General features: G+C 45.5%; 3 protein-coding genes across 4 annotated transcripts; 2 read left to right on the top strand and 1 right to left on the bottom strand.

The window, feature by feature from the left end:
* Positions 1–5,682: 5,682 nt before the first annotated feature.
* Positions 5,683–19,847, top strand: POGLUT1 (protein O-glucosyltransferase 1). Its single transcript, XM_062614662.1, has 11 exons — positions 5,683–5,769; positions 6,204–6,294; positions 8,546–8,689; positions 9,128–9,263; positions 11,723–11,844; positions 13,431–13,490; positions 14,510–14,609; positions 15,392–15,450; positions 17,519–17,686; positions 18,677–18,733; positions 19,362–19,847. The coding sequence occupies exons 1-11, from the start codon at positions 5,697–5,699 to the stop codon at positions 19,516–19,518; spliced, it is 1,167 nt and encodes a 388-aa protein (XP_062470646.1). The 5' UTR covers positions 5,683–5,696; the 3' UTR covers positions 19,519–19,847.
* A 2,386-nt stretch (positions 19,848–22,233) lies between these two features.
* Positions 22,234–29,969, top strand: TIMMDC1 (translocase of inner mitochondrial membrane domain containing 1). The gene is made up of 7 exons (XM_062614665.1): positions 22,234–22,358; positions 22,484–22,649; positions 23,861–23,949; positions 26,021–26,088; positions 26,938–27,016; positions 28,369–28,479; positions 29,043–29,969. The coding sequence occupies exons 1-7, from the start codon at positions 22,264–22,266 to the stop codon at positions 29,128–29,130; spliced, it is 696 nt and encodes a 231-aa protein (XP_062470649.1). The 5' UTR covers positions 22,234–22,263; the 3' UTR covers positions 29,131–29,969.
* A 4,087-nt stretch (positions 29,970–34,056) lies between these two features.
* Positions 34,057–56,072, bottom strand: CD80 (CD80 molecule). Of its 2 annotated transcripts, none has more exons than XM_062614655.1 (7): positions 55,738–56,068; positions 55,489–55,595; positions 43,609–43,953; positions 41,015–41,296; positions 39,138–39,263; positions 36,113–36,236; positions 34,057–34,232 (listed from the first exon to the last, which is right to left on the bottom strand). In XM_062614655.1, the coding sequence occupies exons 1-6, from the start codon at positions 56,025–56,027 to the stop codon at positions 36,130–36,132; spliced, it is 1,257 nt and encodes a 418-aa protein (XP_062470639.1). In that variant the 5' UTR covers positions 56,028–56,068; the 3' UTR covers positions 34,057–34,232; positions 36,113–36,129. The 2 variants fall into 2 exon arrangements, with proteins under 2 accessions (XP_062470639.1, XP_062470640.1); XM_062614656.1 differs by lacking the exon at positions 34,057–34,232 and adding an exon at positions 34,446–35,288 and having other exon boundaries at positions 55,738–56,072.
* Between the last annotated feature and the right edge of the window lie 10,304 nt (positions 56,073–66,376).

Genomic DNA, 66,376 nt, shown 5'->3' with positions numbered 1-66,376 from the left:
GTCCATCTTACTGCCACTTGAGACCCAGCTCTTCCAAAGTTTGAGGAAACTAAACTAATCACCATTAGAAAACAAGGGTCAGTAGGTGATAATTAAGTAGCTTGGGGATCTATTAAAAAAACTTTAGGAATCAATGTTTACACTATGAAGTTACAAATTAGCTGCAATGGGCATTGTTAAGGAGTCATTTTTATAAGACAAACACTGAACGTGTGCACATTAGAAGAGTTCTCTCATGATTAGAAATCACAGCACAAGTCATTTTGTCCTATCCTTAAATTAGAAACTTAATGCCTCAGTTTATTAGCAGAAGGAAATTCTATTATATTCAAGCAATGTTAAGATACAGAAAAGCACAATTTTTGTGCAGCTTTGCAAAAAAAAAAGTAGTTGGAGCAAAGCTGCTGACAGTTACAGTTCAATGCTTCAATGATTTAACAACTTGAATGAATTAATGTCTGTAGAGTGACAAACATCTAGGAATTCTCCAGCAGTTACGGTAGCAGCAAGTGCTGGGACTTTAGAAGGAACTAGAGCTCTTTCAACACTCAGAACTTTGTACATGTACATGAACATGCCATTTTTTGCTAGTTGAATTAGCGTGTAAAAGCTCCCATATTCTGTGTTGTTCATGAATTACTCCTAACCAGGAACTCCAAACAGCTTTGCATTAACCACTGTCTGAGCTTTACCTGACCGGTGCTGTTCAGCAGGAGCCTCTGCACAATGGCATCTCCTCTTCTGAAAGAGGAGCTTCACTGGACAGCCAAGTTCAAGCAGACCCAAGTAATGGACAATGGCAAGTGCATACAAGCTGTCTGCTCCCCTCAATAAATGTCCTGCTGTCCCAGATGTCCCGTGTTGCCACCCATGTCTTCTGGAAAATGTGTTAATTAGCATATAGCCCATTACTTCTAGCTGTTTGCTTTTCTGGATTACAGCCACTCTAATCTGACACCACCATTGTGAAGGGCAGCAATTTACACCCTCCCACTGCACCCTGGAATCTGGAAAATGTGAATCTATTTCTCCACAGCATGCACTGCCTACAACAACCATTCCACATGATCACGCAGTCTCCACAGAGAGCATCCCATCTGTAACTGCCGTTTCCTGCTGTTTCACTACTTGTGAAACTCTGCCAATCCCAGGCTACCAAATCATACTGTTTACTTATCTCAACCAACCCACCCTTACTATGATACCAGTTTCTGCTAGCACAGGTGTGACAATCCACTGCAACTCAGTAGTGCCAAAAGTGCAACAGATTGATGGTGACCCCTTTCTGGCAGTATTTCAACATCACTTTCCACCAGCATGGAAATCCATCCACCTTTAGGATTAGCTGCAATAAACATCAGTGTGTACTGAACTGTGGTCCATTGACAGACATTACTGTTAATGTATATAAAATCCTCTGTTGGCAGACACAAGCAACCTGCTCCCTTATAATGCTGTAGTACATGAAAATGGCGGCTCAGGACTCCCACGTCAAGCAGATGCAAGCCTACTTCGTTAGCTTCCTTCTAGATGGCGAGTGTCTTCTACCAGCATGCGCTCCTCCACTTAACATCACTTGTATTTCTGACTATTGAGGGAGACAGAGATGTCTCACGCTGCCTTCAGGCTCTAAATGGCTTTCTGTATCTTTATTTTCCTGCAGCATTTCAAGGATCAGTTTTCTTCATGCCTCAGAGAAGTGGTATCTAAATCGTTTTAATCTGAAACAGGGACAGAATAAGCTGTGCAAATAATTTTCTAGTAGAACCTTAATTACATCCTGCAGTGTCTCATCCTCAGCAAACCACTAGCAATAAAATTCTGCATTTCATTTGAGAACTGACAGGGCTGGGGTTTTCTGTTTTGTTTTCCCCAACTGACATATACATAATCTAGCCTGGGACTTTGCTCAACAGCATTTTTGTCAAGGGCTCCAGAGAGTATGCCTGTAACTACTAAATCTTTCTCAGGTTCACATTCAATTTGCCATTTATACAATTGTAGCTAAAGAAAGAGACGTTCTGTTTGCAGGAAGGTGTTTGCCAGATCCCCACTGGCAATGGCAAAAAGTGATTTATGATCAGCTTTAGTTAACATGGCCTCTCAAACAGATTTTAAAAAGTCTTTACAGCCATGGCCTAATGCCAAGGCCTTTTCTATAAGAATATATTTAATTTTAGCTTCTTTTTGTGCCCTGCAACTCAAATACAAAGGCAAATGGGTACAAATATTTAATACACCCCTTTTATAATACAAAGGGACTTTTACCTTCTGAATCTACCAGGTCCCCCCACGCTGAAGCATTACAAATCTGTGCCTTTTCTAGTTTGTTGTTTGTACAGGGGTGTTGATGACTGTTAATTCCTCAGCTCATCCCTTTGTGTAAGAGTCCTACATTTTCTTAAGTTGTCCAAGAAAGGTGGATTTGCCTGTTCGCTTTTTTAGGAGCGCAAATTAGAAGGATTAACTATACTCCTGACCCCATGTTTATACGCGCATTTACACATAGGGTTCACACTAAACAGGTGTCCCTCTTCCCTTTTGGGGCTGCTACTCTCTGCTGCCATTGTGAAAAGTATTTATAATACTGTCACCACTGTCATGAGCACAGGCATGCCCTGGCACATACAAATTCCTCAAGGGCTGAAACCACTGCAGTTCTTGTGTCTCCTCTCAAGCACCAGATGCAGTTGGTTTCTGTTGCTCCCACAGCATGCACAAGTACTTAAACTTCAACCTCAGGCTCGAGCTACAGATGCCTTGCCCACTTTTTCTTGGCTCCTCCATTGTTTTCATTGCCTTCGCGACCCCTCAGGCTGGCCTAAGGGCTGGGTTACTGACTTCCTTTGCTGGCAGACTTGGATGGGGTTTCATCAAGACCGAATTGTGGGATCTCCTGCACTTGTTTTGCACTTTCTTTGCCCAGTCCAACTCAGCAGTTCTGCAGGCCCTGCAGTCTTAGTCTGAGCCTCAGTTCATGACCCAAGCCCTTACTAGCTGTCATATGGTACTACACTTCTCACACAGTTCTCCAGTTACTGTAACAGATTCATAATTAGCCTACTTGAATATTCAACGCCAAACACCCCCCAAGCCATGTACTGCAGATGTGGCCAGCTTTCCTAAATCCCGACAGCCACAGCAGAACACCCCCATAGGGCTGTGTGTTACAGGACACAGGACAGAGCCAAAGGGAAAAGAAGATCCACAAGGAGCTCACCAACAGGAAACAATCTTGATTCTCTAGAAGCCATGTGGCTTCTTCTTGGGAAGACTGGGCTCAGCCCCAGGAAGCCCTGGTAACATCAATCACAGGTTATAAGAAGAGCCGTACATCTACTATTTGGAAGCTTCATTTTTAATGTCCGGATATTTCCCCTTTTGCTGGCACTACCTTTTCCAGCTGCGCATAAACCTTCTCTAGTTGTCCATACTTCTGGAGAGCTTCAGTGCAGGTAGGATGGCTATCCTTCATATGAAAAATTCACCATTGTTTGGGAGTTCAGAAAACCTAGGATCTCCATGTAGCACAAAGTGATGAATTAAAGAAGAAAATCCCCCACCGGCACCCCCGAACAAGCAATTAGAAAAGGCAGACCACAGCTCTGAGAGAAACTCAAGATGTAGGAAGCACATTAACTTAATCTTACAACCAAGCACCCTTACTTTCCCAAGCACCCTTCATCTAACCTATGAATATGTAAAGCAAGGACACCAGACTTACAGCCAAGTGATTTTCCACTCCCGGCACATGGAACATGATGAAAGTAGATTGTGGGTGTTTGTGCTTGACTTGGCAGAGAAAAAAATGAGGGCGGGACTGTGTTTGAGGGAGGGTATCAAAGATCAGAGCCAGATGCTCCTGCACAGAGCTCTGGATTTGCAGGAAATTCAGAAGGTGGAGAAGGTGAGGCAAAGGCTGTGTTTGAAGTGAGAGTCAAGGGGTTCTGAAGCTTACAACCATCCAGGGTGCTTGCAGGGAACTACGGTGCATGCCAAAACCATACCACAGCGGCCTGGGGTGCTTTCATTATACAAAGCCTGGGAGAGCAGAGGCTGTAAATGTAGCTTCAAAAGGAGCTTCATCTTAAAGTCTTAGCTCTCAGGGCCTATTAAACATTTATGCTGACTACCACTCCTACTCTTTGCTTAAGAGAAAGAACCTGAAATAACCTTTGCTACAGACTGAACTACTACAGCTCTACTGGCTGTGTAGGAGACTAGCAGGGAGCTGTGAGAAACAACCAGAAATGGTGTTGGAGCATCACAGCTGATGTCTTTATTCAGTCACATGGGAAAGAAGCAGGAAAATCTGGTCTGGAACTTGAAAGGGAAGACAGAAAACTGTGCTAGAAATATTGGTTGAATTAGCCATGTTAGGGATGATATGTAGAGTAAGGTATAAGATACATTGTTCATGTAGGAGTATAGGCAGTTTTTGCTTTTACCTTACTTAAGGTTCACGCTTTTTGGGAAGCCTCCAGACTGGCCTCAGAATTGGATCTGTTACTACTGCAGCTGTGAGAGAGACTGTAGAGGAAAAGGAAGAAAGCAGACCCTCTGCAGAAATCAAAAGGAAGACAGAGGGCCTCTAGGAGAGAATGGAAAGAAGGGATTAATTCCCCTTATTTACTTTAAAATTTTTTGGTTGTGCAGTGGAAGCTGAGAATGAGACAGGCAGAGTGCTCAAGGTTTTCACCCGATGACACTGTTACTATTAATAGCAGATAATACACACAACATTCATTTACTCCCTCACAGTTTGCTCATACTCTCAGTTACCCAGTTGGAGGGGGGCTGGAACTAGATGATCTTTGAGATCCCATTCTGTGATTCCATGATTCTATGATCAAACTGAATCAGGTGTTGGAAACAGCTAGAGGTCGGGCCAGAAGGAGCGCCATAGAGGGTGGACAAACTGCTTGGTGAATTCAGGTGTCCAGGAAAGTTCCCTCCCCTACAAAATATCCCAAAGGGAACAAGGGCTGCCAGGTGCACAAGATCCTGCATGAGGTGTGTGGGATTCGAGGATGATCAGGGGCTGGAGCACCTCCCGTATGAGGACAGGCTGAGGAAGTTGGAGCTGATCAGCCTGGAGAAGAGAAGGCTGCGTGGAGACCTCATAGCAGCCTTCCAGTATCTGAAGGGGGCCTCTAAGGATGCTGGGGAGGGACTCTTCATTAGGAACTGTAATTATAGGACAAGGGGTAATGGCTTCAAACTGGAACAGGGCAAGTTCAGGTTAGATCTTAGGCAGAAGCTCTTCCCTGTGAGGGTGGTGAGGCACTGGCACAAGGTGCCCAGAGAAGCTGTGGCTGCCCCATTGCTGGCAGTGCTGAAGGCCAGATTGAATGGGGCTTGGAGCAACCTGCTCCAGTGGAAGGTGTCCCTGCCTGTGGCAGGGGGTTGGAACGGAATGATCATAAAGTGTTTTCCAACCCAAACCAGTCTGTGATTCTATGATTCCTGAGGCGCACAGGAGCGGAGTTGCCGACGCCGCCACTGAGCGTCGCGGGAACTATAGCTCCCATCAAGCACCGCGGCACCATAACCGCAGCTAGCGCCGCCATCTTTGTGCCGGGCTGACGGCGGCGGCCACCATCTTTGGTCAGGGCGTCACCACCCACTGCCCAGCGCTGTCCCTCCGGTGGAGGGTCGCGCATGCGCAGTAGAGCCGAGGTGGCGGCGGCGGCGGCATGCGGCGGCAGGCGTTGGCGTTATGGGTGCTGCTGTGGTGGCTGGATCCCGCCATGGCGGGCGGTCCCGCAGGTGAGCGGGGTACGACGCTTCTCGCCTTGCCCAGGCGGGAGGGTGTTGCGAGCGATGGGGAACGGGATGCGGCTTCGCTGCATGAGGGGCGGGTTGATGGTCCGGACGGAAGCGGCGAGTTCTGTGAGGGAGTCTCACCTCAGACAGCACCCCGCGGTGGCCGCCTGGGGTGGAAAGGAAGCCGGGAAGAGCGGGCCGCCTAAACCACTCCTCCGTCTCTGGACCCTTTCAGTGGCGGGTCCTCTTTTCTCCTCCTTGCTTTAAGCATCCCCTCGTTGGGCTGCAGGGACTGGAACAGTGCTGGCGTGTTTTGGGAGACCCTGGTGCATCGCTATTGCCAACTGGACCAGGAATGTTGTTCAGCTCCCGCTAGTTGTTGTGGTAGTGTAAGGGATGGATTGCTATGACTTTTCCTACCTGTGTGTGTGTTTTAGATGCCAAATGGAAAAAAATAACGGACCAAATTAAGAAAGCTGTGGAAGTCTATAAGCCATGTGTAAAGGAGAATTGCAGCTGCCACCAAAGGTGAGAGAGCGGTTTCCTTTTGCCTGCAGAGGCCTCTGGCCATGAGAGGAAATACTGTTGCCAGCACTGATGGTTGGGAATCAGGTTGAGAATGTTTGGGCTTTAAGGTTGCAGCCATCATAGAATCAGCTAGGTTAGAAAAGACCTTTAAGATCATTGTCCTGGGTTCACCTATGACTGGTATAGCTGAACCCAGGACAACCATCAAGTCCAGCTGTTAACCCAGGACTCCCAAGACACTGCTAAGCCATGTCACTAAGGGTGAATGCTTCCAGGGACGGTGAGTCCACCACTGCCCTGGGCAGCCTGTTCCTGATCACCCTTTTGGTGCAGAATTTTTTTCTAATATCCAGTCCAAACTTCCTCTGGCACAGCTTGAGGCTGTTTCCTCTTGTCCTCTCACTTGATACTTGGGAGCAGAGACCAGCCCCCTTCTGGCTCCATCCTCCTGTCAGGTGGTTGTAGAGAGTGATAAGGTCCTCCTGAGCCTTGTCTTCTCCAGACTAAATCCCCCCTGGTCCCTCAGCCATTCCCCATCCCACTTGTTTTCCAGGCTGTGCACCAGCTCTGTTTCCCTTCTCTGGCACTGCTCCAGCACCTCAGTGTCTCTCTTGTAGTGAGGGGCCCAGAACTGAATACAGATTTCAAGGTGCAGCTTCACCAGTGCAGGGTGGCAGTCACTGCCCTGGCCCTGCTGCCAGACTATTGCAGATACAGGCCAGGATGCTGTTGGTTTTCTTGGCTGCCTGCGTCCAAGCTACTCATGTTCAGCACCATCAGTCAGCACCCCCAGGTTCTTTTCCACTGAGCAGCTTTCCAGCCACTTGTCCCCAAGCCTGGAGTGTTTCATGATGGTGGTGCTTGCAAGGAGGAAGTTATTAATGGCACTGTGTGAAACAGATTGACCTCCCTAGTTCCAGTAGAAGGTAGGTCCATCTGCAAACTGATCACACTCCTTATTGTCCTCTGAGGTTGTACATACACATTGACCATGGACTGTTCAGCATTTCATATATGATCATGCGATAAACCGTGCACATAGCTGGTGATATTTGTATCTTAACAATCCACTTCTGCCTATTCACTCAGTGCAGTGTTGCTAGCAAGTCTTTCATGTGAGCTTTTAAAAGCTACCTTTCGGTTGTCACTTAGGCTACAATGACATTGATGGTTCATAAAATTGCAACTTTCTTCCTGATCTCAAAGTCATTACATCTGCATCCCTACCAGACTGCTTATCCTTTGGTCAGCCCATCTGCACAATGGCAAGTCTTTATGTAGTTTTACTGGTTTCCACCTCATTACAAAATAGTAGAATCCTGGAGGTTGGAGGGGGCATCTTGAGATTGTCAAGTCCATCCATCTGCTCAAGCAGGGCTGCCAGGACTGTGGCCGGTCAAGCTTGAATATCTCATAGAGTAGGAACTATCTGTGCAAACAGAGAGAAACAGTCTCTCTGGGCAACCTCTTCCTGTGTTTGACCACCCTTACAGTGGGATCACCCCAATAGTGCTACATTAAACTAAGGCACTGAGTCAGTGTCTACCAAAAAGTGGGGAGAATGTCTCCATGGCTGTTACAGTCTGACAGTGTTTGTTAAATTTTCCAAGCAATTTGATCTTAGACCTTTAGACTAAGTTTATAGAAGCTGCTTCCTCCTGTATTTTCTTCTGTTCACTAGGTTTATGTTTTCACAGTGTTCCTGGAGCTCACTGATGACGTGCGGACATGCTACATAGGCCTGTCCTGGGCTGGCTTTCACTGCCCCCAGCAGTATTGGGTGATTCTGTTCTTTGCAACTAGACTCTTCCGTTCTATTTTAATGTCTAAACAGCATGACATTGTGTGAGGAATTTGGTCTTGGCCCATTGTTCATGGAAGGCCAGAGCACAAACTTTGCAATTCAAAGGTTAAGTGAGCTGAAGACTTTTACCCATAACCTGCCAGGGTATGTAAGATCCTTTCTAGGAGAGGAGCTGGAGTTGTCCATTTTGATTTAGCCTCAGAGTCTTGTGTTAGGCTTTCTGTTTGGGCAAACAGCACATAGTCAAAGAGTGAAGGTTGGACTTTTGATGGAGTAACAGCTCTTCCAAGTGACTTAAATCAGATTCCCTGTTATGCCACATATAGCAGCACTCCTGGAAGATACTGACAGCTTGTTTTAGCTAGAAGTCTGTTCTGTATACTGCAGTAATTTAATGCACAGTATCCTTCTTATTGTACATAATAATGGCTGGTTGTTTTGTTTCAGTGTCTGGAAGCAGGACCTGGCTCCTTTTCAAGGTGGCATTTCCAAGGAAATAATGTCAGATGTGGTGAGCCGGAAGCTTGGGACACACTACCAGATCATTAAGAGCAAACTGTACCGTGAGCAGGACTGCTTGTTCCCTGCAAGGTAAGTGCTGTGCAGAAGATATTGTCACCCTAGCTGGGTCACAGCACTGCTTCCAATGCTGCCAAGTTGAAAGTCATTGAGTACAATTATATTTCAGAAGTCTGAATTCCTCATCAGAACAGAAACCTAGAAAATATTTGAGGCTTAAGTGTAGCAAGAGGTATGTGTCATTGTGGCACTTCAGTCTACAAAGGGTTGGTTGGTTGTAGGATCCCAGAGGAAGCTGCAGATCAGGCCAGATTTACCAGAATGGGTTGTTTCATTCGTGTCTGTACTGCACTGGGGCTTAGACGCTGCTAGAGGCAGTTCCCAGCCTGCATCATGATATGGCTTAGGCTTGCCATCTCCTTTGCTCCTGTTCAGAGGGAAAGGCCTACAAGAGACTGTAGGATTCTGCCTTCTACTTATAGCTCTTTCCCATATGGCATTTCTCTACAGATGCAGTGGAGTTGAGCACTTCCTTCTGGAGATCATCAACCGCCTCCCTGACATGGAAATGGTGATCAATGTGCGAGACTACCCCCAGGTCCCCACATGGATGAAACCCATTATCCCAGTCTTCTCCTTCAGTAAGGTGTGTACATCTTTAAAAGCTGAGCATTTCTGAGTCATGCATGTTCTCCTTTCTCTTGGAAACCTACTTTTGAGGATGGTTCCCACAGATTTTGTGTGTGTCAAAATTGCCTGCTCTTTATGTTTGCTTTTGCTTCCAGTTTTCTGGCAGGCAGGTTTGCAGATTTATTGATAGAACAGTTTTTACCTCATTAGCTTCTCTTCCAGGTCAAAAATTGTACGTCTGCCACAGTGGAATGATGCACAGCTGGATGGGATATGTGCCAGCATTGCTGTCATTTGCTGCAGTGCCCCTGTTAAAATTGTAACTGCACTTTATTAGCATTGTTGAGGCTTTTTTGATCATCAGTCAGCTATCATCCAGTTCATCTCATTTAATGTGAATATTTTAGTCCTCTCTTTTCTGGTACCACAGATAAGTGTTTCCGATTTTCTTCTCTGTAGTATTCTTGCCTCCTGTGAGCCCTTTTCCCCTGGATATTGTTTTCCATCTGCAGGCATGCACACATGCCCAGAGGTGCATACATTTGCTCTCTGCTTCTCTGTTCCACACTCGAGAGCCCTCCCGTATGTTTTCCCACTTCTCCCATTATTAAACCTAACTGTAGCATAGTGTCTCATCCTTTCCAACAAAATACTGTTACACTTCAAGCTTCAGCTAATCTTGCTATGCTTTAGTGTATGCCCAATGTGCCCAAATCCTGCATCCTCGCTGCCTAACTCTGATCATGATCCTGGTCATAGCTGAAGCCCAGCAGAAAGTAATATGCAGAAAGAGGCAGTAAACCATTTGGTCTTCCTAGTTCAGGCCCTATTCTGTTTCTGCTAACTTGTAGTGTCTTACTCTGAACCCAGGTTTTCAGCTCATGCAGTCTGATCTATACCTGTTGGCTAGTCCCCAGCTGTCAAACTCTCTGGGTTTTCAGAGCAGCATTGCAAGAACTGTCATTCAATAACCATGTCTGTTGCCAAATGTAGTAATAAGCCAGTAAGCTGTCTTGACCCTTGCATAGCCTTAACTCTAGCCAGCAGAACCCAAACTGTTGCAGAGCAGGTTGCAGGAGTTCAATCTCTGCAGCTGTATTCATCATCCTGCCCTTGGGCGCCTTGCAGGACCCAGCAAGAAACTGACTTCTCCAGTCACTGTTTTCCAGTATCTGAACTGTAAGCTCAGCCCTGTCCATAACTGAAACCCAGTGACCCAGGCAAAGCTCACATTTAACCATCCCTTGTGAGGAAGGCTCCAGGATGCTGGTACAGGGTGCTTTGTAAGGCTGAAAGCATAAGGGATTGAAGGATTGTCCTACTCTGCGCCTCAGAAGGCCAGCCCTGGGGTGGTGGTGGAGCTGTCATGATTTCTTATCAATGCCTGTTTATGCCAAGACTGAGAAGGAGCAGATCATACAAGCACACACTCATTTCACTTGGAAGGGATCTCAAGAGGTCACCCTGACCCTCAAAGCAGGACCAGCTAGATCTGGGTGCTCTGGGCTACATCCTGGATACAGGGTGTCCCCAGACAGTGTTTGACCTCTGTCAGAGTGAAAACATGTTCCCAATATCTAATTAGAATTTCCTTTCTTGAAATCAAAGCTTGTTGCCTCTCATTCTGTCTCTGCACTTCTGAAAGGAGTCTGATCTATCTTATCTGAATTCTTCCATTAGGAGACAGCATTTAGATTCCTCCAAGCCTCCTCTTGTCTGCATGAACAAACTCATTCCTCAGCCCCTGTTACTATGTCATGTGCACCAACCTGCTGACTATGTTGGAGGCCTTGGAACCTCTCCAATATCTCCAGGTGACAGGTAGATGGATAATTATATAGGAAGTTCATTATTAGTGCAAGGAAGCAACCTATAGTTTGGTTTCATGAAAGGGCTGAGTCTTGCTTAAGTGCTGGTCTCTCCCCTCTGGTTATATGGGGATTTAAGCATCCAAATAGGAGTGAGGAAATGAAATTCTTATGTGAGTTGGGTATTTGTTACAGTGAAGTAAGTGAGCTCTAGGAAGGCTGGAATGAATGGAAGTGTGGGAAACCTAAATGTCAAAGTGTAAGTGATTCTGTGTCTGAGGAAATAATAATGCTTCTTAACTTCTTTTTAGTAGAAAACATTTGTAGCTACACATAGGCACAAATCTTCAGAAAAATGAATGGAGCTCAGGTCTTCTGCTATTTACTCATCAGCTATGTCACAGACCTTTTTTGTTATTTTCTAGCGTGAAGGTCCCATGTTGTCACGCAGCCTTTCTAACATCACTGAAACATTTCATTACTAGGCTTTATTCCAAAGAACCCCAGTAGCACCATGGTGACAGCAAAGCTCTCATGGCTGCTCATGGAATGGTAATGGAGAAAGCAAGCAGAACTCCCAGAAGTGACATTCATTACTGGTGGGCTCAGTGAGTAAACTTGAAGTAGATATTACCCTTATTCTTACATTACTCTTCTTTTTCTTAAGACACCTGATTACAATGATATAATGTATCCTGCCTGGACATTTTGGGAAGGAGGACCAGCTGTTTGGCCAATTTACCCGACAGGTTTAGGGCGCTGGGACCTCATGAGAGAGGACCTCAGAAGGTAGGTTTTGGAAGTGATTATGTGTTTGTGGAGGTTTAATGGAAGACAAACGCACAGTAAAATCCACCAACCACTGGGCAGCGTCGGGCCAATGTAGAAATCTAAGACCATAGGTCTGTTGGCCTGTGATCTATCCGTTTGCTTCTCATTAACTATGTACAGCCTAGCTACTGTATAGGAATTTTCCTTGGAAACCTTGGATGATGTATCTAGAAGTTATAATGAGCTTTTCTGTTTCCAACACTTGAGTCAGAAATGCAGAGGACAAAATAATACCCATTCTTCATGCTGTCAGGGCCAGATTACTATCATTTTTGCTGGGATAGAGATTGTCAATAACATAGCAGTTATCTTTTGCCTGCAGACATCTCCCCTGGCATATGGAAATGTTTTCCTTCGTTTCCAACTACTTCTGTAGAAGCTGTGTTTTTTTCACTGCAGGGATGATCTGGGATGTTTGTGTAAGCTTCTGGAAGGGTAAAGGAAAGCCTTCTTTATATCTGGTTTTACTTGAGTGTCATTGTGCAATAGAGAAACCTGGAATCATTCCCAAGGATCAAGAGTCATTACTGGGCTGAATCAAGAGTCATTACTGGGCTGAGAGTAAGACAGAAGATGTTTCTGACTGGGAGTCTTTCTTTTGGCAGGATTTTTGACTGTTAGCAGAATAAGGGGCTGTTTCCCATGGAGAGTGACAAAGTGTTCAACAGCGAGGGAACATAGATACATTATAAGAAAATCACCTTTATGTCAATCACCTGACACAATGTCAAGATTGAGTGTTTCTTTCTTCAAAATCTGAAGATCTATGGGACTAATGATAGCTGAAGCCTAATGTGATGTAATACAATGAAGGTCCAAAGCATTTACTTATCTTTGCTTTCTTAGTGAGCCCCACTTGTGTCACTGGGTTATAAGTAGTGCAAAGCTTGATCAGTTTGGGGTCAGGACCTAGATGTCAAGCCAGGTGCAACAGAAAAGTACCACAAAGAGTTCCCCAGAGGGAGGCAGGTGACGGCACTGACAGAAGTAAAACTTGTGAACAGCTGTTTTGAAGGACTTGCTTAGATGTAAAATGAAAGTTATTTGGGAAGACAATGAACCCCTGTGTTTTAAATGCAAAACATGAGGCAGGGTTGGTTGTTTGGTGGTTGTTCTTTGCTTGGGTTTTCCAATTGGGAAATGAGTGAAATTGGGAACTAGTTAGAAACTCTCTAGTCATTTTGCAGTATCCATATTCAGTGAAGTACAGAAAAAGAGAGCAACAGTACAAAATGTGGATTCAAATTTGAGGTAAATTTTAATGCCCTAAGTTTAAGGTTTGGTGAGGGGATTGTGTGCAATTCACTGTTTTGGCTAAGGGGTGTACTGAAAAGTATCCTGTATCATGTTGCCTTAAACACAATATTCATAGGAAAACGTGTTCTGTTGGACCTGGCTGAGAGGTTTTTCTACTCTAATGAAGAAAGTGACTTCCATTGAAAAACAAAGAATAATATAAAGAGATTATGCTGTAACAACTGATGAGAGTGCTGTTTCCTGGTTATGTTAAATCATTCATTGCCGTGTATAAACAATATTTTCAGATCTGCAGAAAAATGGCCATGGATGAAAAAAATCTCTAAAGGATATTTCCGAGGATCCAGGTGAGCACATTTTCCTGTAGCAGGAGATTCTACTGACACATGCTGTGACAGCTGTGTGCAGAAATTTCTGTATCTCAAAGACCTAAAGAAGTGTAAACCAGGATGTAGTTTCTTTTTAAAGCAAGGAAAGTGAAACATTCGGTACAGCAGCATTTCACCGTTAATGATTCTCGATCAGAATTGCCATTTGCAACCAGTTTATTATGAAAGTCTAATATTGGAAACAGAAGCTGTGATGAATTTGGTATGTTATTCCTTAATGAGTAAAACTGTCACACTAGGAAACAACTTGTTTTGTTCTATGAAGGGAACTGCAGATGCATGATCCACATTTAAAGATTCTATGTTGATGTGCATGCTGCTTCCTGTTCTGAAGACTTTTATTTGCTATGCAGGTGCTTGACACTGAATCAGAAGTACTCTTGTTTTAAGTTAACCTGAGTGGTGGGGGGTAAGAGAGTAGATTATTTTTGCCCTTCCTCCAGTGACAGTTTGGAAACAATGTTAAACCCAGTTCTTTGTTTCTCCCCCATCCCCAGTAGGGAAGGATCTGATCGATACCAGGTAGGCTCAGGAGGTGATGAGCAGCAAGTCTCAGGGGTGTCATAACCTTGTTTATCAGTGGTGTTTTAAATCACTGTTGGCATTGAAGATGCTTAGCATCTCTTAACTCCTTCCCAAGTCAGAGAAAGCTGAAGTATTTGGCACCTACCAGGGTAAAGCCTGAAGGAAACATCATCTCTGCTGGTTTGGCTTGGGAATTGCTCAAATAATGCTATTAAATATTTAGTAAGCGAGATAAAAAAACATGGCCTCAAATCACTTCAGGATACATAATTCCTTCTCTTCTGCTAATATGCCCTTGGACAGAAGTACACCATATGGTAGGAACTTAATAATGTTTTTTGGGCACATAGAGAGGTCAGCCACATGAAGAGGCAGGGTGTTGAGCCCTGTAGTTTGTTACCTATGTTGGATCATGTGGGTAGACCATTACTGATGGCATTTTTTTTTTGTAGAACAAGCCCTGAGAGAGATCCGCTCATTTTGCTGTCCCGAGAAAACCCAGAACTCGTTGATGCTGAGTACACCAAAAACCAGGCTTGGAAATCTGAAAAGGTGTGTGGATGCTGTCTGTCTCATGAGTGTGAAGGCCAGAAAGGGTAGCAGTGCAAGATGGCTTTGATGATTGGGAAGTATCTTCTGGGGTCTGTGGGTGATCCTTTAGTGTGGAGGAGGCTTGTAGTTCCCTTCATGGCCACACCTCTGAAGGATGAAAGGAAGGTGTCTCTAGGGCCTGTGAGACCAAATGTTTGTCTTCCATCTACGCTTTTTCTTCAAGGAAACTAGCACACATAAGAGAATGAATCAATGCCACTCTCCTCCTCTTCCACTACAACAGAATTATTCAACTCTTCCCTTTCTATCCCCGAGCTGCCTGTGTGGTGTTATCAGTCTTAAACCTTTTTCTGTAATCTCAGTTTCCCGTTTTTTTTTTGTTGATAACTTTCTGATAACTGCTGCTGCTAAACCTTTAGTTCCATACTTAGTTTACAGTCCAGCTCTCTCCAGACAATCTTGGCTAATCCAGTTATACTTGGCTTCACATAGTCCTTTGTCCCAAGCTGTTTTCCTCTCTGTAGTTGCCAAGTAAACATTATCATTTAATGTGTTTGTGCTGGCGTTTGCTTACAGGCTGTGTGTAATTTACTGAGCTCTTTGTCTTGTTAGAAGGGCTGGGAATTCTTAATAATACTTCTAAGAACCCACCAGAGAAGGTTTTCTCAGAAGTAGGAATAGAGGGCTTTGAGATCTCAGCTTTGTTTCTAACTGAGAATGAAAACAAATATGAAATCACCACATAAAACTTACCATTCTTTTAAAATTCTCTTTATTTTAAGGATACATTAGGAAAGCCTGCTGCAAAGGAAATTCCCCTGGTTGATCACTGCAAATACAAGTAAGAGCTTTGATTAGTAAGTTGTTCAAGGGCTGCAGGTTATGTCTTTCCTTGTATGGTGTAAAGTCTCATTTTATTTTAAGGTCTAATTCCAGCAACCAGCTCCATGCACATAAGGAAGCCTGTGAACAGACATAAGGCAGTTGAAAATTTGGGAGATGAGCATGGCCTCTTTCAGTGTCAGCTTTCCCCTGTCAGTTCAGGAGAAATAAACTGCTTTGGGGAAAGAAAAGGTCTTAGATCACTAATAAGCAAATAGATATTTTTAAATCAAAAAGGCTTTCTATCATTTTTTCTTTACATTCCTGTACCAAGTAGTGTGTCCTGAATCATTTTTTACAGTCGTAGCATTGCTGTCTTCAAAGACATAGGGAACTAAGGAGTCATGTCTTCATGTGCATACTGAGGTAAACACTGCCACTGGACGTGTATAGTAAAAGAGAACCTGAAATATGATTGAGCAGATATAGTATTGACTCATATTTTGTATGTTGTTTGAGAGAATGTGGGTTTTGATTTACAAAGATTTTTAGTTTCTAACTGCTTTAGGGAGGGCGTTTTGGTGTAATATTCTTGTGGGTTTCTGTGTAAAAATATAAGCTCAGTGTATATGCACTCATATGTGTGATGTTTTGCTGCTTGTTTTGCTTTAAAACTACCTAATTACAATTCTGCCAGATAGAATCTGCTGATAGAACTCAGTCATTTGGCTGGATCTGTGTTTTTGTGCAAATGTGATTGACTTGCCTCATTTCATATTCACTAGACTGTTGCCCAGATTTCTCCCTTCTGTTGTTGCACATAGGCGTCCCATTTCTGCTGCCTCCTAAGACTCTCATACAGTGCAGGCTGAGGCATTCTCACACACTTTTGTCTGGTAGGGTCAGCATGAACTCCTTGCTGCTTCCTGTGGTGCAGGTGCTACAGCAGGCTGTCTGAGAGCAGTGCTCAGTGACTTGGCTGAGGTCATGGATGGTGGGAGCTGTGTCTGGAACTGGACAGACCGCTTCCAGACCGCTGTTTGTGTTAAATCTCTACGTGTATTTGTTGATTTCCTCATGCTGGCCTAGAGCTCCCAGGTAATACAAAGAACACAATATCAGTTCAGATTTACTCATTGTCATTTGCTGCTGAACTAAATTTAGCTATAATTCCTATCTCACCCAATATACATATACTATAGAAGCCCCATTTCACCCAAAATAGCTTCATTAAAAGAAGCATTCCCTTTCCCCAGCTCAAAATGTTTGACTTCAAAGATCAGTTATATATGAACTGAGGGGTTTTCCTCTCAGGAAAAACAGCTTTCTATGTAATTGGAAAAACATGGTTTTAAAAAAGAAAGCAAGTAAACAACCAACCATCCCTCTGAGATACAGTTTGCTAAGAGAAATCCTCCCCACTCAAGCCCACTTTACTGATTTGGCAGAAAAATACTGAAAACCAAATTGTGGAGTCTTTGTTATCTGCAAAGTCTGTCTGTTGTGTGCTAGCCTCTTTAACCTCCTAGGGTTGCATTCCCAAGTTAATATGAAACAATCAGATTCAGATTAAAGCAAAATCCTAGAGAAAAAACAAAAACCAAACCCCCAGCTGAGATAGATATGGCAAAGCAGAGCAATGAACAGAAAAGCTCACTGCAAGATGAGAGAATTGTGAAAAAGCTCCTTGCGGTTGACAGTCTCTGAAGCTGTAGAGTCACAGGATCAGCGTCCGTGTTGAGATCTTCTATGCTTTGCCAGCAGCTGTCCATGAGGTTTCCTTTGGTTTGGCACAGGCAGGTAGAGCCTCACACCTTGATTTTCTCCCTCAATTTTAACAGGCCACAGAAGCTCATCTACAACATCCTTATTTTCAGCTCACCTTTCCTGTGAGTAGCTTCAAATAAACTTTTTCTCTTTGTTTTAGTGGCCGGTGCACAACTCTGGTGTGTGAGGGAGATCCCCTTGCTCCCAGTGGCTGCCTGTGAAGGAAGGTTGGCTACTGCTCAGAGCCCAGTTTCTCAGTGAATTTCCTCACAAAGCATTAGGTGTAACCAAGGACCTTCTCTTTGCTTCTCCTTTTAAAGGTATCTGTTCAATTTCCGGGGAGTGGCTGCCAGTTTCCGGTTGAAACACCTTTTCTTATGTGGTTCACTTGTCTTTCACGTTGGAGAAGAGTGGTTGGAATTCTTTTATCCGCAGCTGAAGCCTTGGGTCCACTACATTCCAGTCAGATCGGACCTATCTGATGTCAGGTGTGAGACTCCAAGCATGCTCAGTGGAGCATTGCATGCCACAGGAAAATGCTCCTGTGTTTGGGAAGGTGGTTTGGTTTGCATTGCTCTAGGAAGTGCCCCCAATCCTAGGCATCTGACAAAGGCTCTTGGAGCTCGTGTTCTTTTCTCTGTATTACTGCCACAAAAGAATCCTTTGCTCATATTCCTTGGATAGTAATGGTTTTACTGGAGTATGTAGGTCAGTCACCCTCACTGAACCAGCAGGTACTAGGCACTGAATGTGCAAGTGTGGCCTGCAGAGCAGATAGAGGGGAAGAGGAACTTAACTCCAGGCTAGAAATGCTCCCAGATTCCACCATGCCGTCCAGAACAGAAGTGGAACAAATGAGAAGGGCAATTTTCTTCTGTGCTCTGAAATGATGAGCACCAGTCCCTTGCTCGGCTGTAGATCCTTAATTATAGAATCAACTAGGTTGGAAAAGACCTTTTAAGATCATCAAGTCAGATTGTTACCCCAAGGTAACAGTGGTGACTGCCAAGGCCACCACTAACTAATGTCACTGAGGGCCACATCTGCATGGGGTGTGAGCACTTCCAGGGATGGTGACCCCACCACTGCCCTGGGCAGCCTGTTCCAATGTCTGAGCACCCTCTGGGGAAGGAATTGTTCCTCATCTCCACCTGAACTCTGTCCTCTGGTGCAGCTTGAGGCTGTTTCCTCTTGTCCCATCCCTTGTTCCTTGGGAGCAGAGACCAGCCCCCTCCTGTCTCCATCCTCCTGTCAGGCAGTTGTAGAGAGCGATAAGATCCCCACTGAGCCTTCTCTTCTGCAGACTAAACCCCCCCATTTCCTTCAAGTCATTCCTCATAAGACTTGTGCTCCAGTCCCTTCACAAGCTCCAGTGCTCTTCTATGGACTCGCTGTCATCCTCCACAGTAGTTTAGCTAAGGGACAGTGTTCTCCCGTGAGCAAGTTGTTTCATAGCTGTTTTGTTGGTCTTCATTTAGGGAGCTGTTGCAGTTTGTAAAGGAGAATGATGCCATAGCACAAGAAATTTCAGACAGGTAAGCTGTGTGTCCTGCCTCTCAGGCAGTCTTCTTCCAAACCATTTGCTTATGCAGCATTTGAAGCGCCTATCAAAGCACCTATCAAAAGACAACCTGATATTAAAAGACTGAGCATAATTGATCTGCAGTAACAGCAGAAGGGTTGGAGAAGGTGTAACAAGCAGGGGGAGCCAGGGAACAAGATTATCTGCTTTAGTCCTTGGTTCAGATGTGACCCATGTCAGAAACCCCACTGAAAGCTCTCTGAGGTTGGGAGCTTTCATTTAGGAAGGAGGTGAGCTGACCCCTGGGAACCGTGACCGCATTGTATCATTGTGTGTGTAGGCTGGCAGTAACTGGCTTCTGAAGCAGCATGCTTTGGTGCTGCTCAGGCTGTATCTGATACGTGAAATCTGACAGTTACTATCCCAGATAACAAATACCATCTTCAGGGTGACAAAAGCACTGCAACTGTTAGAGCTGCAAGTGTGGGTGAAGATTGTGAAATTAAAATAGACGGGACAGAGCAGTGTATGTTGTTTCTCATTTAAAACACAGAGGAGTGAAAGCTGATATACATATAAAACAAAACCAAAGACTTGTAGGAGCTGGGAATTGGTTCTGACTGTGCCTTGTGTATCTCTAGGGGACGCCAGTTCATCACAGAGCACTTGCAGATGGAGGATGTCTCCTGCTACTGGGAGCATCTGCTTTGTGAATATTCCCAAGCCTTGACTTATGAAGTGAAAAGGAAGAAGAGCTACAGTGAGATTGCTCCTGAACGGTGGAAAACAGAACTGTAGAGACTTCTCTGTTTCTTCTTTTTTTCCAGGCTTCTTCAACTCAGACTGATCTCTCTGGAAATCTGAAGATCAGTGTATCTTCTTTCTTGTTCTCTCAGACTTCTTTACTCTAGAACTGCAGAGAGCAGCAGTAGGCTGCTGAAATCACTCCTATATGGTGGGACCCAGTTGTACTGTTGCTGTAAGATTGTTTAGTACAATGTTGGATGATGATAGCTATTGAATGGGGCGGTTATGGTCAGGCCTGGAAGACGATTCTTAGCATTTGGGACTTAGTTACTTACCTGCCTCAGAATGATCCTAAAGCCCATGCAGTCATGAGAAACCTTTCTGTGAATTTTACTGGACTTTTTACCAAGTCCTCTGTACTTGTGGGCAAGGCAACAACTGTCAGTGACATTCAATCAGGAGATACCTGCCCCTGTGTTTGGCAAGCAGTCAATGTTTTCTCACCCGTGAGGGTATTAATACTCAGGCTATTAGGTGTTCTCTGACAAAAGCAGGTACTGGGATTTGGGTTCACCTTTTTATGTAGCTTAGAGCTTAATGTTTATATCAGGTTTTAGAGGTGGTTTAGAGGTTGATGGTGTTGTGATTTAAACCTAGCTGATAACTCAGCAGCATGCAGCTGTTTGCTCACTCTCCCCATTCTTCCCGCCCCTCTCTGGGCACAATGGGGAGGAGAATTGAAATAATGTAAACCCCACGGGTTGGGATAAAAACAGTCCAATAACTGACGTATAACATAAAAGGGAAATAAGGGGAGAGAATATAAAACTAAAAAGAGATAGAAAAAACAATGAACGCAAGTGATGCACAATACAATCAGTCACCAGCTGCTGACCAATACCCAGCCCGTCCCGAGCAGCAATTGGTCCGTTCTGGGTGACTCACTCCAGTTTCTATCCTGGGCATGATGGTATGGAATACCCCTTTGGCTAGTTTGGGTCAAGTATCCTGGCTCTGCTTCCTCTCCGCTTCCTGTGCTCCTTGTCACTGACAGAGCATGAGACTGAAAAGTCCTTGGTCAGGGTAAGCGCTATTTAGCAGCAACTAAACCATCGGTGTGTTACCAGTATTGCTGTTGGACTAAAGCCAAAATAACAGCACTGCACCAGCTACTAGGAAGGAGAAAGATAACTTGCAGCTGAGCCCAGGACAGATGGCAAGGCTTTGACATGCCACTGAAGGGATGAGTGGTCCTTGGACAGTTAAACTACCTACCTCACAGGGGAGCAGATAGTGATGTTGATGTTACACAGTGCTGAGCCTGAGTAGCACTGTCAGGTGGCTGGCAACTGAGATAAAGATGGTTTATCCTCCCAACAGATGAGCTGGGTGCCCAAACAGCCATGCAGAACTGAGCCCCTTGAACAAGCTCCCACTGGTTGGCTGGCCTTAAGGTCAGCATCCAAGGACCCTGAAGAACCCAGAGAAAGGATATGCAGAGGTGGATTCAGCTCTTCTTTTTTTCCAGGTGTTCACAGATTCTCTCCTCTGATCCCTTCTGCAATCTTTCTAGGGTTGCTTTTAGTTGGGTTTTTTGGAGGCTGGTAGCAAACCTGCTCACTTCAGTATTTGCTTTTCTTCCCCACAGCTGTTTCCCTCCTTTTCTCCTCTCCTTCAGTCTGGCTGAAGCAATGTCTCCAGTCACACAGTGGCAGCTACTCCTCACAACTCATTTTGGGTTCAGTCATATATTGCTTGCATGTACTGTATTTATGCCCACTGCAGGCTGCTCAGCCAGAGGGAGTGTAGTCTCTGAGATTCTCTGCAGCCCCTGAGTTGAAGGGCCTGGGAGGAAGCAGCATCTTCTCTGGCATCCAGGCAGGTGCTTGGAAGAGCATGGGATTGCAGGAGGGCCGCTGCCTCCCAGGTGAGCACCCTTGATAAAGTGGCCTCAAGGCTCAGGAAGCAGCATGCTAATAAAAGAGAGGGACTGCCACAGCTCACAGCTTCCTCTGCGGTCAGTTTGGATCAGGGGAGAAGAAAACACTACAAGAAACAGTAATGCCAAGCACACCTGCACAGGTATGTGCTCACACAGCGAGAAGCCTCGCAGCACTGTCGGGCCCCAGTGCAGGGATTTAACTGCTCCAGTGCTGGTTCATCAGGGGTCAGGATACTAGGATGGCCTGGTTTCTGGGGGAGAGAACTGTGCAAGAGTGGAAAGGGCTTTCTGGGTTTGTATTTTTAGTCACTGGAGAGACAGAATCACAGAATACCAGGTTGGAAGGGACATCGAAGATCATCTGGTCCAACCTTTCTAGGCAAAGAATCGCTTCCCTGGGGAGATTGTTCCAGACAGCATTCTGAAATGGTTATGTATGATATTTTTAGTCCTTTTTTAATGAAATGCTTTTGGAATAAAAGTTTTGTTGGATACATCATTACTTTATCACAATTCCAATTAAGTGTCTGGGTAAGCCCTGTTTCATCAGCAAGGGTGCAGTGTGTCTGGTTTTGCCTGTCACAATAATGTTTAGGGGTGTCTCTGCTTCCAGTATCGGGTCGCGGTGGTTGAAAGCTTCACCTGGTCGATCTCCTCTGCACCGAGGAATTTCCAGCCAGCTTGCTTTATTTTGCGTTGCCCAACCCGCCCTGCCCCGGCACTTTGAACACAAAGACCCTCGTTTCTACCTGGGGGGAAGCCAGGAGGGCTCGTCCGTGCCGCTCCGCGCTGTGCGCCGCCGAGGGACAGGGGGCGCTGCTGCTGCTGCCGCTGCCGCCGCCGCCGAGAGGGCGATGGCGGACGGGCCTGGCGATCCGCCGCTTTTCAGCAGCCCCGCGCCGCCGCCGGAGACGGGCTGGGAGCGGCTCCGCGAGCTCTGGCGGCGAGAGTGAGGCCCGGGCCCGGCCGGGGGAGGGGAGGGGAGGGGAAGGGAAGGGAGGGCGGGTGGAGGGTGCCCGCGGCCCTGGGGCTGGCGTTGTCCCCCCTCAGCCGTGCCCTTCCGTTCCCTTGCAGCGAACGGCAGCAGTATCCGGAGGAAACCATCAACATCATCAAGTCGGCCTTCGTCGCAGGGCTCGCAGGCTGGGTGTACGGGGGGCTGCCTGCCTTTTACCAGGGCCGCAAGGCCTTCATCGACAGGAGCCACGGCGAGCTCTTCCAGAACCGCGCCGATGCGGTGGTACGAGCCCATTCGCGACAGCGGGAGCCCCGCTCTGAGTTGGGAGATAACACGGGGGGCCGGGCGGCGGGGGCCGGGTCTGCGGCTGCGGTGGGACGGGAGCCGCGGGGCAGAGGCCACACACATCACATGGTTCGGTGTGTGCGAGTGTGCCCGGGCTGGCTCTTGTGTCACTCACGTGCTGCGCGGTTACCGCCGCAGAAACTGTCCTTGGGTACAGCAAGCGTTGTTAGCAATGCGTACCGGTCTGTTCAGTGGCCAGTGACATGTCCTGAGAAGGCTTTTAGATTATATTATACATTGGCAAAAGACTTCACAGTGTCAGGCTGGTGGTGTCCCCTTAGTAACGTGAGTTATTTTAAGACCATTTAGAGTACTCTTAGCTTACAGCTGCACCCCACAACAGAGGTCACAACTTGTGACATTTTACAGGTGAATTTGAATGTTTAAGGGTTTGTCATTCAGTTCAGGGGCTGTCTGCCTGGAGAAAACCCCTTAAAATCTGCTATCATTCACTGATTCACTGTCCATCATTCACTGATTTAGATTCAGCCCCTGATGTAGTGGCTGCAAAGTACCGGTGCCCAGCTTCACTCTGTGCTTGCACTGGCGCTCATGTATGTGCACTGAGGCTGAGTACTTGCACTGCACACACCAGAAGAGAGATTTTATTTTCTTTCGTGCTATTAAGTGAAATATTTTCAATTTTTATGAAGCTGCTGTTTATCCTTTAAAAAAGCCAAACTTTTGAGTGCCAGTGCTGAACTGCAGAGCTTAATGGTCTCTTAACATTTAAATTAGGTAGCTATCACTTACTTATTGTGGTTATTTTTTATTAATGGTTATTATTTATGAATACCTGTGAACCAGTAATAATGAAGAACCAGTTTCTAGTTTGTCCCTCCTTCCTCCTTCTCTGCTACTCTCTTGTACTGCCCTCCTAAAGCTCTCCCTGTCCCCACAGATGTGTTTCAACACCAGCATTAGAAAGACCAGTTGATGTTACAAACTGGATTTAATTCATGGTTTTCCTGTTGGTGGCTGGGCCTCTTCCTCTGAAGGTGACTGACCTGAGCACTATGGATCGGGGTATCGCTCCCAAGTGATGTCATTCCCACAGCCCATAGCATATACCCCAGGTCGCAGCAGGCTGGTGGTGCAGGCAGGGAGGAGGAGGGCTGTGATCTGTAACCTGTCTTCTCTCCCTGCAGCAAGCTGCGCATCGTGCTGGCCTTAGGAGCTTCATCCGCTATGGCTGGCGCTGGAGTTGGCGAGTGGCCACTTTTGTGACACTATTCAAGTAAGTGTTTCCCAGCAGTGATGGTGGGAGAAGAGCTGCCTTATGCTTGAGTGCCAGTGGCAAGGAGCCCTTCGTGCCAGCAGTGCTTGCAGCTACTTGAGAGACCTGTGGTTGATGGAGGCACAAAGCATTGTGCTAGCAGTGAATCTGAGTGATAAGGTGTGAATATGAAGAGACTTCAACCTTTTATAATTACTCCAGAATTTAGATCTTCTAGTGAGCCAACACAAAACCTGAAACTGGAGAAGCACTGTTCCTTATGTACAACCCATGCTGTTATTGACTTGAATACTGTTCTTTTATAGCAGCCTTCCAGTACCTAAAGGGGGCCTACAAGAAATCTGGAGAGGGGCTTTTTACAAGGGCATGTAGTGACAGGACAAGGGGGAATGGCTTTAAACTGAAAGAGGGGAGATTTAGATTAAATATAAGAGAGAAGCTCTTCCCTATGAGGGCAGTGAGGCGCTGACACCGGTTGCCCAGAGAAGCTGTGGCTGCCCCATCCCTGGCAGTGTCCAAGGCCAGGTTGGATGGGGCTTGGAGCAACCTGCGCTAGCGGAAAGTGTCCCGGTCCATGGCAGGGGAGTTGGAACTGGTTGAGCTTTAAGGTCACTTCAACCCGAATCACTGTGATCCTTCCCTGTGCTTGATGGCTTCTTTCTGCTTTTGCTTCATCTCTTTTCACAGTACTTTGACTGTTGCTGGAAAAGCTTTCTATCCCACTCTAATTTTTCTCCTTTTTGTGATGTCTTATTACTCCAAATCTTTACACACTAGCATTACTCACAATTCTCTGTTCTTGTCCTCAAATGCCTGTTATCATCTTGTTATTAAGCAGTCACTGAACATCAGACCTACCAGTTGTCTGTACTGCTTTAGGCCTTCAGATTTTCCCTACTCACACAACCAACACAGAGCTTGTGTTCTTCCCTGATTTTCCCCCTCAGATGTTTTAGTGCATTTCTGACAATATAACATCAAAATAAGCATGCTTTTCAGAGTAAAGCCCTTTTAAACTAGGAATATCTCCTTCCCTGACCAAAATAGTAAATTTATGTGTAGTCCTAAACCTGCATTGCCTATATCTGCATTGTTTAAATTCCCCTTCTGCTTTTAAGATACCAGCAGTATTGACTAGCATTGGGTTATATTTCCATCTCCCCAGTTTTCTTGTTCCTTTCTGAATTTATCACTCTATCCCTCTTGGTTTCTTTGACTCCTTTTGGTTGGTATCCGTTCTTTCTCTCCTGGAGCTTCTGGTTTCTTTAGATTTTCCTGGCCTTGGCATGTAACCTCCTCGTCTTCCAGCAGATGTCTCCCCTACAGTCGGCTCCTCGCCCTTGCTCACCACCCTTTTGTAAAAGGCTTTGAAAAGAGATTTGCATCAACTGTTTCTGTAAAGTCCAGGTGGAAGGTTTCATCCTGTAAACTTTGAGTTTCATAAACCGGATGTTTAGTTTTGCCTCGTACAAAGGTGATGCTCCAGCACTGGGGAGGAAGATTGCTGTTGACTGGTAGATGTCATGCGAAGGCTGGCTGAAGTGCTGGGGAGGATGTGGCTGCTGAACTCAGAGCTGTTTTGGGGCTGGTTTTGGAGGAGATTGTGGACCTGCCCTGGTGGGAAATCTCATGCCACAGGAGTAAGTGGCACTGCTGATGTCATGTGTCTGACTTAGCTCTGGTGGTCAGCACTGTCTGTCAAGCAGGATCTGACCAATACGCAGTTTCAGCTTCTGGGCTGAAGGTCCTGCATCAGGACTGACTGATGGGACCTTTTCATGCTCAGTTCCATTTTAACCTTGAATATATGCTGGAAAATAAATCTTCCATTTATGAAAAGAAACAAAGAGTATCCCTGCTCCAGGCTGGGAATCCCAATATTCCCTGGCCTCTCTAAAGTCACAGAAATTAAGGCAGCTGTGGCTGGTGCCTGTGTGCTCTGGACAGACGAGGCAGTTAGAGGCAACCTAAGGGTTGGCTTAATGAAATCCAGCTTTATTTCAGGCTGTGTTTTGCTACCTGCCTTTTTCCATGTGCAACTTCTGACTTATTCTGTGCCTTAACTTTGCAGCTTGGTGAGCACCAGTCTGTCTGTGTACCGCAATAAAACCACCATCAGTAATTTTGCTTCAGCAGGAGGTAAGAGTGCTATAACCTTGCTTAGAAGTATTCTCTGTATGAGCGAGGGTCATAAGTGGTAAAACAGAGAGAGAAATCCTCTGGTTTTGAGAGGATCTCATGGGTTTTGTTTCTTGATCTGCTGACTGCCATTGTGCCTTGGCTCTGTAGTTTAGCTGTTGCATGCCTTTATGTGTAACAGAGATACCAGTGCGCTTCTGCAACCATGAGGGAGTTTTGTGGTTAGCAGTTCATCTTCAAAATACTTGCTGGAGTTTTTTGGGTGAAAAGTGCTTGTGTCTGGTAAAGGAAGCGCTTGTGCATAACCTGCACCTATTTAGCAGGGAAAGAATTTCTTAGTTCCATGCTGTAACAGTTCAGTTCACTGTTTATAAAAGCACCCTTTTTGTGCTAAGTTTTGCATGTCCACTTTTGTCAGCAGGCTCTGGGTAAGTGATCTGCTTGTTCAGTGTTACTTGCTGGATTGCCCTTACTGTTGTATACATCTTTTACTGATCTTTTCTGCCTTACATGGAAGCTACTATTATTAGCTGTTGTTGAACAGAAAAACCAGCAGGGGTAAGGCTCATGCTCCAGTCTGGAGAGAGCTTGGTTTTACTTTCATAGATACCTCTTAACATTTCTTGGGGAGTTTTCTGAAGCAGGAGCTTTGTGCAGTGCTTTAGTGTAGAGACCATGGTGACTCTGTGGCAAGGGTCCCCCCTGCTTGCCACTGCCCTTGGTTTCTGCTCTGTTAAAAGTAGATGTCAGCTCACATGAAGGAGAAATGCAGCAAGCAGCTCCCTCTGTCTGTGTGTGATGGCTGGTGGGGGGCTGCTCGTGGTTTCAGTGGGTTTGTGTTTTCTTTAGCCTTCACAGGAGCCCTTTTCAGAATCCACTTGGGCCTGCAGGGACTGGCAGGAGGCTTTGTGTTTGGAGCGGCATTTGGGTGAGTTGTGGCAGCTGCTGATACACAGTTACTCCTTAAGGGTGTTTGTTGCACAGTGGCTGCACACACCAAGTGTCAAATCATCGATGAAGCTACAGAAGCTTCCCTGCCTCCCTTGCCTTGAGGGATTTCCCGTATCTCTTGGGATAATTTTGACGACTTTTCTCCCAACATTTACACTGTTTGGGGTTTCTTTTCTTGATTTGTGTTTTGCTGCTTCCTTGGTGATAAGGACTCCATACTCTCAACAGAGCATCTTACTTGCTCCTATTTGCTTATTAGAGGAGGGACTAACTACTGTTAAATAGGAAACTGTGCAAATGGGTTACAGACATGTCTCCTTCCTTGGCGTGGTTGCTGATGAGCCTGGTGATTGTGTGCAGAACCGCTGGATATCTGCTTTTAAGAAATTCTGTTGTCTGTGGGTAAAAGCAGGAGTGTAAAACACAGCTTCTGGGCTCCCTCCTCACCTTCATCAGCAGCTGCTCCTGTAGCAGCCCAGAATCCAGATGGCACACAAGGGGTGTTGGGTGTCATGGTGACACATTTTGAAGGGGGCACCCTGAGAATTGCTAGCCCCTAGGTTAGGAGTCCATATAAAAATGGTTATTTACAAACCAAGCTCCATCAAAGCCAAAATGTGGAGCACCAGCCATTAGGCAGTGCTGAGGAAGAAGCAGCATGGTTGGGCTGCACAGCCCAAGGCTGTAAGGCGGCACATCTCTTTCTTTGTGCATATATTGCAGTTGCATATCTCCTAAAGCTCCCTGGGGCATGGAGCTTTGAGTTCTGTCACAGGGGCTCTGTCCATCATGACAATGACCTCTTAATTCAGGAGAAGTCTGACTTGTCAAGCAGAACTTGTGAATATTCTCACAAGTGAATTTGAAGATCCTGACTGGACAAGAGAATAAGCTTTATATAGGCTGTTCAGCACCGTCAGCATGGTGTCAGCTGTGGCCATGCCTGGAAGCAGCCTAGGGAGCTTTACCAATGAAAGCACACATACCTCCAGACCTGGGCAAAAGGTGATCAGAGTTTTGACTGTCCAAATTATGGGGTGGGTGATCTACAGAGGTTGTTTGGGTACCTTGAATCCTTCCACCCCTTTGCCCTGTGAGTGCCTGTCAATGGGTAAATTCAGAATATGTTATCAAAAGCGGTCACAGCTGAAGGCAGGCTGTGTTTGGTGACTGACAGGATGAGTGCCTTAGTCTGTTGTGTGGTGTCAGTATTGGGGAATATTACACACCACTGGTCTGGTGGCTGCCCTGTATGCTCCTTTTGCCCATGCCACTAAGTTATTACTGTTGTGTCTCTGCTGGGTGACTTGTGACTTTCCTGTTTTCTAGGATCCCTGCAGGGGGCCTCTTAATGGTAATGCAGAAGTTTGCTGGTGAGACCTTGGACGAGAAGAGAAACCGTGAGCGCAGGGAGCTGTATGAACAGAAGTTAGCAGAGTGGTAAGGAACAGTTCTGCCTGTCCGAGTCTTTGACTAGAAGAGTGTCAAGGTCTGTGTGGTTCAAACACTTAAGGAAACCATGATAAACAGCTATTCTAGACCTCAGTTCTTCTGCTCTTAGTTTTTGATGTGTGTCACATACCTGTCTGAGAACTGCTGGTTTGGTGTTCCCAGCATCTGGTGTTGCTGCTTTTTTCTTAACAAGGTATTTTGTACAGAATTCATGCCCTGCCACTACCCAGTGACTCTGTATCAGTTCTTCTCTTTTGCAGGGGCTGTGAAGACAAGCAGGACAAGGACCTTGGTATTTCTTTACCAAAATTGAAAGAGGCCAGAACTCTGTTTTTAACTTCATTGCTGCCTTCTTTCCATCCCTGTTAAGGAGAGAAAAGAAGGATCACTGTACACTTTGGGGAGAAAAGGCTATGACACTGGTTGTGTGACTTACTAACACCCAGGAATAGTGCCAGTTCTAGAAGTTCAAGAGTTGGGATTTTTCAGTAATGCCTTTGTCAGGAAGATACAGGCATAAAATTACTTTGTACTCTCTCTTCTCTCTTTAGGCAGTCCAGGCTCAGTGTGACTGAAGTCTTAGGCCAAACAGAAAGTAACGTGGAAGGACCAGAGACAAAGAGAGCAAGAGCTGTCTAGGAACTGTTGAGTCTTCTCCAGATCTCTGTTGTAAGCAGCTACAAAGTATTTTGATTCTGCAAATAGAAGTCTTGAAGGTCTTTTGTGAATGCAGTTACACCTGCTGCACTTGTGAAAAAGCATTTTGCTGAAAACACGGTTTATGCACTCATATCACTGCACAACAGCATGGAATGGCCAAGAAGGTGGAAATGTAGACTCTGCATAATGCAGCTTTGGCACGGGGTGAGGGCAGCCCCGGAACCTCATTTAGAACCCATTTCCTTGCTGAAAATGTCCAGACCACGAGTGAGGTAGAAATACTCAAGCTAAAGAAGCTGTGAATAGTTTGATTGCTAAAGGTACCCTGATTCCAAAAGGTAATTAGGCTCTGGTGTAAGCTGCTCTTCAGACAGCACCTGAGGACCTTGGTGTCAGAGCACAGCACAGGCAGCACTGGAGCGAGTGGTCCTCATCCTCTTGTCATCCCTGTCCCACAGCTTGATTGGGCCTGGTTTCAGCATCAGCAAATGCTGTCCCGCTGATGGTGGTTTCTTCAGGCTTTTTGCAGAAAAACACATGTGGTTCCTCCAGTATCTGGGGTATTTTGCAGTCAGTGTATGGAGGGTGGAGGAGCTGGGAATGATAGAGAAATACCTCGAAAAAGGCATGTTTTGGGTTCCTCAGTAGAAGTGTGGCTGAGAGGGCCACAAGAAGGATGATTTGTTTCTGGTGGTGATGGTGGTGGAAAATTTAACCAACAAGAAAAAGGCCTCTGATTTCGTTTGAAGGTTGGGAATTAGGGGATTACCTTTGGGGAAAGTGTGGTTCAAGACACTTAATAAAGTCATCTAGCAGTGGTGGTTGTGTCCGTGAGCTCTTTATGTTAGTACAGCATTTGCACTTGAGAGACATATGAGTAATATCCCTTAAGAAGAGCTCTAGCTGAGATCCCACCCATGAACAGCAATGAAGTCTGGTGGTGGTGTCAGGCATTCCTCTATCCAGGCAGTAGCAAAGACAAGAGCCAGGATACCACTAGCTCTGTTTATTGTTTTGTACCAGAGATGAACTGTTAAGTCATAGCTGTTACCTATGGATAGGGTTGAAGTCAATGGACTAATGGTCTGTACCCAGAAGGGCCAGGGTGCCCACTGCCATTTCCATCAAAGCAGAAGTCATAATTTTCATCCTCTTCTTTTGTCAGAGCTTTTTTCCTGTTAAAGGGAATTGGATTCAGGCAAGGGGTTTGGGTCTCCTTCCCCCAAGAAAAGAGTATACTACCAGTATGTTCTGGCTGAATGCTTTTCTCTGTAACTGCTGATTACTGTTGATTGAAGGATGAACAGTCAATTCCACAGAGCATATTCCACCCACCCAAAGCAGATTTTTGGCACAGCTTGCTTCCAGGAAGGTGTTATGTTTTCTGACTTCTGAAATAAGCATTTTATTGTATTTTTTTTGTGTAGTGCATCTTTCATTCATTTTCATTGAAGAAACACGTGTTTTGGGGTTGTTATCAACCAGCTCTCAGTTTCCTTTTTCTGCACCTGAATGAAGGATCTGAATAAACAGAGGTACAGATATGTCATTCCCCCTTCCTGTTTTAAGCTTTGCATGTACTGGTGACAGTAGTGTTACTTTCCTCTGCCTCTCAAAAAACAAAACAGCAGACCTTTCTGAGTCATGTTTTTGCCACTGTGGTTATACAATGGTATTTGGTCTTCTCTTTTTCTCTTCTTTTTCTTACCTGTACAGGAGATGACATTTGGCTGTGTCATTGCTCAGTCTTTCTGTAGTACTATTTAGTGGTATGTGATGTGATGGCTAAAGAATACTAATTTTCTTGTGTCTGGCCATTAGTGCATGGGAGGTTAGGGAGGGCCAAGGTGTAGCAGTTGGTGGCTTTTCTCTCCATGTGAGGAAGGAAGGGCTGCTAGATGTCCTTATGCTGCACATTAGCAAGGGGAAGCAGAGACTTCCATCTGCACACTCAAGATTAGCAGCCATTGTTTGTTTGCTCCTTTTCCTGCTGGATTTAATTCCTTGCACTTCCTCATTTCTTGTATTCAAAGTCACTGTCCAAATGGGGAGTGAAGAGTTGGTTCAGAGCTTGTATTTTAAATACAAATGTATTTAAACGGTCCCTCCCCACTGTCTTCCCTCCACCCCAGCAAAAGCATATCACTGACATTATTGGTCCTCCACTTTCTGAGTAGGTAACAGGAATAGTGGGGATACACTAATCTTACACCAGGTTTTGCTTTTGCAGGGAACCTCCCTTTTTGGCAGGGAGAAGTTGCAAACTGCATGTTGAACACCACAGCTACGCTGCTCTGTTAACCCCTGACGCACTGACAGACAGGAGGTGTGTGACAGTTACAAGATGGGTACCTGAGTGACACTTGTCATTGCTGCTGAGCACACCAGAGAGACTTGTGTCTTGATGCCAGCTGTACCTGTAACAGCTTTGTCAACCAGCTACCTAGATGCTACACAGTCTGTTTTTAGCAGCTGCGAAATGGTGACTGAGGCTTATGCTGTTACTTGAAAGGCTCTACCACTTCCCTGCACATAGAACAGACATCTTTTATTACTGAGGAAAGGAAACTTGAGTTTACCGTTTATTTTTTAATACAATTAAACTCTAGGAACTCTAGGAAAAAAATGTTATATACAAAATACCTGTGATAAACAGAGCAGCTCACCTGGTAGAAAGACCCAGATATTAAGCCAAAAAGGTCTCATAGAAACCATTTGTGTTCAATTCACTGAATACAGCACAAGGCAATAGAAAACATGATTCATAGTATACGTGCTTAAGGAAAAAATAAACCAAATAACCTGCCCAACAAGAATACAAAACCGAACTGATGCTAGACGTATTTGTCAGTGAAACATTTTGTTTCCTTTAGAAGGAGTTAACTTCAAAGGTCAGAGGAGTCTGGTGACAGAAAGGTTTGGCACAGTACAGAGAACAAACCCTTCTCCAGGGGGCTGTGCAATCATCAGTCAGGAGCAGAAGTAAAGCATAGGACAGGCAGAGGGAAAAGGTTGTGTTGGTCCAACTGTCAGGGCTGTGGTGTGGTTGGTAAGGTGGAAATGCATTGTTATAGCAGGGAAGGAAGCACAGTGTTAAAAGTGAGCAAACAAAATAACAAAAGGAGGGTGTTCAGCCTCCAGGAAGCTAGTAGTTTATGCTGGAAAGAGGAAGTATGGGAAGAAATGGAAAGTATGAGACACTGTTGCCCGTAGACCCAAGTCCTGCAATAAGGTTGTCTTTTGGAAACACTGTTTTCCGTGTCACCTGTTTTCTGCTTTCAACCAGAATTCACAAGTGCAAAGCTTATGGTTTCCTTATCACCCACCTTGTCTCTTTGTCAAAAAACCTTCCATAAGAATGTTTTGAAGCTCCCATTTCACTTCATACAGTGAGAAAACAGTAAAAAAGCTGATGGGGCAGCATGATGCTGCAGGAGTAGAAAAGGAGCAGTGCCTTATTTTTTACTAGCAACTCTTATCCCTTAGCCTCTCGTAGCGCAGTCCTCTATAAACCACTTTTAGTCCTCTTATTTCCTCCAGCAATTTCTCTTTCAATATGTACCTGCTAGAAAAAAGTGAAGTGGGTAGAATATTTCTTGGCTGTGTCCTAGCTTAAGCAACAACACATCCCACAGAGAGAGTGGCATGGTGGTTGCTCTGCTCTGCTAACTACACACATGGACAGAGCAGCAAGGGAACAGGTACAGTTTGCAGTGGGACAGAGCAAAAGGGAAAACCAGATCTGTCAAACTCAGGGCAGGGTTGACTTAGGTTAGAATGCAGATTTGCTTAGGAAGCTTGGTGGGGCTTGGGGCTTTTTCTCCCCTGAAAATGAGAAACCACTTTTTCCTACACAGTAGGCAAGAATATCACCCAGATTAGATGAGTCCTATCCAGTGTTAGAATCCTGCAGGGTACTTCCTTCAAGTCCCGGCTGGGAAGAGAGAACGCTAGCAGAAAGTGGCAGCATTCAACACAAAGTAAATCCCTATGTCACTGTGTGAGACTCCCAAGAATACGGAGAGCCTTCCCTAACAAGTATCCTATACAAATATACAAACAAAAGCAGACCTATGTTTATGGAGCAAGGCTGAGTTACATTTCATTGCATGTAGGTACATGTGAGAGAAACCACAAATTGTTACAGAAATGCGGCGTTACAAGTGTGGGTAGGAAGGAATGCATGTAAGAGCTTGTACAAGTGTATGCACAGAGGCGTGCACAGTGCACCACCACTAGCACAGTGCTTTGTCAAATGTGCCCCCACAGTAATTCAATGGAGGAGCAGTATGTTAGTACCTGGGTTGGTGAGGCCATCCTTTCAGGAGAGAAAGGTTACGAGAACTTCTGCCACTGCTGTGGATAAGCAATATTAGTTAGCCTGCTAAGTGTGCTGTCAGTATGGATCATTCCCTAAAAAGTCTCTTAGCACTGAAAATAAGTATGAGGCACGTAGTTTCACTCAAGGTGCTTCTCTGTGAAAAGTGTGTGCATTATTGCCTCTCTAGGGGAGAAGGGACATGCATCTGTAATGGTCAAGTCCAAATCCAAAGTCCTCCAGCGCAAAGAACAGTACTGGCAGATAATCTGTGCGAGGCTGAATATAAAAAGTTTTAGCTGCTCCCAGTCACCACATGGAGGCACAGCCTGACTTGAGACTGTGTGTCAGGGCCTGGGGTCTGCCAAAGGCTAGCTCTGTGTTACTAAAGGGGCTTGTGGCTGTGGGCTGCCTGCCAGGGCTGTGCGGGGCCCCTGATGTTCACAGAGGCAGCATCAAAGTCAGAGGATCCCAAACTGTTGAACTGGTATGTTGATGCTCATGATACTCCTGCCCTGCTGCAGGAACATGGAGGGTCCTCCCAGCTGGAATACCAGTGTCTCGCTGTAAGGAGACCACACCACAGCTTCTGTGGCATAGGTGGGGGTTTGTGTTCATTCATACAGGATTATGTTGCCAGTCTCCGTAAGCAGAGCTTTCTACTGCTGTCATCCCCTTTCAGAGAGCCGAAGGGTCAACACAGTAAATATTGCTGTACAATGAGCAGTGGGGACTGCAATGCGGAATACACAGGATAAGAAACCTGGGGGACACAGAGAAAAGATTTTACTTATTTTTCCTCCACTTCTTAATTCTAAATACGAGGCAAGAACGTTGCAGAGCCGAGACAAAAGGGGATGACGTGCGATAGGCCTCCACAAGAGGGCTCCCACTACAGTAAAGGCGGAGCTGAGGGCGGAACAGAGGTAGGCAGCTCAAGCGGGGCACTACAGTGAGCTGCTGTGCCTCACTGTGAAAAACTGGACCGTGGAGAGGTGCTGTCTGCGGAGTGAGGATGGCTTGTGAATGTGCTACCCTCTTTAAGCAGCAACAGGACATGGCTCAGCACATCACACAGTTACGAGATGACTTAGCCACTAGGGAAGCACAGCTTCCATCCCTGTCCGCAGACAAGCAGCAGTTCCAAGAGCTGCAGTTAGAAACACCAACCATTTGCAGAAAAAGCCTGGCAAGCTTTTGTAACAAAAGAGGAATGTGGCAGAATGGATTTATTCAGTAAGTGAACTCCTGCCACTTCCATCACAACCCCCCTCAGAAATCATGCTAACCAAGGCTCTAGTATCTGTTCAAGATAGGGCCTTCCCCCACAGGAAAACATGAGTGCGTGGTCAGGTTTGGAAAGGAGACAAATGGCCTGAATGATAGTTTGCCTTCCTTTCCATCACAAAAATGTTACACTTTCAGATTACTGCAGTGCACGGCATGACAAACTCATGACTCCCAGGATTCTACAGCAGTTGCTCTACTGCATTGCCCTGGCAATGTATTCAGTATGCCAAGGTGAGAGCAGGAAATACAGTCACCTGGATAATGATGTGAATAAGAGCAGTTAGCTGCTAATCTTTACTTAAGTCTCTTAACTTGAAAAATGTCTTTTCGGAGGACACAGCTTTGAACACAGCTGAGCTTTCGAGCTAAAACAAATATAATGCTCTGTACTAGTAAAACATGGCTAAGCCAGACTTTTCCTCAGCCCATCCTTCACAACACCTCAGTATCACAAGTAGCTCCTTTTAAGAGATAGATGAGCATTTCTTGGGCAAGTGTTGAAGGGGAAACTTCTCCATTCCTCCAGCTGCTGAAAGAAACGGACATATCTCAGAAATGGACTGGCATTGCTAATCTTAATGGGAAAGCTGGAGTTGTTCTCTTGTTCATCTCTCCCTCACTTCCATTTGGTCAGTCCTTCATTTCTATCATCAGTGGTGTTCCCATGTTTATGCAACAGCAGTACAGGACATCCATGGCTCACAGGACATCCACCAGAAACAATCTCTAGGGAATGACACCACATGTGGGACCTATAGTAGTGATAAGCTACTACTCACAAATGAGTCAGGACAGTTCTTAGTTGAGAGGCCCACAGAATGAGAACAAGGGCCTGTCACTGCAGATCCTGATAGATGGATGACCATGCTACAAACCCCACCTCTCATATTAACCAGCTTCCTTACACAGGTTCAGAGGAGACACTGACAGTCAAAGTTGTCAATGTTCCTTTCTTTTCCTCTCTCTCTGTCTCCATCCCCATTTAGTCCCTAAAATTTTTTGTTAATTAAGGGAAATAATACTACAAAGGCTTGCATACTATCCGTGCAGGGCCCACGCTGTGGAGAAAGCAGCTGAGCAGCTCAGGAAATTTGGCCCTCTACCATTTTTCACTAGGTTCATTCCAGGAAATCTGAAATAACCCAAACAAAGCAGTGCCCCACAAGCAACATGAACATCGTTCCTCTAGCCACCTGACCAGGAAGCACCATGTGTCTGAGCTGGCAGTCAGGCCCTACCCCTTTTTACCCTGCATTTACCCTAAAGGACAGCATAGAGAGCTAACATTGTATGAAAATCAAATAGTATTTTAGCAGCTATTTTGCCAAGAGAAGAATGGTGAAGAAAACTTACCTGCCAATGCAATCTGGTCATACAAATGATGTTTCAGATGTCACTTTAGAGCACACAGGTGGCTTTGTACCCTCTTTCACATCCTGTTCCACTGAATCCTGACACTTACAGCAGTGAGAACAGACTGAAAAAGAAGATCCCCAATTAGAATTTGAAATTACAGAAGACATAAATGTGCTGAATACAAATGTCTTCTTCAACAAAGTAAAGTATAACTGGCAGTGGGAAGAAAGGAGAGGAGAAATGAAAGAAACAAATCTTTTAGGTCTAGTTACTTTTATTTTTCCTTGGCAGGACTCATCCATGCAATACACCTGAATATGGCTGGCCTACAGACATTGGCTGATCTGACAGAAAGTTCTGTTACATATAAATACTAGTGTGTCATATGATACAACAATTTTCATTCCCAGGGCTAGGACCTCAGCCTGGCACAAAGACAGGTTGCTACCTGCTAATATGAAAATGGAAGGGACATAATGGTAAAAGTTACATGTCACTAAATGCAGTTTACCAAGTGAGTGTAAGAATGCCGGTATTAGAACCAGCCAGCCAACTCTTTCAGTGCTTTAAAAGGAGTTCAAATTAAACAGGTATCTCAGCATCTATGAATTACTTTTAATAATCAAGTTGAATCTTTCTATACTATTACAGCAAACTGCATAAATTTTACAACATGGATCCTAGGCTTTTCCTTAAGTGACCTTTAGTCTTGGTATAATCTTGGTGCTTTGTGTTTAATTAACTGAAGAGCCAAAAAAAAAAAAAGAAAAATCTAGAGTTTTCATTCTTAAATTACTGAAAAGATAGGCTGTGAGCTACCCAAAGTGTGGGGGTTGAACCTCAGCAAAGCATCTTCGTATTTTAGTTACCACTATAACCTGCATCTGAGAACTCTGATTTCCATTTTGCTCTATCTCTCTGTTCTTCCCTTCCATGCATGGCTTTTTGAGCTCGGAAACCACTCTTAGCACCAAGTCAGCTCCTGACTCAGCTTTCCATATGTCAGAACAGAGGTACTCTCAGAACTATTCTGAGCTCTTACAATAGCTCTTAAGGGTGATGTGTAGCAACAGCAGCAGGAAGTGCTCTTAGGACAAGTATTTCCCTCCCCAGGCATGTGGCAATGCACAGAAGCACTGAAATGTGACAATTGCACAAACTGGGAAGTTGGATTGAAGCTCTACCTTCAGTTTCATGGACCATATGCTTGGTCTGGAAAGTGGCTGTACAAAATAGCACCACCTGACTCTGTAAATCCACTCCCTGTACATATTCTGAAAATGGGACTGAAAGGGAAATTCCAGTTCATGCAGCCATGTCCCGTGCTGTTGCAGGTGATCACATTCCACCACACTGGTGTGCTTTTTACATCTACTTTAAAAGCAATTTAATTTCTACATAAAAGACTATCTCAGAATACTCCAGATTCTTGCTAACTTAATGGTAAGGAACCTTTCAATTTCCAGCCTGTTATTTGTTTAGAGCCAAATCCTCCAATTCCACTTCATTTTCTCCTATAATTAGAAGTTCATTATCCACACAGCTAACAGCAAAGGCTGTGAGCAATTGTGATTTTCTTGGTTTCATCCTGCTTGCTGCTTTCCCATTGACATAGCCCCAGGGTACAGCAGGGGAAAAACAGCACTGGTGTCATAGGGGTGCATGAGTGGAAAAGGAGGAGGTGCACAGGTGTAGCCAAGAGTCACTGTCTTCCAGAAGCTTCTTTTCTTTGTGGCAAAACACCAGAAAGAAAATTAGCCCAGTCTGACTCAGTGGTCACGTTGGGTTGTGAAGGGATGTGGTTGGTGAGGAGGAGAAAAATAGCAATTCTACCTCCACACCTCTGACTTGGGAGTGTACTTGCCTGAAGTTGAAACAGAGGTAGCAGATACACAAGCATGACAAACTTATAAGTGTCCCTAGGTGAATTGAGTTCCTGCTGCCTACCAAATAGCCTCTTTCCAACAGGGGATGCCGCTGTGACCATGAGATGCTAAGAAGCTCAGACTGCTGGCTTCTGGTTTAAGTTCCCTGAATATCTCCAGACCTGACTTCCCCAGTGACCTGACAGAACTCAATTGAGTGATATTTATAACATGTTGCAAGGCCTGCTGCCTTTCTCCAGGACAGGATGTGGATTGGAAATCTACTGCTCTTGACTTCCAATACCAACTGGATGCCTAGCTGCCTTTATAAACCCATTTGATGTCTACCCACATCTTAAGGGGCTTTCTGATTAGGTCAGCTTAGACATGATGTGGAGCAACAGCTAATAGATGAAAATAACAGCAACAAAAGAAAATACATCTGCTCAGCTGCCAACAAACCCTGAGATGCTGGAGGTCCTCTTTGCCATTGAAAAACTCCTGGAGACATGTCTGGAGTTACTGAAGGCTTCACAGGGTTGGGACAGGGAACCTCACCCATGCTGATTTTGGCCACATAAGGAAGACAAATCTATGTCTCTTGATTGGAATTCTCATAGAAGTGGAACATAGCTGTGCTTAGGTTTTTTGCTGTGGCTCTAGAATGATGCATTTTTGTAGCTTTGGCTCTGTGAATTTTCTGAGGGATTGTCTAAATAGGGTGTGTGGAGAGATCCAGTTCTGAAACTGTCAGTGCTCAGCTTTATCTATCATGATCAGCAAGATTCTTGGCATCTTCAAGCATGTTATATATAAACATAATACATAAAAATGTGCCTCTGTGAAACTCTTCAGTTCCGTATATCCCTGATTTTGGAAATACTCTGATCTGCTGTCAAAACTCCCCATCACCCCGTCACTCTCAAACCTGAAGCCTAGTGCTGCCTGCACTCAAAATGTAGGAAAAGTCCTGAGCTGGACTTCGATTTTGTCAAAGTAGATGGAAAAGAAAAAAAAAGGAAAAGAAAAAAAGGAAAGGAGAAGGTGGTACAGAACTATCAGTCAAGTGTGTCAGCATAGCTTCTAAAAATGTGTATTTCACATAGAAGCTCCACAGGCAGTGTGAGGCTGTTTCTTGGAAAAGGATCGACACTTACCGTGCCTTGGGAGGTACCTTGCTGCTAGGGTGATAGCCAAAAGGAAGATGACAATGATGATACTTGAAGCAGTAATGACATTATAAGATGGAGCCACAGTAGGGAGAACACAGTCATTTGTTTTTCCTGAGACAGAAGAAATAAAACATAAATAAAGGGCTCAACAACATACTGGCATATAGCAGGTACATGAATATTGGGGGTTCTGGACAAATTCTAACTTAGCCTGAAAAATTTACTTATTCAGTAAACGAACAGACAAAGCTGGATCTGACACCTAAATTTCCTTCATTCCCCTGTATTTGATACGTGCTGAAATTTTTAACACATTCATAGAATCTGAAATGCTGGGTCTTTGTCCAGAACAGGACTGAGGCAGACAACAGTTTAAAACACCTAAGCTGTTTTTTAAACTTATGGTTAGGGTTGGTGGAAAAGTCTGAGTCCATGTCTAGAAAACCTACATTCTCAAAAGTACTCTACAGGTTTTCTTACTGTTTTCACCAGATTTATCCCTATTTTTTTTCCTTCTGAATTCACAGGTGATGGAGAATAGTGCATTAAATAGACTAGAATAGGGCTTTTTTTTACCAGAAAAAGTGTTGTGGCAGAGTTCAGTGGATCTGGAGCCTCTGCCTTTTCATCACTGGAGATGACCATTCTGATACTTGAGCATTAGGGTAGATAATGGGCTGTTCTTGTACAGTGAAGGAGAACCCTCATTCGACAGGAGGGACAGACTTGGTGCATGTTCACAGGTCTGCAGACCTATGTGCATAGGTCTTCAGATTTTCATCATCTGCATCTGGCATAATTATCCTTCAACTTTGTTAGACAATAGCCTGATCTGCTATACAATATTCCCCTCCATGGTTTGCCTCCTGCATTTACCAGAGGCTCTATTCTGTCTCCACGTTTATTAAAGGTTTATTTGGAGGACCATTTCCATCATAGAAAATGGGAAAATGGGAGTGGTTCTGCATTCTTAAAAATTAGAAAGTGGCGGTTTTGTGACTGCTGTTGTCACTGGTGGTTGCACCCTCCTCCGAGAATCTGTCTGACAACAGTGTATTACTATTATTACTCTTTTTTGTTGCTCTCCTTTTTTATGTTATATGATATGCATAACCTTCTTCCATTACCATCTCTAGGGACATTATGCACTACATCCAGCAATAACCAATATTCATAAAGCCCTAGTTTCTGGCATTCGTTCTGAAACTCAGTGACACCTCACCTCATAAGCCCCTTTGATTTTAATAGGATTGATGAATAAGGTACCTTGATGAATGAGCTACAATTTCCTAGGAAAAACAGTGTTTCTCTAGCTTCCCTTGAAGGTGCCCTTATCTTTGTATTGAAAACATCAGGCCCAGAGATATTTCAGAATACTTTTTTGGTAACAACATTAAAAAAATAAAATCCTTTTGGCTTTAAGAATTTCCTTGCAAAACCCCTTCTACTGCAAAATATCTGGACTGTAGTGTGCTGCCTCCCTCATGCTGTTTCCACTTGTGCCTCAAGCTTTTCAAAGCACAGACTTATCTATTATGTTATCACTTTCAAACCATGCACAGTGATGGAATTTTCATGCACATATTAAATATGTGTATGAAAGCAGAATTTTGCCTAGACCCCAGCTGACAGTTTGTTAAATGAGGAAATTATTTCTATGTGCAACCTGTGGCTTTTAAGGCACACGCATTTCTCAAGTCCGTCTGTTCAAATACCAGATCAGTGTCTCCCAAATGGCTCACAGGTGGAATCACTGGTCATTCTTGCATGAACAGACATACAAAATTTACTGCTTTCTCAGGCAGGCAACTCATCAGATTCAACAAAATGGGTTTGTAACACAAACTGTTAATAAAACCTACTCAGAAGCAAACTGGTGGACTTGGTAAAGCTGTTGTATTCAACGGAGCAAGTGATGTTGAAATCTTGGGTCACATTGAGTGACAGTTTGCCAGTGATGTTGTACGGGCTGAGGTTGGACTCGGTCACCCAGCTGGCATTCCACACCACGGACATGTTGTTGAGGGCCCCAGAGAGTCTGGGTTTGGGAAAACCTCCATAAGAAGAACACATTACCACCAGCTCAGTTGATTCACAAGAATCAGCGGATACTTCTGCTGTTAGGTTCGGCTCACTGAAGTCAGCTGAAGCAAGAAAGATTTAGTTACCGTTCTGACAGATTACAGCAAGGCCTGCAGTTCTTATCACCCATGTTGAAAGCAAAGACTCCCCCACAGGGTATTCTTCCTCTGTCATAACCTCTTTGGCCTTTCTTTTGCCTTAGTGTTCTCCCCACAGCCTTGCCTGAATAAGACCTCGGCCTTTGCTTCTTCTCTCCCCTGGGCAGTACACACACTTCATGACCCCACCTCTCAACTGCCACCATTTCTCTCTACATACAGCAGTTTATGGAACAACAGAAGGAATCATATGAGAAACATGGGACTCAATAAAAATCCATATTACAGGCAAAAGCAGACAATTTTCTTTTCCCTCCGTCATTAGTCCCTTTCCAGCCAGAAGCTCCCAGAGGATCTGTCTCTGCTGGGAAAGGAGGTGAGCCCTTTCCCTTGTTTCTCTCTGCTGGGCTGGCCAGCAAGAGACTGCACTACATTTTCTATATGTAATAAGCCCCTCCAGAAGCCCCAGCTGAGAGCAAGACCAAGTCGTATTAGTCATTGCAAAAATGCATAGCAGTACACAGGGCCTCCCAGACTATGTTCTCACTGGACTTTTGTCTCATTGCCAAAGAGTTTTCAGAGGCTTCCCACCCACACAGCTTATCCCATGCCTTCCTGCCTGGTCAAATGTGTTTGTAAGGCTGCATGGTGAAATGGGTGAGAGGACTAATATGAGTGAAGAAGGAGAAAAAAGGTGGCATCCATTTTAGTCTGCTTCCCTTTGCAAATTTGGTTCACCTGGTTACTGTAAACAGTTGCATTGGTACGACTGAGGATGCCCACAGGTCGCCATAAACAGTCCAGGGTGAGGAGGAAGAGGGAAGGGGTGGCAAAGGAACTACATAAGGCAACTGTACCACTGGAGAAATCTCAGTGGGACCACATCTTTAGCAAGAGAGGCACCAATCAGAAAAAGTAACTCAGGATGTGGCTTTCTGTTGGGCTTAAGTCACACCAACATGACTGCTGTCAAAATGAACAAACTCTCCTTCCCTCCCTGGCATGCTGTAGGTCTGTAGCCTCTACACCCCTCAGGCTCTAGCCCCAGCCAGAGCAAGACCAGGCAGAGAACTGCAGCAGGTAGCTCAACACACTCACTGCAAAATGACCCTTTTTGGAGCAGCTAATGTTTTGTCTGCAACTGCTCCCTGCCTGCCTCACCATTTGACCACATGACTACTGGGATCTGCATAAGGCAGACAGCCTTGTGGTTGTAGTGCATCTTCCATGGCTTCTGCTGACCACAAACTCATGGGCCAGGCTACCAAATAACTAATACCTAATGACAGGGTAACTTGCTTCGCACTGTGCAGCTGAAGGAGAGACCTGGATTTCCTTCCAGGCCCACCATCTGTTGAGCAGTATAGCATTGATGTCCAGTCTGGAAAGCAAGTCCATTCAAACATTGCAGCTAGCTTCACTAAGGCTAGCTTCACAAGCAAGCAATGGCCAGCTCTTGGGAGCTTGTTTTTATTTTGCTGATGAATCTCATTCCAGATGGAGAAATCTCATTCACCGGTCTGGAAGATTCCTGGAATTCTGCTGCTAAAGGTAATTCAAATGTATGTATGTATATAATTATATGTGTTACCAATATCTCTGCCTTTGGTTGAAACCAACTGCTACAAAAACAGTGGTAGAAATGGAAAATAATGTCAATGGAACTTTTTGTAGCCACCAAGAAAAGATTCAGATTCGTTTTGAGCAAAAGAACTTGGGTTGTTTCTTTAAGATGAAAAGCCTCCAATCTCCAGCTGAGTTCAGCCTTAGGTTGTGGAGCTGCAGTGCAGCCAGTGATCTGGCCAGCCCTCAAAGAGCCTGGGCTTCCCAAGAGCATTGGTGCAGGGCCTGGGATGCTACTATGGTCACAGAGAAGCAATGCCACTCCCGTTCCTCTTTCAGCTTGGATGCTTCCCATGCACCAAGGGCTTAGTCTCTACTCTGCCCAAAAGACAGCAGAGGGCAGAGGTGGCCTAGGGCACCCACCAGCAGTGATACCTCGGAAAGTGTCCTAGGGGGGTGTCTTTTTCCAAGAGGGAGGCATCAAGGGGAGGATGTTGGGCTGGTGGTGGGAAAGGCAAATTTTCTGTACCAGGGGTAGCTTTGGAAAGGTGAGGAGGAAAGCTGCTAAAATGGAAATAGTTAACACAACTTCTGGCACTCTTTGAGGCTTAGTGCAAGTCTACCTGCTGTACTATGACTAACACTTGGAGGAGTGTCCTTTACCCTGGGGATGGCACCAGAAAGCCTCAGGTGTTGGGACGCAATACACCTACCTGTAACAAAGAGGTTGACAGGCTCATTACACACAACCACGGAGTTCTGCGAAGATCTGAGGTGCTGAACTACACACCAGTAAGGGCCATTGTCCAGGATTTCCACAGGGGAGATCCACAGGGTGAGGTTCCTGGGGTCTATCTCTGTCCGGTTTTCATATCGGGCAGAGTTGTGCTCAGAGATCCTCTCCCCTGCTGCATAGGCAAGCACTACCTCTGTAATGTTCTTCTGCCAGTAGACCCGGTAGTTCTGTAGGCTTTCTGAGCTGGGAATTTCATGACAACAAGGCAGGCCAACTTTTTCTCCCACTTTGCTTTTGACTGCTTTCTTCTCCTGTGCATAGCCTGGGGGGGGGGGGGGGGGCAAAGAAAAGTCAGTGAGACAGTGCTATAGCCTTGTGCGAGGTCCTGCTGCATACAGCTCAATTCTTTCAGCTCTATCTGCACTTGTTAATGTACCTCATCACCCACAGAGCTGTTTATAGCTTCAGCTCTGCACCGAGGAGAGGCCTCCCTTGGCATTGCCTTTTACATGATGCTCCAGTGCTACTTAGGATCCTGAACAAATGATTTCTGAAGGCAAAGGCAGGAGAGTTACCTGCCTGAACAGAAATTCTGGTGGCCCCTTAAACACCTCAGAGTAAAGATTTGTCATTATTCATGTCAAGGTATAAAAACATATGTTCCCAAACTGTTATATCCTCTGCTTTTCCTTTTCAGACCTCAGTGTTTGGAAAATCTGTGTCACCCTCCAGTGAGTTTCCTGTATGTCACACAGAGCCAAAGTGGTCTGTAAGTCTGGGGGTTTCTGGGTTTTTGGTTTTTTTTTGGAAGAGTTCTTTTTTTTTTTTTTTCTTAAAGAAAAAACCCGAATATTTCAATATCCCAGAAGCTGGAAGCAACCCTACAATGATAAACAAAGTTTACAGCCATACTGTCATCAGCCTTCTAGTATTAGCAAATGAGGAATTTTGGCTAGTCTAGCTAAAACAAACTTGTATTTGTAAAGGCCCATGGGCCTCCCTTGAGATTACTTGCAAAACAGCACAGGCATTCCCCACCTCCTGCCCAGCAACCGTGTTGGTGCCATATCTAGTACACAGGCATGTGTCTCTTGTAGTAAGCTGAGCTCCTTGAAGGGAGAAATTGGGTACAACTTTGACCACTCTAGCAGCAATCCCCCTGCTTCACACTGCAACTTCTCTGCACTACATGCCAGTGATCAGCCCTGTTTTCCCACTGTAATTCCTCTTTCCAGGTGCTCTCAGGGGCCAGAACTTAACATGCGAGGGAGCAGTTTAGCAAGGCGCTCCTGCTGTTGCTGGAAGAGTGAGCTGGTATTAATATGCTGTCCTGTGCTTCACCAAGGTCAGGGCAGGTGGTTGGGCTTTCACCCAGGTTTGTGCAACCTTCAGGATGAGACTTATCCCTGTGCATCCTGCTTTGTTAGTCCAAAAATTTGGGTTGCTTTACATTTGCCCTGTTTGCCTCACTACCATTAGCACCCATCTCAAGTATTGGAAGGGGGGGTTACCAATCTGTTGCACTCCATGGGCTGAGAGCAGAAAACAAGGAAATAGCTGGCCTCAGGACAGAGAAGATTCAAATTCCCCAATTCCTTCCCTGAAACTTCTCATATAACTGGTTTTCCTCTGCTCAGCCACTTCACTGGTCTTCCAAAGGGAAAGAAGATTCAATTCCCCACCCCCCAGTCCTGTACTTCCCCTTATAATGCACTGCAGACTCTGAACAACCAAACTGTGGCAGACCATGAGCCCACTTGGCCCTCTGACCTCTATCAGCCAGCAACCAGTAGCAAGAAAAATTAGCTCTTCCACTCTATATGGGATAAGAACTGCCATATCTTGCAACCTTTGGCAGCCAGGCATTTTAGGGTTTCTTGACATCAGCAGTTTCATCACTACTGCTAGACCTACCCCTTGAGGAAGAGATTTTGCTCCTTCAGGAATGCATGTATATTTCTTGGCTTCCACAACATCCTGTAACAATGAGTTGTGCAGTTTGATTACATGCTGTGTGAAAAAGCATTCACCAGTAGCCCAGTTTAGGCTGAGTTTTGAAGTTCCTCCTCCTGTGTACCTGCAAGTGTGCGTGTTTTTTTTCCCCTCAACTACATCTGTGCTTGCTCTCACAGTTCAGGTCTATTGCTGGAGAGGCTCACAAGAACAGCCAGTTTGAACTTTGGGACTGTGGACCCTAATAAAGACAATTTTCTATTTTCTTTTGCAGCAGCAGTGGAAGAGTAGGCACACAGCAAATGTCAGGGTGACATCGCATCATGAGTTGCATGAGGTTCTCCGCACCTTGCCCCTAAGAGTCTCCTTTGCAACCAAAAGGAGAACAAAAACCTTCTTAGCAGTACATGTGCAGGGTTTGGAAACTCCTGCTGATGTCACATCTACCCTTAAAAGGCTCTGCACCCTTGAAACTGCAACCTGAATGCTGCAAGCCTGAGGGAACCAAAGTCCTTGAAGAGTCATTCAGCCCCACAAAAGTCCCCTTTCACTTTAAAGATGAACTGCAAAGCAAAAATGAAAATCCAGTTCTGTCCATTTCTGTGCTGAATGCTCTCTGTGACCAGGCTGTGGGGGAGGTACTCACCATGCAAAAATTTTTAATGACTTCCAGAAAAGAAAGATCCCTCCTTTTCCCACCCCCCTGAAGCCCACCCAGTCCCAACCATCCACACACACAGCTCCATCACTGGGAGGCCACAGTGTGTGGCAACACTGACCTGATTAAAGGTTTGACTTCTGCCCTAGGCAGAAAAACATGCTCTGTTCCAACTATACCTGTGCTGCAGGTGCCCCATATAGCAGAGCTACTTAGAAATGAGTGCAGAGGAAAACCATCCTTTCTTATTTGCTTTCAGAGTCAGCAAGCAGGAGAGCTCTTGAGCCTGTATTCCTATTTCCTTCACTCCTCGTCCAAGTCATGTTTCAGAAACACCACAGTCACAGAAGCTTGGTGATCCTACCACACATAAAGTCACAGAACTCCTGCAGAGACAATTGACTGCAAAAGGCAGTAAAAGACCACACAATGCTCTAGAGAAACAGCATTGAGCTGCTGGAAACCTTCAGGTAACTCCTGAAAACCCCAAAGCCACTCTCTTTCCCCTCTGTTCCAAATTTTTCTGCTCTTCTAAACTGCTTTGCCTTTTTTTGGTCTTACCTCACGTTACATGGCTTTGCACACAACCCACGAAGCAATACATGTGATGGGAAAGGTCCTCCTTGCTGGGCCTGGATCTTTTGCCCCTGCGTAAGCAGCAAGGAAGACTGTGGATCCACACATTTTTTTTTGCAAAAAGCTCTGGGGCAAACTGCTGGTGGCCTTCCAAAACCAGGAGGATCAAAACAGTCTTGCATTGGTTTTATCTGTAAGTTTCCCTCTTTATCTCTGCAACAGCAGCCAGTCTCTCTACTCTTCAATTATTAGCATCACTGAACTTTGCCTAGGACCATGCACATGGGACTCCTGCTCTGTCAGGGAGCTGACACTGTTGTGCAGGGGCTGGTAAAAGGGGCTTGGCACAGCTCTGGGAGGAGATGCACAGTGTGCTGTGGTGAGGCAAGGGCACTTCTGGTAGCTGAGGCTGCGCCAGCTCAGGAAAACACATCTTGTGGAGCTGCAGCTTTCTCTGGGAGGCCACCCCTGGGGTTGGTGTAGGAATCACACCTAACAGTCCCTGGGTAATTCTACAGCCTCTTTTTCTGTGAATAGCACATTTGCCCCAAACTTATAGGATTTATCCTTTGAGGACAACACAGTATTTTACAGGGATTTCCAACCAAGACAGATAAGCAGTTGAAAATCTGAGAAATTCTGAAAAGCTGAGTCTTTAAAGAACTAGTTACTGGCTGTTGGACTTTTCTTTATCAAAGATGATTTTAGCAGTGAGGAATCAGATTTTGCCCAGGCTTGCCATGGAGTTAAAATTCAGCAAGTGTCCTGTGCTACACTGGAACACATGAAGAAATGCTTTGTATTTAAAGCAGTGTTGTGACAGATTCCTGTGAACACACCGATCACAGAAAGACCCTATTAGATAACCTCCGCGTGGGGACATCAATTCAGCAGTACATAAAAACACTACCTTTTCAACGGTAGTTGACCCCATGCAATGAGAAAGATGGGATGAAACAGAGAAAAGTGAGTGCTGGCAGGCCCTTCTGGCTGTCCATTTTAAGGACTCTGTGACTGTATATTAACCTTCTACCCAGACTCCATTCCATCAAATAGAGGCACGCAAAGGGAAGTCTCAGCATGCAGAGAATGGAGGAGTGGCTCTTTCCCTTTGCACAACCCCAAGGCTAGCTCCTATCACAAGCCACAGGCCTGTTGATGCAGCTACAAACCCAGATGGCTTCACTCATGCCACAGTCACCTCTTGGGAGGTCATGTTCCCTTACTCATTCCAAATGCAGTGAGAGAGGAGCAGAAGAGAAGGAAGAAAAACAGCAATGCACTTCATTTGCAGTGGTTCCACTGTCCCATACCTGCTAGTCAAGCACGCCTCCAGCAATTGAGTGACAGGATTAATCCTACATTACAATGATGTAATGGCAGGCCTGAAGTAGGGAAGCAGTGTGAAGAGGTTTATCTAAAAGTTCATCTCTGTTTGCTTCTGCACTGTAACCTCAGGGTGCTCTGCTTGGAGCAATACATCAAGGGCTCGGCTCCCCTGATGTGGCTCTATGTACTTCCCATCTTCACATTGCCACATTCCTCCTAAACAAAACTGTAACCTTGCTTTGCCCGGCTCTACACTGCTTGATATAGCAATGATTATAACATCCACATGGTGTTTTGGTGCCTGACTCCTTCAGCAACCTTCATTTCATTTTAATGCTTTTTTGTTCCACATGCAAAGCCTGTAGTGAAGAAAATCTTGAAGTCAGGAATTGATGCGACAACCAAAGGACATCTTCCTGTGTCTGTAGACAGAAAGACAGTCCATCTTTGGGAGTGTGTACTAATCCCATTTTTTCCCAGCAGCTTGAGGCCCTATTGATGCCAAATTAAATTATCCATCTTATTTGTTTCCCTGAGCCTACTTTGATAAACAGAGATGTACTGCAGGTAACACTCATTTTAAAGTGGTTCACAGGGTGCCCTCAACACATGCCAGTGTTTGATATGGGCCCAGTTTCTTAGACATGAGTACTGCTGAAGCCCTCCATGTGACTGCAGTTTCTTTTGCAGGTTACAGACCAAAAGGTTACTGCTTTCTCCAGTCTCAATCGCTGCTCACCAGAGAGCTGATTTCACATACTTGGGTAGCCTTTTTGCCACAAAAGTCATCAAGGCAACTCAGCCAAATAGAGAAGGAAAGGAAGAGCCGTAACCAAGTCACAACCCTGTCAAAAGCCTGGCTTTAAAGGGAAGGAAACTCCATTACCACAAAAAGCTCCATGATCTGCAATTAGCAACTGAGAAGATGAAAGGGAATCTGAAATCCTTTGGTGAAGGCGCTGGGGCAGCTGGTATTATGCCCTCTTGCTCCAGCCCATGTTTTGGTACTTCTTGAGATAAAGATCTACTGCTTTCTGAGTCACCACTGCCTGAGCTGGGACAAGCCCACTGCCTGGGTATGTCCAGTCTGCTTTGCTTACAGCATGAGTAAGATTGCAAGTCTCTGCAAATCAGTCAGCAGATTTGTCATCATGGCCCTAGCCAGGAGATAAGAGCCAAGCAAGGAGATGGACATGAGATGCCAAAGTTTTTGGGGGTGGGATGGGGACTATATTGTGTCTTAAGATCTTTGCCTTTGGTGTGGAGTCCTCCACATTACGTTGCTTGGGGAGGAGAGGAAGGAGGGCTTGCTTATCTTGACAGTGGGGACAGAAGGACATCTTTGGCTTGGGGAAAGGAGCAGAGGGAGAGTCTTTCTGAATTTCCCCATTTCTCTACTCCCAGACTGTGGCATAGGTGACCCCACTAGAATTAAAAAGGGCAGGGGGAGACACTAAATCTGGATGTCCTCATGTGATTTGCATATATTAGTTCCTTTCAAGATCAAATTCCTGCAACTGGCTCAGCACTCTTGTGATTTTGAGTTTGGGGGCAGAAACTGGATGTAGCAGTTGTGTAAGACAGGCCTTTGGCAGAGATCTGTTGCACACAAGGACAAAAATAAATCTGTTAATTTTTCCCCCTGCAGACTTTGTCTCTCGCCGACTGGATCACTTTGTACTTCCTCTATACTTATCTCCCAGCTGAAGATGTTCTCAGATAATTTTCCTAACTCCTCCAGAACCACTGTCATATATACTGCTGTCCTCAGTTCAGCTTTTGAAGTCCACCCCACTGCTTAAGGCCACAGTTTTCTACAGTGCTTGCTAAATCTCACTGCCTTGCGCTCCCAGGTAGCCAGCCCTCTTTTGAAACTCACAGAAGGTGAAAGTATCCAGTAACCAGGAAATCTCACATAAGCCCACACAAAAGTAGTAGAGGTTATAATTTTTAATTATTTCTTTTTTGCTTCTAAAGGACTTGCCCACAGCAACATTCAGCCGTGCAGCAAACAATGCCACAGGCCTGCCAACCATTATCTCATTATAAAGACCTGGTCCCTGCTCAGGCACCAACTCGGGAACACTTTGCAGGTGACAGCCTTAACAATGATCCTGGGCTGGCTGGAGCAGGCATTAAACAGCCCTGTATAAAAGCGCAGCATGGCGAATGGTACTTAACTGAAGGATGGCTAAGGAAATGAGACCAAAGCAGTCCAGAGATGTCTTAAGGCTCTAAAGGTCAGAGGGAGTGAAATGACAGACTCGTGTAGGGGGCTCTGTGGGCACGGGCAGGGTGGCTCAGGGAAGGGGCTCCTCAGCTTGTAGGAAGCAGTCTGACAGTCTCTTCAGACTGATGCACTTCCCTTGGCACAGGGAGGAAATACTTGTCTGCCATGTGCTTAAAACTACACCTGAGGGACCTGCTACGGCATGAGTAGTGGTGCACGCAAAGGCTTACTCCATGGTCTTTCTAAGAACTTATTCTATGATACAGTAGCATTCTGCGCTCACCAAAAGGTGAATGCCTTTTGAGCACAGTATAGCCAGAAGTGCCACTGTTAGCCAGCAGTCAGCACTTTTATTTTCATCCAGGGAGTCCCCTGGGAACAATGATATTTTAAAAGCATAACAGTGAAAAAGCAGAAATAAAGCCTGTGGCATTTCTGCATTGGGGAAGATTTACATATTCTCAAATGACCTCCTGTGGCTCCCGATGGCGATGCCCCTCCAAGGGGACACAACAGCTATAAATAAAGTTTATCTATTTACAAACAAAACCACCCCCCTTTTACCAAGCAAACAGACTTCACTGCGTTCAGCATGCTTGCCTTGCCACCTCATGAAAACGCCACATCCACACGTGCGCAGCACTTATAGTAGGACACACATGTTTAAATGTAAGAAGGGTTTCTCTGAATGGAAATTCTCCAGCCTGGTACAACCTGTGGGTGCAGCCAGAAGACAAACTGGCCTTCTCCACATGAGCAGAGGGGATCTGGTTCCCCATTGGGGAGCTCTCTTCCAACCACATGAGCTCCCTCCCACTGCTTTCCTTGCAGGGCTCTTCAGAGGCTAGTTCAACATGCCACACTGGTGTAAAACAAGGGGAAAAAAAAGAAACTTTCTGCTAAGCAAGCTGGACCACCCAAGGATCAGAAATGTACTAGAAGCAGTGCAAGGAAGAGGACCCTTGCATAGCCAGAAGCAGAGGAGAGGGTAGCAGGACTGCAACCTTTGGTGGCAATAAACTGTTTGCCCCCCCAGCTGTGCAGCCTCCAAGGTACACAGCGTTGGGTATAAAAGCAAACTGGCACTAGAGAGGCTGGGCTGACCCCTGCGGAAAACCAACTTATCACTGGCAAGGCAGGGGGATAACCCAGTCAGTGGCAGCCTTCATTTATGTCAAATTAATTACGCCCATTAAATCATGCTTGTAACTCAGAACCAAGGCAGCAATGAGCAGGAGAGAGGGGGCAGCAGCTTCTGTTGGTAACCTCTGCAAAGCATAAAATCTTCAGCCCCAGACTTTGCATGTTTAAGTGCAGGAACGTCTGACATTCAAGTTGCAAAAAGGATACAAATGTCTCAGTGATCCAAGAAATGCAAAAAAGCTGTTGCCTTCAGACTAATGTGAGCTCACAGGAGCTACCTGGGTTCATTCTGATCTCACTGGGAAAAAAACAATATATGGGTAAAAGGAATGTTTGACTGGTAGCTTTACACACTTGGTATGCAGGTGTAGAGCTGTATTTTGACAGTGCAAGAATGACGCTTGTCTACATTTAATTTTTATTTTCCTAAAGAATTTTTTTGTTTAAAAAAAACTCCAACAAAGTCTATAAGCAAAAGCAGGAGCCTTTAGTAGGGCTTCTGTTTCCCCAGACAAGCTGTTACAGCAGGTTTCACTCTGGACAGGCAGACAAAGGAGTTCCTTAGTTCCGCTGCTCTTGTTTTTGAACCAAAGTCATTTATTTTCTGCATGTCTGGAACAGGAGGAGACAGAAACTCATCCGAAACAGAAATGTAAAAAAAGAGGTGAAGGCAGCAAGAGCAATAAGATGGAAACTCAATTTGCATCCAGTGATCAAGTAGGCAAATCCAGTACATACAGAAAAGCTTCTGCCATCTCCCCCATGAACCCATACCAGAGTGGACACAGGAAGTACATGATAAGCACCCTAAAGCTCATTGACAGACATTTCAGTTTTGGGGGGTGGCCACGAAACAAGGAATCTTTCTTATTCCCAGCCCTCTTTTCTGAAACCCAGCTCCACTCCAAACGCTTTATTGGCAGTAACATGCAAGTGGGGATTATGAGAGTGAGTTACTCTAAGACAGTGCTTGCTAGCAATGAGGAGGGAAGTGGATATTCCCTCCCCACCCCAACTCTCCAATAACTCAGAAAAGCTGTAGGGATTTTCCTCAAAACTTCCCAAAACTTTTCACCACTGGGAAAAAACTAAGAAGTAGGTGGTCCCCAGTCAGAAGAAAAGACTCTAGGGAAACTTAAAAGGAATGCTCCATGGACACAAAGCTGGGATTGCTTTGTGCCTGTGTTTGCGCACAGGGCAGGGAAAGGTTGTACTGAGGGCCTTCTAGCAACATTTTCCTAGTATAACAAACTGGGACTGAGAAGATCCTGCAGAGTTTTGGAAGGTGTGAATGTGCAATGGCAGGAGAAAAGCCTGGCAATGTGTTCAGACCATAATAAGTTTGTGCTGTAATCAAGGCTGCTCTACCACTTTTCCAGTGTGCTGAGACAGCAGGGTATTCATGCACATCAGTGTCTCCAGCAGTAGAAAACATCTCTGCTTTAAATTACACTGGCACTTCTGGGGTCACCTCAGGTGAACCCCAGAGCAGCAGAATACTGTTCAAGGGCAAACACATATATCTACGTAGACATAGACAATTTCCTATGAAATACAACCTTCAAATAATCCTTTTTAATAAAGCCCCCCACTCATGCCTTCTACTGATGTGATGTGAAAATTCAGCCTTGCATTTCCCTGTATTACCATTTTACTCACACAGGCTGTACAGAGAGCACCTGCTTTCATCCTAGCATGCTAACTGACCTTTTGGAGCTGTACAGCTCTGAGCTGTACAAGCACCAGGACAGCTGAACTAAACCCAAGGATGCAAGATGTAGCCACAGGCTCTGGGTGCCAACTGTGCTTTGATGTGGACATGAGCAGTCCCATGTGGAGTCAGTTCTGTAAATACTGGCTTTGGTGACTTGCTTAACAATGTGTCAGCAGGGCAATGGCAGGGAGATGGCAGACCCCCAGGGCTTCACTGTTTTGCCACAGCAAGGTCAGAAGTTGAACCTTGTGGTCCCTGTGGGCCACCTAGGGAAGGCATCAGCTACAAATCCCAGTGAAGCTTTTAAAACCATTCATTTGTGGGTACTGTACCATATATTTTCAAAGGTCATTAAATGTAGGAATACCTCTTTTTGGAGAGAAAGGTGTCAGGGTGTGCCTGCTTGAATACAGAGAGAGAAAGGAATGACATTGGCTGTGCTGTTCTTTCCAGTCTGCTGAGAAACTTGAGGCACCAGCACTTCCATTGACTTATTGTGTGGGAAGCATCAAACAATTATTCTCAAAAAGCTGATATAATGCTTTAGAATAGCCCCCCCCCCCCCCCCGCAGAAATAAACCTCAGGATTTTGTAATTGATAGATTTGGAGAAGTAAGTCTTCTCAGCAAGAGGATGACCAATTCCTGCTGGCCTACGGATTTGTGCATTATTTTTGCCAGCCCAGGCATCTGTCCCTATGCCTCCCAGCCCATTCCCAAGCCCTTGATGCCACCATGATCTTTACGGCCCCTCTCAGCTGCCTTCTGCCCTTTCTGTCAGCTCACCATGAGGACACCCTCATGTACACCCCATGGCATCTGGCTGCTGGGGTGCTGCTTGTGGCTAGCCAACAGCTTCCATATAGCAAGCAAGGACACTGCATCTCTGCCAGATTTGCCTTCCTGTCAAATGTGGTTGAAACTGGGCTGGGGATTTCAAAGTTAGAAGCTGGCTTAAAAGACACAAAGGGAGAAGGCAGGATAAACTATCATTCATTTAGCAAACCATATCAAAAAAAGCACAACTATAGGAACACCTGGTTTTCTATTATCAAATTTCTATTTCTAGTACATTAGCATGCATCAGACTGTATATCCACGTATTGCTGGGTTTTGGCCTTGGAATCAGCATTATTTTTAGAGAAACTAGATGACTGGTGAATTACCACATGCTTATAATTACATTAATAACAGACCACAAGCTCATCAAATAGAGAGAGAGAAACAGTTCTGCACATGATAAATTGTTCACCCATTGCAGTACAGGCAAAATACATCTGTGCTTGATATTTGCTTCACAAGCACAAAGGTTGGAGAAGGCGGAAGACAGGAGAGCAGAGATCTCATGAGCAGCATTTGAGGTGGTTGCTTTCTCTACAAGTGAGCTCTGTGATTCAATCCTTGTTAAAATTAGAGTTATGCTTTAAGATTCTGAGACTGAAACTCAAAATGAAATTCAGCATCAAATATCTCCCAGTTTCAAAACATCAGCATGAAAAGAAAATTTTGCGTCACTTGGTTTTTAATCAAAGCCTCAGTTCAGCCCAGGTTTGCTCTAGAGTATCATTAGCTACATTGAGACACTAACATTGCCAATAAGCACAACCTGTTTTGCACCCACAGCAAACCCCAGCTCAGAAGTGAGTTTTGTGTGGTTGCAAGGTTAACACCTCACACAGCTAGGAGGACTCATCCCAAGCCTCTTGAGGTCAGGAGGGACCTGTGGACTTCAATGAGTTCTGCGGCAGGTCCTCAGAGAAGGATGGGGGACGCCCTTTGCAGTCCTCTCACAGGGACTTTGTGTTGCTGAGGAAAGCTCTCCCTGTGTCCTGTGCTGTCTGGGCAGCAGAGATCCTTCCAGCCCGTCACACTGTCCTGTCTTTCCCACCGCATGCTCACTTCTATCCATCCAAAACACTGAAGAAACCACTCTACCATCAAATCCAAAGCCTGATGGGCTGCAGCACATGCTACCCACAGACATCAGGTGCCCTGAAAACACTCTTTTCCCACTGCAGTGGGAGGGGTGACCACCCTCTGGGAACCTGCAAGTGTGACTGGCTCGGGGAGCTGAGAGCTCCAGGGACCTCCATGCTCGTTGCCGTGGTTAGCAGAGCCAGCCACCTCAAACCCTGCCCTGGCAAAAGGCACCAGACCGAGTGCCCTGGCGGCTGCCATCCCCTGCTGCCCCATACACGGGTGCTGTGGCCCAGCACAACCCCTGCTGTGCTCCCACACCAGCATCTCCTGCTTACCTAAACTAAGGCAGAGTAGCACGAAGAGCCCGATCCCCAGCCACCTCCTCAACGCCAGTGCCAGTGGGGCGATGGGCAGGCACACCATCTTCCTGTAGCTCCTGGGCCTGGAGGAGAGGGAACACAGACAGGGGAGCAGCGCCTGAGGAGCCACAGCACTTGCCATCACGTCCCTTTCCTTCCTGCCCACTGCAGCCCCAAGAAACCACGAGCACAGGCACAGCCCTTTGCACTTCCCTCACAGAGTACCTGTGGCTCCCCGTGAGGCAGAGAGGGGGCTCAGTGCCAGGCCATGGGTGCGTGGCTCCTGCAGCAGGGCCACCGAGGCGCTCGCTCCACACCAGGACAAGGGGAAGGCCAGGCGCAGGCGGGTGCTCAGCCTCATAAGTCACTTCATGCCCGCCTACAGCTTCCTTATGGGCTTGCGTAAGGGCATGGGTGCCGCCTTCGGCCCTCAGTGCTGGGTGCTGGTTTGGTTGTGCCTCCAGCAAGGGGGCAGGAGGGGTGAAGGAGCAGGAAAGAGCCCTGCCCACAACCATTGGGTGCTGAATGTAAGTGTCAGGCAGGACTGGCACCAGTGGGGCTTCTCAGTTGGAGCTTAAATGCAACTAAGCTAAACAGCTGACGCTACTTGCTGGCAGTGTGCACCTGCAGCTCAAAGAGCCAGCAGTGATTCTTGCCCTCTACTGAGCTCTCATGAGACCCCACCTGCAGTGCTGTGTGCAGCTCTGGAGCTCCCAGCACAAGAGGGACATGGCCCTGCTCGAGTCTAGAGGAGGGTCATGGAGATGATCTAAGGGCTAGAACACATCTGCTATGTAGACAGGCTGAGAGAGGCAGGCTTGTTCAGCCTGAAGAGAAGGCTCTGGGGAGACCTTACTGTAGCCTTTCCAGTACCTAAAGGGGGCCTACAAGAAATGTGGGGAGGGACTTTTTACAAGGACATGTAGTGACAGGACACTTTAACCTGCCAGAGGGGAGATTGAGAGTAGCTCTTAGGCAGAAGCTCTTCTCTGTAAGGGTGGTGAGGTGCTGGCACAAGGTGCTCAGAGAAGCTGTGGCTGCCCCATCGCTGGCAGTGCTCAAGGCCAGGTTGGATGGGGCTTGGAGCAACCTGCTCTAGTGAATGGTGTCCCTGCCTGTGGCAGGGGGTTGGAACTGGGTGGTATTTAAAGTCCCTTCCAAACCAAACAGGTCTGTGGTTCTATGGTTCTATGAGTAATCCTATAAAACTATATTTTAAATTAGGAAAAAACCCACACTGTCATTTCAGGCCTAGCTGAATGTAATGGATCAAGCTCAGTTACATGAAGAAAATTCAAGAAAGACCACTTAAGTTGCACATGTTGGCTGTCACAGCCAAGTGTCCAAACAGGGAGCATCTGCTGGACGCACCACCAGAGCCAAACAGGCTCTGCAGAGCATCCACCAGCCTTGGCAGGAGAGACAGAGGGAGAACTTGCCTTTCCAGCTCTGGGTTCCTCCTCCTCCAGGAGGCACCCACCACCAGCCCTTTCCTCCAGCTCCTCAGCTCACCTGGGCTTCAGATGGGGCAAGGTAGAAGAATGGGCCATCTTTAAAGCCTGGAAGAGCAGAACCCTCACGAACCTGACTGGCCAAATAAAACCAGCCTGGAGCTGGCTAGACAGCAAAACAAACTGCTTAGGAAATAAGAGCTTGAGGGAGTAAGTAAACAGTAAGTGATGTAGATTTGTACATATACTGCACACCCTCCTGCAAAATAAAACAAACACTGGTATAGTGTAAGGGGTTATATTTAGCTGTAATAATCACAGCAAGAGGGCTGCACACCAATGAAAACCCAATTTCTTAAAGGAAAAAAAATAAAGTGCAATGCAAATGACTGGCTTGCTGATTTAAATTACTTTGATTTAAAGTAAATACATCCTTTTAATCAGAAATTATTTGCCTCTGTGTTGCTTCATATTTTCTTCAGTATAGCTTCCTTGAATTAGATGGATTAGATGGATCAAATGGACTGATGTAGAAGTGAATCGGGCTTATCGGATTGCAATATAAATCAGAGTTTTATTTCAACATAATTAACCAGGTAGTATTCTATAGAGAAATCAAGTACCAGAAGAAGAGGTTACATCTTTTCTGTACAGAAGAAAAACTCATTCTATATGATGTGGCAGAGAATAGTTTGCTGTTGAGTCAAACTCAGACTATGAATATCTCTATTGTGGGGTTTCTAGTCCACATGTTTTGTGATTTGGGGTCTGATTTAAATCCTGCTCATTTGTACCCTACCCATGCATTTTCTAACAGGACTACTGTAATGGTTTGCAAATGCAGATGACACTAGGACCATGTGTCTACATACAAGTCTTCATGGTATTCAGAGAAGAGTATTATTACTACCATTACATTACTAACATTAATATCATTACTATCATTAATATAATTACAGCCATTTGTACCTTGTTTCCCCAAGTTTATGTCCTAGATCTCAGGCAGGTACTGTCTCTCTGCAAGTCAGATGGGCACTTTCTACTCTTAGTCTAATCATGTATCCTGCATCATTGAGTTACTGTTACCAGCAACCCTGTTATAGCTGTTCACTTTCATTTAAATTCATGCTTGCCCTTTTTTTTTTTTAAATATATATCTCTGCCATTCTGCCATATTACAATGAAAATGAAACTCCAGTCTGTTACATCCACACCTGCATTTGTTCCACAAGGTTTAACCCTGCTTTTAGACGATCAGTCCCAGGGAAACAGATGGAGCTCTTCAGTTCCCATTCTGTAGCAAGGAGGCATCATAACCCCTTCTTACCCACAGAGGAAACCAGAGCAGCTGATTGCTTCATCAGGGCTGCCTAGATTTTAGCTAGACAGCTGAACTCGAGATGCTATTCTTGGCCAGAGCTCCTTCTCTTATTCTAGGTATCCTGCCTCTTGGTATCTTCTCCTTCAGAGAGCTCCCTGATTATGAGAACACTGCAGTAACAAAGAGTGCAGTGGTTAAGTGCTTTGTTTTGCTTTGATCGGGGCAGAAGTCATATTTTTTCCATCACTTAAAGCTTCCCTAAGCACACATTCTTGATTTTTGGAAACCATTACTTCAAGGGAAGAGGTATTATGCATCCTTAGGATACTAACAAGTTGAAGGACTTGTACATATTGAAGTCACAGTTCAGAAAAGACTTCTTTCTTTGAGCATTATAGCAGATAATATAAGCCCACTAATTCACAGCAAAATCCCCCATAGGAATAAGCTTTCTTGTGCACTTTTAATAGGCCTTCAGCATTTCACCTATATATGCTCCAGAAACATGTTTAAATGGATAGAAGCAGCACTGGAGCCTGAAGAGCTGTCCTGAGTTCAACTGGGTATTGGTTGGTGGGTGGTGAGCAATTGTATTCTCTCCCCTTGTTATTTCCTTTATTATTATTATTATTATTATTGGTGGTAGCAGCAGTGGTTTTGTGTTATACCTTAGCGGACAGCTCTTATCTCAGCTCTTATCTCAAACCACGGGAGTTACATTCTTTCCATTCTCTTCCCCATCCCTCTGGGAGCAGGGAGGGAAGAAATGGGGAGTGAGCGAGCGGCTGTGTGGTTCTGAGTTACTGGCTGGGCTTAAACTATGGCAAGAGGGAAGCCTGAGTTTAATAAGGAATGGTCTTTAAATTCTGCTAAAAATAAGTATTGTGGAAAAGAGGAAGATGTGACAGCATCACAAATACCACATTTTTCCTTTGTTTTCACAACAAAAGCATTAGTAAAAAAGCAGAAAATACAAGTGAAATTTCACAGTTTATGTGCTATTAAATTAATTTCACTAATCAGCACTTGTGGTAGAAATCCTTTGCACTCAAATGGAAGGCTGTTCAAATATGTCACTGCTAGATTTTTCCTGTAGACCCACTGACATCACCAACTTTTTCCAAATGCAAACCCACCACTAAGAAACACACTTCCAGCAAAGTCAAACATCATTATTTTGATCATTTAGTGATTGGTAAAAACAAACATCTCAGAGAAATACCAGAAAGGGCAGAGCTGAGTAAATACTGCAAACCAAAACACAGCACCTGCTCTCTGAATGGGATTCATAAGCACAGTCCCTCCTACAGAACTGGGATCCCTTTTATTGTTTTTAATGTGAATAGCCATTCCCATCTCTGTTAATTTGAACTAAAAACACATCTGCATGCTTTTAATATGGGAATGTCCAGGTTGAATAGGAAGCATCCAAGATGTGTTTCCAGAGACGTACCAAAAAAATGGTTGCTCAAGTGCCCTAGAAACATCTTTGTCAGAGAAACGATCCCATTGCAAAGCAGAGTAACATTTTTTAGGAAGTTTTTTCATAGAGTCATAGAACCTTAGGTTGAAAAAAACTTTCAGGTCATCAAGTCCAACCATTAACCAGCACTACCAAGTCCACCACTAAACCATGTCCCTGACGGCCACATCTACACATCTAAAAACCTCCAGGGATGGTGATTCCACCACTTCCCTAGGCAGCCAGTTCCAATGCTTGACAACTCTTCTAGTGAAGAACTTTTTCCTGATATCCAGTCCAAACCTCCCATAGCACAACTAGAGGCTGCTTTCTCTTATCCTGTCAGCATCTGATAGCTCCAATAGCAGCATGTGGAATACAAGGTATATGGAGTAATGAATTGAATTCAGCTGATGGCACTCATCTGTTCATCAGTGGAAGTAAATGGCACCTATTTTTTTATGCAAGAGAAGGGCAGAATGCAGCCTTACTAAAGAGATGGCCTGAGAAGTTAAGCCATTCACACAAACTGTCTCCTACACAACATCAGTAGCAAAAGAAAAAGCTTTGTGGGGAAAGAGGAAAATTCAACAGTTTCAGGTCACAGAAAAACACTTTCATCTTACAAAGGAAAATAAAAGTAACCCCACAGCTCAAGAGACTTCTTGTTCTTGTTTTTCCCCCTAGCTGTCCCCAACCTTCAGACTGTAAAACTGGCAAGATTTGAAGAAGTTAAATGCTTCATCTCAGCACAGATTAGAGCTCAAGTATGGTTTGTTTACGGAAAAGAAAATAAAAGGACTTTCAGGAAACAAGAGCAGATTTCACTTGTGCAATCTAATTTCATCATGGCAGGACAGACAGCACCAACCCCTCCAAGCACAGTAGGGAGCCTGCCCCTCTCATGTCCTAGACCCTTCAAGGAGGGTTTGACATTCTACGTGCCCTGGTGCTCAGGCCAACTGAAGGAGGAAACCTCAGCCAGTGTCCCCATGCTGGGCTCAGTTCTGCCCCTGTGTTCAGCCAAGGTTTGCAGGCAATCCCTCCTGGGCATCATCTCCTAGGTGCTATGCTCCTTCACTACCCTTGGTCCAAGGAATTAATCATTCGACCTTGTGGAAGCCAATTTAAACCTGGGAGATGGGCTCAGAGCCAGGCTTTGCCCCTATACAGTGCTCTGGGCTTGGTGCACCATTGTTCTGCAGCCTGTCCAGTGTGATACATGCTCCAGAGACCAGTGGTCTTCTGGCCTTCAAGAGTGGCTTGTATGCTGTGGCAGGCCTTTCAGAGGGCTAAGAGCTTTGCAGTCAGATAACATCCAAGCTAGCAGACAGACTGTTTCCCATTGTCACTCCACAGATGTCAGAAGTCAAATTCAGATTCCTTATCTCAGTAATCTGAAGAGCTAAACTTGGCTGTCCTAAGACCTAGGCAGAGTCACTGCTATCAAAGTGTGCTGGGGACCGAACAAGTATCACAAGCACAGTGCCCAGCTGGGACCAGTGTTCAGGAACACCTAGGGCAGGCAGCACTGCCTGGTGCTGTACTGGCCATGCACAGACAGGTAATGTGCGTTGGTGAAACAGTGCATTAGAATGCACAGGTACTATGTCTGCTGTGCAGACATAAGTAAGTTAGGAGTGACAAATCAAGATAAACAAATCTTTTGAACTCAGAGGGGGAAATGTGGGAAATGAATTCAAGTAAATGTAAAATGCACCCACATTGCTTAGCAAGTGTAACTTCAATCAGATTACTGCATGGATATTTGATTTTCACTGCTCAAAGCACTAGGGCTTCTTGCCAAATACAAAGTTGCCTTAGCAATCTGGGATTAACCTTCTTCAATTATCTTCACAGCAAACTGCTGTATGTGACCCACTCAGTGCTTTGTTGTTTTGAGGCATCACTGTTTACGTAACCACCATGCAGAAGAGCCCAGTGTGCTCTCATGGTCCACACAGGAAAAAGTGAAGAGCTCTCTGCCTCATGGCATGCAAGCTGGCTCTCACTCTCACTCCCTCATTCATTCACACTGCCTCATCCACTCCTGTCGTGGTTTAAACCAAACCAGACAACTTGTTCACTCACTTCCCCCCCCCCCCACTTCTTGCCCTCCCCCTACTCCCGGAGGGACGGAGAGGAGAATCGAAAAGAATGCAACTCCCACGGGTTGAGATAAGAACAGTTTAGTAACTAAGGTATAACACAAATCACTACTGCTACCACCAATAATAACAATGATAAAGGAAATAACAAGGGAAGAGAATACAACACCTCACCACCAGCTGACCGATAACTCGCCCCCCAAGCCTGACCAAGCACCGACCGATACCTCCTCCAACCCCGCAGTCTCCCAGCCCTTCCGGCTAACTCCCAGTTACCTCCTGGGCATGACGTGCTGTGGTATGGAATACCTCTTTGGCTAGCCTGGGTCAGGTGTCCTGTCTCTGCTTCCTCTCAGCTTCCCCTCAGCTTCCCCTCCGCCCTGGCAGAGCATGAGGCTCACAAAGTCCTTGGCCAAACCAAAGCATCATTGTTATCAGCTCTGTTCCCAAGCCAAAAGTCAAAACACTGCACTGCACCAGCTACCAAGAAGGAGAAAAATGACTGCTACTGCTGAACCCAGGACAAGTCCCTACTCCCCAGGCTAGATCTGCAAGCTCTTCCCTTGCAGCAGAGGTGGGTCACCTGGTCATAAAGGAAAACCTGATCTCCCATGGTTTCCACCCCAGTGTGCAAAGGCAAAGCATCAGATACATTGGTTCTCCTCAATAAATCAGGTTGTGCTGCCTGCAATGGCTGTGCCAGCTCTCACTGCCAGTGAGTCACAGCCCTTTGCAGCACTAGGCTGTGAAGAAGACACAGAATGATTTTGTTTTTTTAACCTTCACACCAGCTATTTCAGCACATAGGTGGCTCAGTCGTTGTCACTGGCTATACTGTGCTGTACATTACTATTTGTCCTGGTTGCATTATAGGTTTCTGCTGGCTAATAAGGGGGCTGTTGATCCTATTTTCACAAGGAGTGTGGGCTGGCACGGCATGGCAGCACTGTCAGCACGGGAGTATGACTCTGGCTGAGATGGCCTCATCCTGACCACCCTCTCTGCAGCAAGGACAATACAGCACCACATGCAGCAGCACTGGCTGCTGCACCAGGCGAGCAATCAGGGAGACACCACTGAACATGTCAGCACATGCTGAGCTATGTTTTCTGTTCTTTGTGCTATTACACAGAAGAGATTTAAACATAGCAATGAGAATGCACTGAAAAGGGCCCTGCCTGACCTCAGAGGGCTCCATGTAGTACACCAGAGTGCATGTTTACAGCACAGTCCCTGCCCTGTTCTCAAGCCTCAGGAGGCTCCTGGAGCCTTGCTTCTCCTACAGGCAGGGCACCTGCGATCCCTGCTCCATCAGCAGTGCCAGAGTGCAGCTGAGGACAGCCGGGTCCCTGCAAAGCCTGCCTAATCAGGCATTTTGCTGTTTGGCACAAGTGACTGCATCATGGAGAAGATGATTTTCAATCTGGTTCTTACCCAGACAGGACAGTACTGCTCTTACCAGGGGACCAGAGCTTCCCCTTGCATTTTATGGGGAAAAATGCGTTAAGCTCTGAGTTGGCTTCAGAGTGGAGTACATTGAGACAAGATCTGAGGACTTCAGTCCTAGAGGTTTCGCAGAGGTCCATGGAAGTCCAAGCTGTTCAAATCATAAAACCACAGTGACAATGAGAAACTCACAACACTGCAAACATAGGCAAGTAAATGTTTAAGCATATGTGTCAACATGATGAATTGTGGATGCGAATGCATGTGTAAAAGGAAAGAATCAAGGTATGAAGTAGCATGTTTGAGAAGCAGCTCTTCAAATCTGCCTTGTACATGAGGTCTGCTGGGCATTTGTCCTGGACACTTGAGGAATTAATGCGACTAAGGGCTGTCAACCTGTAAATGGGTTTTGCATGTCGGAATGTTGTTTTGATTTCAGTAATCCACAGTTGATTTACATGGTGCTTGGTTTCTAAGATGCAGGCTTGCGAAATTACCAAGTATTACTTCCATATGGTTCATCAGAGAAAGGGACAAACCTCACCCTGGAACATTCACCCCTCAGTGCCCCCTTGGAATCTCATTCAACACACTAACCCAGCAAAGAAAAAAAATTAAATAAACTTGCTTTTCTTGGCTATCTTTGTGAGTTGCATCAGCTTACTGGGATGTTAGATGAGCCCAAGCACCAGCATCAGCAGTGAGATCTGATGGACTGTGGGCAGAGGGAAGGGACAGGTCTCTCTTGGCAAAAGCCAGGCATGAAATCAGCTCAGACCGTCATATATAATTTCACCCAAGCCATTGTGTTTGGAATTCTCCTGTCTTTGAGAGTCAAGTAAGGGGAATCACATCCCCCTGCCCACTAACAGCATGTAAATGAGAAGTTAGTTAGAATTAATGAGCATGCTGCTACCCTGCAGCCCAGCTTCCTACCTGCAGTTTCTCCATATGGACAAGCACAGTGTTTGTAGGTGTCACTGTCATTCTGACACAGACTTGCATATAAACTGCAATACTGATTTCAATGGGAGTAATGCCCAAAGAGCAGAATTACAACCTCTGTTAAAAGCACAGCTGAGAGCTCAACCTGTAATCAGCGCTGTTAGGCATTGTCCTCTGCTTTGGTTGTGGTTAGGCTTCATTTTAAAGGCATTAGCTCTGCTGGGATGAAATTTTACACACCAGATATGGTTTAGACTGATCTATTAAAAAAATTCTCCACCTAGCAAAAAGAAAAGAAGAGAAAAGAAGAAAAAAGAAAATGAAAAAAGTAAAAGAGAAAAATTTAAAAAAAAGAGAAAAAAGAAATAACAAAACATCTATTTCTAAGACTAACAGTAAGAAAATAAGAAGCTTTATTCCTTGTGCTGCGTTTGTGCCTGTATATTCTTACCGGGCTTGTTCCTGCACTGCAACAAGGAATTCTATGGTCAGAAGAGCATTGTCAGGGCCCCTTCTTTTTCCAACCCTTTAAAAAAATATGCCCATATGTGTGTTAAAAAGCACTAGCTGGCTTAAGCGTACATGTACTCAGGAGAGAGATCAATACAGAAAGCCTCCAAAACCTCCATCTGCAAGCAGGTTGTGCTGACAACCTGTGGACTAGTCACTCCTCATGCTGGAGTGGTTTTCTTGCCAAAGCCAACATTTTTTGCCTGATTTGCTTATTTAGACACAGCCATGTATTTGTCCTTGCTGATGCATCCACAGGCATAGTTCACTCTAGTGTACACACAAATGAGATGTCAACATGGGAAATGCAAAGTCAGGGCTTTCAGGAAGCAAAGCTCAAAAGGACTCAATTCCAGAAACCTGTCAGGTTGACAGTTGAAGGTGGGAGGGGGAGTTCAGGAGAAAACAGACAAAAGCAAAAGCCCCCAAAACCTGAAACAAGAACCAAACCTGAAAACATCTGAACCTCAAACCTAAATGTGGTGTCCAGCTTTGGTATGTTTCTTTTCCCTTTGAACCTAAGAAAAAGTGATTTTCTGTAAGTCTGAGCCGTGGGACTTCCCCCTTCACATGAGTATCACTTTTTTGATGGAAACAGACTTTTAGGGCATAGGTGCTTTTTATTTGGTTGTGCCTTCCTTCAGAGGCACCATCCACTTGCTGTGAGGCTCAGGTGAGGCTGCCTGTTGAATTCAGCTCCTCCATCACCACCAGGATACCCTTTCAAAGTAAGTCTGAAGCAAATATATCTGGTAGAGCTCTTCCAAGCACTCAGCCCTGTCTCTGCTATCACAGAAAAGATCTACCAAAGGGTAAGGTGGCAATTTGAGCAGTAGAGACCTGGCATAGCCAGCCCTGTTGGATGAATGTGGCTTTGCAGTGGGCTTGTGGAGAGGCACAGGCTCAGACTGTCCCATGCCCTGGTGAGACACTGGCACCATGCATTTTACAGCATCAGCACCCTGCTGTCACTACCATAGTGCTTCTCTCACCCAGCAGCCAAGCCCCTGCACACCTCTGGGCACTGGCCATGCTGTCTTGGTCTCTCCCCAGACTGCCCTGTCCTCTGTCAGCCTGCCAGGGCTGCCAAGAGCCACCCTGTATGCTCATTGCAGGGCCCTGCACATCCATAGCCATTCAAAGGTGCCTTTGAACCAGCTGGGGAGGGAGATCTCGTCTGTGATCACCTTCTTTTTCTTGGCTGCACTATGGTGAGAACTCATTGTTTATCAATCAAAACCCCCCTTCCTCTGTAATTTCTTGGAATGGCAGGGGACAAGCTGAGAGAAAAATGTCTTACAGCTGCCCTCTGTGTGTGCAAGCTTGCACTCTGTGCTGCTTTCATCCTGTTTTCCCTATTCCAGTCCTCAGTTCCATCAGCTTTTATTGTGCTGCAGCGTGTGCAATCTCTGCAGTGACTAGCCCTTCAAATCTGACTGAAACTGATTAGAGCTTGTTTTCCTGCTGGGTAAACAAGATCACCACTTTGAGAAGGATCATTAATAACCCCTTCCACCCTGCCTGCTTCCCTTGAGGCGCAACCTCCTAACATCCCCTCTTCAGGTAAATCTTTACAACACTCACGTTAATCCCCTGCTTCTCCAGTTTAATGGCTTTGCCT

The sequence above is a fragment of the Pezoporus occidentalis genome, unplaced genomic scaffold (assembly GCF_034315485.1).
Source record: "Pezoporus occidentalis ecotype Australia unplaced genomic scaffold, CSIRO_AGI_Poc_V1 ctg177, whole genome shotgun sequence".
NCBI lineage: Eukaryota > Metazoa > Chordata > Aves > Psittaciformes > Psittacidae > Pezoporus > Pezoporus occidentalis.
This window is presented reverse-complemented; position numbering and strand designations above follow the sequence as displayed.

Bases quoted from the DNA above. Each gene is read 5' to 3' on its own strand.
- POGLUT1 (XM_062614662.1), top strand. From the start codon at position 5,697: ATGCGGCGGCAGGCGTTGGCGTTATGGGTGCTGCTGTGGTGGCTGGAT. The intron at 5,770-6,203 runs GTGAGCGGGGTA...TGTGTGTTTTAG, and splicing joins CATGGCGGGCGGTCCCGCAG to ATGCCAAATGGAAAAAAATA. The intron at 9,264-11,722 runs GTGTGTACATCT...CTTTTTCTTAAG, and splicing joins CAGTCTTCTCCTTCAGTAAG to ACACCTGATTACAATGATAT.
- TIMMDC1 (XM_062614665.1), top strand. From the start codon at position 22,264: ATGGCGGACGGGCCTGGCGATCCGCCGCTTTTCAGCAGCCCCGCGCCG. The intron at 22,650-23,860 runs GTACGAGCCCAT...CTCTCCCTGCAG, and splicing joins AGAACCGCGCCGATGCGGTG to CAAGCTGCGCATCGTGCTGG. The intron at 26,089-26,937 runs GTAAGAGTGCTA...TGTTTTCTTTAG, and splicing joins TAATTTTGCTTCAGCAGGAG to CCTTCACAGGAGCCCTTTTC.
- CD80 (XM_062614656.1), bottom strand. From the start codon at position 56,027: ATGGTTGTGGGCAGGGCTCTTTCCTGCTCCTTCACCCCTCCTGCCCCC. The intron at 41,297-43,608 runs GTAGGTGTATTG...TTCTTGCTTCAG, and splicing joins TGTCAACCTCTTTGTTACAG to CTGACTTCAGTGAGCCGAAC. The intron at 39,264-41,014 runs GTAGGTTTTATT...CTTCTGTCTCAG, and splicing joins GTCCACCAGTTTGCTTCTGA to GAAAAACAAATGACTGTGTT.